Raw genomic sequence first — 72089 nt, forward strand, 5'->3', positions numbered from 1 at the left:
ATAAGTCACCTCCCTCGACTCACCTCCTGTGGTTCCCATGGCACCTCTGGTATCGCTCCTTCACTCTCTGATGTGATCCCTTTCCTACTTCTGGGGCCCAATACATCACAGTACAGCTCAGCGAGTCGCTAGTTACAATGGTGCCTCTAGTTTTGCTGATCCGGTCCGCGGTGCGATCCTTTTCCTGCTTCTGAGGTCAATATGTCACATTACTGCCTAGCCAATCACTGGCTGATGTGGGATACCGCTGATCTGGGCCCCAGAAGCAGGAAAGAGATCAAACCGGGGACCAAACCAGGAAGCAACGAAGCAGGAGGCACCGCAGGTGAGTAGAGGTCTATTTAAAAAAAAGAATGTGATGTATTGTCATAGTCATCCATCTCTTGTTTTGAAGACAGAATGATAAGAACCTCCACAGGGATGATGGTGCAGAGAAGCGACCACTAATCTCTTCCCATGATATTCTTTATAGGCTGTATAGGATCTTATCTAAAAGGTTAACCTATGAATTTAGAAGCAATAAATATTTACTTGTCATTTTGTTTTAAAATTTTATTGAGCTCTTCTGTAAAGAAAACTGTGTACAATAGAAAAGCAGATCCACGCAGGGACCGTATTAAATGTATAATAGCGAGTACAGTCTTGTGTCTTATAACAAGAAAAATCCATATATGAGACAGTAAGAAGACCATAAAGAAGACCATAGGGGATTTATTTAGAACGTTGGGTTTGATATACAACGGCATTCTCCAAACTGTGGACCTCCAGCTGTTGCAAAACTACCAGCATGTCCAGACAGCCAATGTCTGGGAGTTGTAGTTTTGCAAGATTTGGGGGTCCACAGTTCTGAGACCATTTATATACAGTAGAATAAAGGAGAGGAAATAAGAACTCTTAGGGGGGAATTTATCATTTGCGTTAAAATTTGCAGAAATGTTACTAGTGTTTCATGTATAACTAGAACGTATATTGATCTTTGTAAATGAAGTATTAATTCTGGGGTATTTGGGCATGGTACCTTGGACCTTGGATATTTTTGGACTAAGCAAGTCAATATTCGCTCAAAAATTAATTTTTACATGACCAAAAATGTTAAGTAAAGATCAGGTAGACCTGGAGAGTCCCAAGCAGTGAGGTCGTGCATTACAAAAGGTTTTTGAGAGTTTGACTTGAGTACAGTACAGAAATTTTTAGTTAGATAGATAGATGGATAGATTATGTTTTTATTAACAGTATTGGTTAATAAAGATGACATAACACTTTGGGAGAAAAATAAAACTCAATAGTCCTGCACTGGAGGTCAAGATGGCAAAGACCTCCACCGCCACCATGTTCTTCCCCTTTACACTGAGATACGTGGGGACAAATGTCACCCATACACTGCTGAATACCAGGATACTGAAGGAGATGTTCTTGGCTTCATTAAAGCGGTCTGGGAAATCCTTGGCCAGAAATGCGGCCCCCAGACAAATCAGAGCCAACATCCCGATGTAGCCAATTTCCAAGAAGAAGAAAGCGGATGACCTTTCATTACACAACAAGAGAATAGTGTCCGTCTCTGTGTCAGCATCTAGATATGGTGGATAGAGCATGATCCAGATGACTGACAGCAGCACTTCCCCCATAGAGCACAGGACAACTAATGTGTCAGGTAACCTCATTCCTAAGAGTCTCTTCATCCTGCTCCCTGGTCGGGTCGCCTTGAAGGCCATGATGACTGTCAGAGTTTTAGCCAATACAGAAGAAACAGAGACAGTGAAGACAACTCCAAATGCAGCTTGTCTGAGAAGACATCGTATTGGTGATGGCCGACCAATGAACAGCAGCGTGCACATGAAGCAGAGGGTGATGGAGATGAGGAGAACGTAGCTGAGCTTCCGATTGTTGGCTTTTACTATTGGAGTCTCTCGATACTTCCAAAATATTCCAAGGATGACACTTGTAACAATTGAAAATAATAAAGAGACAATTGTCAAAGTTCCTCCTAAAGTTTCTCCATAGGAAAGGAAATCGACATCTTTGGGGGCACAGCCGGTCCTGTCACTATTTGAGTTTTCAAACCTGGAACATTTCCAGCAGCTCCGGGAGTCTGTGGATGAAATATTGTGATCACTATAAGAAGAGTCAAAAACCGGACACATCTGTAAATACAAAGAACCATGAGGTCAGGTAAAGACCTTGTTCAACCCATTAGATGCCACCGGGTGAGGATGTGGTGCCATGGCAGCCGAGGGGCATAACAAAGCCTTTAGATGCCATGATAATATGCTACTATCACATGGTATAAATTACAATTTAGCTCTATTTTATGAGGTTTTAGGTTATTTTTTTCCCCATATATTAAAACATAATAAAGAACATTTTTACAGAACACCCCTTTCAGACAGCTGTATTTATTTATAGCTTGTTGAGCTATATTTTTCATTTATATAATTTTGCGTTCAAATGACTCATTAACTTTGATTCATTTTTTAGGGGGATTTATGGGAAAAATTCAGCAATTTTTTTACATTATTCACTAAACAATATAAATTATATTTTCAGTTTACTAAACACATAATTACTAAATGTAAATATTTTTTTTTATAATTTTCATTATTTTATTATTATAGCAGAGACATGCTGCTATTCATTATGTTCTGTACCCATTTCTTTCCACTCCTTATCACTTTTCACACTCTATTAGGATTTAGTGATTGCAGGTAAAGGGAGGTAATTCTTAACCATACAGAAAAACTCTCTATATACTCACTCTTCGGCTATTTGGAGATTGTTTCACTTTCAACAAATCCTTCCCGATTATTAAAGGGATATCCTTGCATCAGAAAATGTTATACATATATATCTTCATTGGGTCATTTAGGGAAGAATAAGGTATGGTTTCAGCATTCTGCCTTGTGCTAAACAATGTCACAGGCAGAGGAGCAGACTGGCAATAAATATAGCAGCTCTTGGTGGGAAACTGGTAAGAGTGCTATGGGAGGGGAAAAGGCCGGAAGGCAGGGTTATGATAAAGAACTGGAAAAAACAATGCATTCTGAGCAACTGCTCAACCATAAAGTAGTGTTTCTGGCATCGTACAGATCACGTATGGGCGGGGAACAGTGAAGCCCTAACTCACCCACAGCCACTGTCCCTACCTCTTGCCTATCCGCCCTAAGTGATCGATCGACAACTACAATGACAAACCCTCCCTGCTAAGTACTGGGGCAGCATTGTCAAAACAATAAAATACAAAACAGAGTCGGGTAACAGCTGGAGGCACACAAAACTAACAAAAGTAAATCTAAACACACAGAAAAATCGGGGTCAGACTAGCCGAGTCAGCAAAATCAATATCTAGATATGAGAGAACAAACAATGCTGGTTACTCAAACTAAGTTTTTTCACTGGCAACTACAGAGTGAGCTATACTTCCCCACAGGTGCAAGCTCAGCCTGGTTAGCTGCTCACAGCCCAGAATGGCTAGGGCATAGCCAAACAACCAGGACAAGCCAAAATTCAGGGAAGTTTAACCCTTCGGGTCAAACATGGACAAGCCTACACAAAACAAATGGAGTTTTGGTGGTTTCAGAACTGGGACAGGTTAGGGATGCAATATGCCTCTATAGCATCTTTGTTAACTGACATCAGAGTCCCCCTTTAACAATCTTTGATAACCACATGTTTCCTTACTGTAGAGAGCAAGAGAAAGAAAGATACTTCTTCTGCCTGGCATAAACTTCCCAGGAGTTACATAATTTTTGGGTAAGCAACCAGTTTTTCTCTGTGTTCACTGAATGGGTGTGGCTTATGGCAAAGGGATGTCGCATAATGTTAGTGGGGTATGGCTTAATACAAAGGGATCCTGATTTCTCCCCTCTCTGGCTTATGCTGAAATTATTGAAGTATGTAGATTGTAAGTGAATGGAGTTTTATAAAATCAGCCCAGGTTATCTGCAAGGAGGAGGGGAGGGGCAAATCTTAAAATATCATTGTGAGCTAGTGGGCTGAAAAGAAGTATTAATATTGTTATCTATACGAGTATTAAGATTTTCCTCTTTTTTTTCTTCTCACCACCATCTTGTTATCCGCCCTATAAGGTTCATATTGACTTCCAGGGGATCGGGTGGTTGCTTACATACAGTTCGGTATCACCCACCTGTTGTATTGGACATTTCTCCCTTGGTGCACTGTACACAGTCGTAACAACATGGAGGATTCCCTTCTCTCTTTGCCATCCTGTAACCAGGTTCACAAGCTTCATTGCACAGTGATGGAGGCGCCTGGGAAAGGATAATAGGTTAATAGAAAGTTAAATGGGAAAATTGTATCACAACGACAGAATACAAATTCAGTTGCCATTTAATGTAAACAGTAAACAGAACAAAAATACCCAGCGATCAGAGGGGTGGACAACATCCAGATATATCCGTATACAGGGGATATATATAGTCTGCCACTTACTTCACTTGGGGGGATGTAAACCATTAGACACTTCCCCCTCCAGGTAAGTATATCACTATTCCATGTGGATCTTTCTTTACCAAAAGAGATTCCAAGCGAGACTTCTTAGTTCACAGTTTTATTTCAGTGCAATGCATTTCCGAGGTAATTTTATACAACCTCCTTCATCAGGCATAAACCATAAAACAGCACACACCTTGTTTTTCAAAAAGGGAAAAAATTATATATTTCACCCCAATCCAAATGTACCCTACTTCTAATTTTTTGCCCAAGATACATAAAAGATACATAAAGACCAAAAAACAAAAAAACACCTGGGCCACCCTAAAGTCGCCAGTATGGACTCAGTTACAGGATATTTATCAGAATATATAGACCACCAACTTTAGAAATGTGTAGTCTCTTTACCAGCTTATCTTAGAGATACAGGGCATCTATTGGCCCTATTAAAAGATGGTATATGGGAAGAGGGGTAGATATGGGCAACACTAGATGTTGCTTCATTATACAGTAACATCCCACATGATAAAGCGGTTGAGGCAGTGGGATCCTCTAATGCCCACTCAGCAGAAGAACTTTATCTTTGAGGCTATTAAATATATCCAAGAACATAACTACTTTGTATATAATAGGGAGTACTATGTACAGGTTTGCGGTACAGCAATGGGGACGAAATTTGCCCCATGTTATGCAAACCTGTACGTAGGAGCCTTTGAAAGGGATACAGAGGATCCACGTCTAATTTTCTATAAAAGGTTCATAGATGATATCATCTTTATTTGGAGGGGAGATGAAGAATCGTTAATAGAGTTAATTGTAATGATTGGGGCTTTTCTTTTACATCAAACATAAGATCTCAAAAAATAGAATCTTGGACCTAAATATTTATAGGCAGGGAGGCTGTTTGCACACTGCCACCTTTTTCAAGGAGGTAGATTCAAACAGCTACCTTGACTTCGATAGTTGCTATTTGAAACAGTGGAAGAGGAACATTCCATTCGGTCAGATGAAAAGGATACGAAGGAACTGTTCCTCTACACAAGAATGTCAACAACAGTTGGGGATCTTAGAGGATCGTTTTAAACAAAAGGGTTACAAGGAACACGCCAGAAAGTGGATACATTGGAGCAAAGTGAATGTTTGAATAATATCAAACCAAGTAAGGGGATGGTAAAAATGAGGAATTTGATTCAGCTTTGTTTAAATAGATATCATACCTCACATGCCAACATCAAGAGAATTCTAAACACCTATTGGAATTCGATGACATGGGACCCCATCTTGGGAAAAGTGGTCCAAAACGACCGAAATGCATTTTCAGGAAAGCAAAAACCTTGAAAAATATTATAGCCCCCTCGATACCTCAAAAACAACGCACTAAACCTAATATTCAAAGTAATCAATCTGGTATCTGTGAGATAAAAGCTGGGCATAAGGGTGGTAATAATAGATGTAAATGTTGCGAACATATTCATCACAAGAGGACGCAGATTAATATCCCTGGGGAAGATAGCCCTTTCTTTATTAAAGAATATCCTAATTGTGGTAGCCATTATATAATATATATGATTGTCCATGGGGGCTGTTATGTTATGAGTTATGTGGGGAGAACCATCAATTGTTTGAGACAAAGAATTAACAAACATACATCCAATATAAATAATGTATACCAGCTACACAGTGTTTCACGTCACTTTGCCATTCACCATAATATAAATTCCCCAATAAAAGTAACCCCTTTAGAGAAGGCACATAGTCGTAACTTCAAAACACTGTGTAATAAGGAAATGTTTTGGATTTTTTGATTGGAGGAGGTCGGGATAGGAGGTTGGGATATGACAACAATATACCGTATATACTCGAGTATAAGCCGACCCGAATATAAGCCGAGGCCCATAATTTCACCCCAAAAACCCAGGAAAAGTTATTGACTCGACTATAAGACTAGGGTGGGAAATACATCATCCCCCCCTGTCATCATCCAGACCCCCATCATTAACACCCTCATCATCATCACCCTGTCATCATCCCCCCTTCATCATCACCACCTGTCATCATCCCCCCTTCATCATCACCACCTGTCATCATCCAGACCTCCGTCATTAACACCCCCGTCATCATCACCCTGTCATCATCCCCCCTTCATCATCACCACCTGTCATCATCCCCCCTTCATCATCACCACCTATCTTCACCCCCCCCCCCTTCATCATCACCGCTTGTCAATGTCTGCTTTAACAGTGGTCTTCAACCTGCGGACCTCCAGATGTTCCAAAACTACAAATCCCAGCATGACCGGACAGCCATCGGCTGTAGTTTTGAAAAATCTGGAGGTCCGCAGGTTGAAGACCACTGCAGCCTTCGACATCATCCAGACCTCCCCCCCTCCCCCCCTTTAGTTTTGTACTCACCTTCGCTATGCGGGACGTTAGGGTGCGCTGGTCCAGACCATCTGTGCTGCAGGGACCGTCCGGTGGGGATGGTTAGTCATTCCGGGCTGTCCATCTTCACCGGGGGGGGGGGGGGGTATCTTCTCTGCGCTTCGGGCCCGGAATAGAGACGTTGCCTTGACGACGCCGCACAGGGACGTTGCTCATGAACGTCCCTGTGCGTCGTCGTCAAGGCAACGTGACTATTCCGGGGCCGGGCCAGAAGCGCGGAGAAGAGGCCCCCCCCGGTGAAGATGGACAGCCTGGAACGATTATCCCTCCCCACCGGACGGTCCCTGCAGCAGAGATAGCCCGGACCAGCTCACCCTAACGTCCCGTCAAGCAGAGGTGAGCACAAAACTAAAGGGGGTGAGGGGGGGGGGGTCTGGATGATGTCGAAGGCCGCAGTGGTCTTCAACCTGAGGACCTCCAGATGTTTCAAAACTACAACTCCCAGCATGCCCGGACAGCCGATGGCTGTCCGGGCATGCTGGGAGTTGTAGTTTTGGAACATCTGGAGGTCCGCAGTTGGAAGACCACTGAGGGCAGAGAGTTCACTCGAGTATAAGCCGAGAGGGGTGTTTTCAGCACGAAAAATTGTATAAATTGCTTATACTCGAGTATATACGGTATGAGGACGGGATATAAAGTCAAAAGTTTCCTCCTTTGTTTATTTTCCTCCCCAACAAGCATGAGGAAGGAAAAACCGGGCAACGCCGGGTATAAAACTATTAGTAATATACATTGTAGTATTGTCCATACTGGCCTGCCTCTTATACTTGTACCTGTTGGAAATATGGGCCCCACACCTCAGACTTTTCGAGGCTGTTGAATGGAAATCCTGCAGTAGATGTTTCATCGTAACTTCCAACCTTCACCTTTAACACTTTCATTCTAGATGTGTAGTTGTATTTCAGGAGATCAAAACGTGTCGGAATCATTTTGTTAGGTTTAAAGTAGATCGTGTCTCCAGAAGAAGTGATAAAATTTACACTTTGCAGGAAGTAGTTCAGCTGGTGAAGATACAGAAAGAGAAGAAAGTCCAAAAATTCATAACAGAAGTTTATTATGTGTTTACACAACATTTTTACAACTTTTTGTACAACTTTTTATAATACATGATGCCCTGCAAAATCATGAGTCTCTTATAGGGCTGCACCAGCTACATATCTGCCCCAGGGGAACACGGCCACAGCTCCCGGTCTACCTCAACCCCCCGCGACAGAAAATTCTTGCAGGTTTTTAACTCTTCGCCTATTTTTACGTCTACAAAGCCACATACAGGCTTCTTTTTGGGGGCTATTTCTACTTTTTCATCATAAAATGTACCGCAAATACCCAAACAAAAAAAGAAAAAAGGGGGAAAAAGAAGAACCCAATACTTCAACTTGAAAGACTAAAGGGGTATTCTGCCCCTAGATATCTTAGATGTCTGATCGCAGGGGTCCCGCCGCTTTGGACCCCCACGATTTTGGCTACAGCACCCCAGACTTCAAATGCACAGAGTGAACTTCGCTCCATGCCAGATAACGGGCGATGCAGGGTGGAGGCTCGTGATGTCACGGTCACCCCCCTCCCATAGACATGCATTGAGGGGGCATGGCATGATGTCACGAGCCTCCAGCGCTCCACCCAATGCTCTAAACGAATGCCGGCTGCAGCAGGGAGATCATGGGGGTTCTTACCGGCGGGACCCCCCATGATTAGACATCTTATCCCCTATTCTTTGGATAGGGGATAAGATGTCTGGGTGCGAGTACCCCTTTAAGTTTTTATGCCTTACACTTTGGGCTAAAACCGAAATATTATGTTAATTCTGCACATCAGTACGGTTATAGATACCCAATTTGTATAATAAAAAAAAAAAAAGTTTTACTACTTTAAAAAAAATCTACTTTAAAAAATTAAAACATAATGAATCATTATATAAAACTTTTCTTTTTTCATTTTCATTTATGGAGACGGCTAATTGTTTTGCGCCATGATCTTTTGCTTTTAATATTAATATTACTAATTGGTGTAGATCAAATTACTTTTGGGATGTGACACAATTTTTTAATTCTGCCATTTTTTTAACCCCTTAAGGACGAAGCCCATTTTGCCAATTTTCTATTTTTGCACTTTTGTTTTTTCCTTCTCCCCTTCTAAAAATCATAATGCTTTAAATTTTGCACCTACAGACCCATATAAGGGCTTGTTTTTTGCATCATCAATTATTCTTTGCAATCACATCAGTCATTTAAAGGGGTACTCTAGTGGAAACATTTTTTTTTTTTAAATCAAATGGTGCCAGAAAGAAACAAATTTTTAGATTACTTCTATTTAAAAATCTTAACCCTTCCAGTACTTCCAGCATTCAGCTTCTGAATGCTCCACAGGAAGTTCTTTTCTTTTTGAATTTATTTCCTGTCTGACTACACTGCTCTCTGATGACACCTCTGTCCATTTTAGAAACTATCCGGAGTAGGAGCAACTCCCCATTGCAAACCTATCCTGCCATTTAACCCATTGTACAGGATGTTACATTTTCTCTCTACAAAGCCTGCATGTTAGTCAATCTTCATTTTAGGTTTGTATTCTGGTCATGAAACAGGAAGCTTAGGATGAGCAATGCTACAGACTCACAATGTTATATAGGATACAATGTTACGGTGAATCTGGGGCTTTCTTTTCAATACCTAACTACCGTATATACTCGAGTATAAGCCGAGTTTTTCAGCATGATTTTTCATGCTGAAAACGCCCCCCTCGGCTTATACTCGAGTGAACTCTCCACCTGTCAATTCCTTCTCAGTGGTCTTCAACCTCTGGACCTCCAGATGTTTCAAAACTACAACTCCCAGCATGCCCGGACAGCCATCGGCTGTCCGGGCATGCTGGAAGTTGTAGTTTTGAAACATCTGGAGGTCCACAGGTTGAAGACCACTACGGCCTTCGTCATCATCCAGACCCCCCTTTAGTTTTCTACTCACCTCCCCTCGGTGGGAAGGAAGAGTGAGCTGGTCCGGGCCATCTATGCTGCAGGGACCGTCCGGTGGGGAGGGTAAGCCGTTCTGGGCTGTCCATCTTCACCGGGAGGCCCCTCTTCTCCGCTCTGGGCCGGCCCCGGACTAGTAACATTGCCTTCACGACGACGCACAGGGACATCCCTGCGCATGAACATCCCTGTGCATCATCGTCAAGGCAACGTCACTAGGCCCGGGCCGGCCCAGAGCGGAGAAGAGGGCCTCCCGGTGAAGATGGACAGCCTGGAACGACTAACCCTCCCCACCGGACGGTCCCTGCAGCATAGATGGCCCGGACCAGCTCACCCTTCCTTCCCACCGAGGTGAGGTGAGTACAAAACTAAAGGGGGGTCTAGATGATGACGATGGCTGTCCGGGCATGCTGGGAGTTGTAGTTTTGCAACATCTGGAGGCCCGCAGGTTGAAGGTCACTGTTGGGTGCAGAGTCTTTTTTTCTAGATTTTGCACCTTTAAAATAGGGTGCGTCTTATAGGGCGAAAAATACGGTAGATACCACATACGCAGAAAGCAGCTAAAATATTGCACATATAGTCCCACACATGTATTGCACAGGCTACTAAATCAATATTGTAAGTCCCAAATTGCACATATATTGTTATCTTGAAACAGCAAGTCAGCAGTATTAGTTATGCTGTGACACATATTAATTCCTTTTGGAGTTGCACTTAGCTTTTGCTATGTGGCCGAAACCTTGTGATTTGCATATTGTAGAGACTTGTTCACATGATGAGCATGAGCATGAAGGATCGGCATGCGCCTCATGTGAACAAGTCTCTACAATATGCAAATCGCAAGGTTTCGGCCACACATCAAAAGCTAAGTGCAACTCCAAATGGAATTAATATGCAGTGGGGATCAAAAGTTTGGCCCCCCAGGTAATAATGTGTATTAATGTGCATAAAGAAGCCAAGGAAAGATGGGAAAATCTCCAAAAGGCATCAAATTACAGATTAGACATTCTTATAATATGTCACCAAAAGTTACATTTTATTTCCATCATTTACACTTTCAAAATAACAGAAAACAAAAAATGGTGTCTGCAAAAGTTTGGGCACCCAGCAGAGTTAATATCTTGTACTGCCCCCTTTGGTAAGTATCACAGCTTGTAAACGCTTTTTGTAGCCAGCCAAGAGTCTTTCAATTCTTCTTCTTTGGTATCTTTGCCCATTCTTCCTTACAAAAGTCTTCCAGTTCTTTGAGATTGAAGGGCTGTCTGTCACGCACTGCTCTTTTAAGGTCTATCCATAGATTTTCAATTATGTTGAGGTCAGGAGATTGTGAAGGCCATGGCAGAACCTTCAGTTTACGCCTCTTGATGTAATCCCCCGTAGATTTCGAGGTGTGTTTAGGATCATTATCCATTTGTAGAAGCCATCCTCTCTTTAACTTCAGCTTTTTCGCAGATGGCATCAAGTTAGCATCCAAAATTTGGTGAAATTTTATTGAATCCATTTTTCCTTCTACTGAGATGTTCCCTGTGCCACTGGCTGCAATACAACCCCAAAGCATGATTGATCCACCCCCATGCTTAACAGTTGGACAGAGGTTCTTTTCATTAAATTCTGTTCCCCTTCTTCTCCAAACGTACCTTTGCTCATTCCGACCGAAAAGTTCAATTTTAACCTCATCGGTCCACAGAACTTGTTTCCAAAAAACATCGGGCTTGTCTATATGTTCATTTGCAAAGTTCAAACGCTGATTTTTGTGGTCAGGACGTAGAAGAGGTTTTCTTCTGATGACTCTTCCATGAAGACCATATTTGTACAAGTATCTCTTTATAGTGGAATAGTGTACCACAACTCCAGTGTCTGCCAGATGTTTCTGGAGGAATTGTGCAGTCAAACGTGGGTTTTGAATTGTTTTTCTCACAATCAGGCGAGCTTTCCTGTCTGATATTTTTCTTGGTCTTCCAGATCTTGCTTTAACTTCCACTGTTCCTGATGCCTGCCATTTCTTAATTACATTCCGAACAGAGGATATTGACATCTGAAAATGTTTTGCTATCTTCTTATAGCCTTCTCCAGCTTTGTGAGCGTCAACTATTTTTAGTTTCAGATTTCTAGACAACTGCTTAGAAGAACCCATGGTGCTGATTGTTGGGGCAAGGTTAGATGAGTCTGGGCATTTAACACCTTTGAGATTAACATCACCTGGTCTTCCCAGATGATGATTGAGAACAATCCATGACACTGGCAGGTCTCAGCTTTGCAAAGGGGGCAGTGCATGCTATAAATTCTGCAGGGTGCCCAAACTTTTGCAGACGCCATTTTTTTGTTTTCTGTTATTTTGAAAGTGTAAATGATGGAAATAAAATCTAACTTTTGTTGACATATTATAAGAATGTCTAATCTGTAATTTGATGCCTTTTGGAGATTTTTCCATCTTTCCTTGGCTTCTTTATGCACATTAATACAAATTTTTACCTGGGGTGCCAAAACTTTTGACCCCCACTGTATGTCACAGCATAACTAATACTGCTGACTTGCTGTTTCAAGATAACAATATATGTGCAATTTGGGACTTGCAATATTGATTTAGTAGCCTGTGCAATACATGTGCGGGACTATATGTGCAATATTTTAGCTGCTTTCTGCGTATGTGGTATCTAAGTCTGTATAAATACCACCTCTGAAGCACTTTATGGACAACAGTAACTTTACCACCAGCAGAAACTCGCACACTCTCAGACAGTGACTGTACATATGCATGAACAATATCAGCATTAGCATATATACTGTGACAAAAAGGAATTGAATGTTCTGCACTGTTTTACATCACCTTGTGCATTCCACTGTGGACTATAGCAATTTTTGCACAAAAAAGACCAAACTGCATTTTTTGCCCATTAGCAAGACAGCACTTATATCTACGCGCATACTGAAACAATATATACACTGTGACAAAGAGGGACTGTATGCACTTTATCTAGTAGAGCATCAGGAGCGTATTGAACAGAGACGCCCGATGCCATCAAAAATGGTCTGAAATTCCATTGATGGACCAGTTGCACTAGCTAAGGACTGGCTGTTATAAATGGACTTCATATCACACAAAGGGTGTTGGCTTTTAAGGAATACTAAATAAATTGAGTTTTAACCCCTTAAGGACCAAGGGTGTACAGGTACGCCTTTGCTCCCTGGTACTTAAGGACCAAGGGCGTACCTGTACGCCCGTGGGAATTTCGGTCCCTGCCAGACGCCGGGCAGGGACCGGACAGGGGTGACTGCTGATATCTATCAGCAGGCAACCCACGCAAATGCCCTGGGGGTCATCAGACCCCCCCATGTCGGCGATCACCGCAAATCGCAAGTGAATTCACACTTGCGATTTGCGGCTATTCCGGGTCATACGGGTCTATGGTGACCCGGTGACCCGGGAAATATAAGGGGGATCGCGGTTGTCCAAGACACCCACAATCCCCCTGAAGGGAAAGAAGTGAGGTGGTAGGGGTGCCACCCCTCCTATCCCTGCTATTGGTGGTCTAGACGCGACCACCAATAGCAGATCGGGGGCGGGGGGCTTTACTTTTGGTTTTCCTGTCCTGCCCACCCACAATAGGCGGGGCAGAATGGGGAAACGACAGAAGACCGGCGCCGACATCCATTTACCCTGCGGGTGAGGCTGGCGATCGGTGGAGGAGATCAGAGTCCGGCGATGTCTTGCGGCTGGCTCCCTGGATCCAACGGAAGCCGGTAAGTTGTCTAGCAACATCTGGAGGGTACAGTTTGAGACCACTATACAGTGGTCTTTAGACTATAACCCTCCAGATGTTGCAAAACTACAACTCCCAGCATGCCCAGACAGCTGTTTGGGCATGCAGCGATTTGTAGTTTTGCAACAGCTGGAGGGCCACAGTTTGGAGATCACTGGCAGTGATCTCTAACTGTGGCTCTCCAGATGTTGCAAAACTGCAACTCCTAGCATGCCCAAACAGCAAACAGCTGTCTCGGCATGCTGGGAGTTGTAGTTGTGTACCTCCAGCTGTTGCATAACTACATCTCCCAGCATGCCCTCTGGCGATCAGTACATGCTGGGAGTTGTAGTTTTGCAACAGCTGGAGGCACACTGGTTGGTAAATACTGAGTTCGGTAACAGAACCTAACTGAAGGTTTTCCAACCAGTGTGCCTCCAGCTGTTGCAAAAGTACAACTTCCAGCATGCACGGTCTGTCAGTACATGCTGGGAGTTGTAGTTTTGAAACAGCTGGAGGTTTGCCATAGTGTTGAGCGGCATAGGCCATATTCGAATTCGCGAATATTCGCGAATATATGGACGAATATTCATCATATATTCGCGAATATTCGAATATTTGTAATATTCTCGTTTTATTTTCGCATATGCGAAAATTCACGTATACGAAAATAACATATGCGAAAATTAGCATATACAAAATTAGCATAAGCAAAAATTCGCATATGCGAAAAATTAGCACACCAGTCTCACACAGTAGTATTAGAGCCTTCTTTACACCACACAAGGTGGAAGCAGAGAGGGGTGATCACTGTGATGTGTACTGTGAAAAAAAAAAAATGAATATTCGTAATTACGAATATATAGCGCTATATTCGATATATATTCGCTATATGCGATATTCGCGAATAAAATTCGTATTGCGAATATTCGTGAGCAACACTAGTTTGCCACCCCCCCATGTGAATGTACAAGTGAGTGAGTGTAAGCTCACTGTAAACCGCCGCCAGTGTGAATGTACCCTAAAAACACTACACTACACTAACACATAATAAAGGGTAAAAAACTACATATACACCCCCTTACACTGCCCCCCCCCCCCCCCAATAAAAATTAAAAACATATTGTACGTCAGTGTTTCCAAAACAGAGCCTCCAGCTGTTGCAAAACAACAACTCACAGCATTTCCGGACAGCCACTGACTGTCCAGGCATGCTGGGAGTTTAGCAACAGCTGGAGGCACCCTATTTGGGATTCGCTGGCATAGAATACCCCTATGTCCACCCCTATGCAATCCCTAATTTAGTCCTCAAATGCGCATGGCGCTCTCTCACTTCGGAGCCCTGTCGTATTTCAAGGAAACAGTTTAGGGCTACATATGAGGTGTTTCCGTACTCGCGAGAAATTACAGTATAAATTTTGGGGGGCTTTTTCTCCTTTTACCCCTTATGAATAAAAAAAGTTGGGGTCTACACCAGCCTGTTAGTGTAAAAAAAAAAAAAATGTTACACTAACATTCTGGTGTTGTCCTTTACTTTTTATTTTCACAAGAGGTAAAAGGAAAAAAAAGACCCCCAAAATTTGTAACAAAATTTCTCCTGAGTACGGAAATACCCCATATGTGGGCGTAAAATGCTCTGCAGGCACACAACAAGGCTCAGGAGTGAGAGCACACTATGTACATTTGAGGCCTAAATTGGTGACTTGCACAGGGGTGGCTGATTTTTACAGCGGTTCTGACATAAACGCAAAAAAATAAATACCACATGTGACCCCATTTTGGAAATGACACCCCTCATGGAATGTAACAAGGGGTATAGTGAGCCTGAACACCCCACAGGTGTTTGAAGAATTTTCATTAAAGTTGGATGGGAAAATGAAAAAAAAATTCACTAAAATGCTGGTGTTACCCTAAATTTTTCATTTTCGCAAGGGAAAATAGGAAAAAAGCCCCCCAAAATTTGTAGCCCCATTTCTTCTGAGTAAGAACATACCCCATATGTGGATGTAAAGTGCTCTGCGGTCGAACTACAATGCTCAGAAGAGAAGGAGTGCCATTGGGATTTTGAAGAGAAAATTTGTCTGGAATTGAAGGCCACAGGTGTTTACAAAGCCCCTATGGTACCAGAACAGTGGGGGGGGGGGGGGCACATGTGACCCCCTTTTGGAAACTACACCCCCTCATGTAATGTAATTGGGGTAAGTGAGCATTTACTCCACACAGGGGTTTGACAGATTTTTGGAACATTGGTCTGTGAAAATGAAAATTTTAATTTTTCATTTGCTCAGCCCACTGTTCCAAAGATCTGTCAAATGCCAGTGGGGTGTAAATGCTCACTGCAGCCCTTATTAAATTCTGTGAGGGGTGTAGTTTCCAAAATGGGGTCACATGTGGGGGGGTCCACTGTTCTGGCACCACGGGGGGCTTTGTAAACGCACATGGCCCCTGACTTCCATTCCAAACAAATTCTCTTTTCAAAAGCTTAATGGCGCTCCTTCTATTCTGAGCATTGTATTTCGCCAGCAGAGCACTTTACATCCACACATGGGGTATTTCCATCCTCAGAAGAAATGGTGTTACAAATTTTGGGGGTAATTTTCTCCTATTACCCCTTGTAAAAATGTAAAATTTGGTGAAAAACCAGCATTTTAGTGAAAAGTTTTTATTTTTTTTATTTACACATCCGAATTTAACAAAAAGTCGTGAAATACCTGTGGGGTGTTAAGGCTCCCTGTACCCCATGTTACATTCCTTGAGGGGTGTAGTTTCCAAAATAGTATGCCATGCGTTTTTTTTTTTTTTTTTTGCTGTTCTTGCACCATAGGGGCTTCCTAAATGTGATATGCCCCACAAAAAACATTTCAGAAAAACTCAGTCTCCAAAATCCCTTTGTCGCTCCCTCCCTTCTGTGCCCTCTACTGTCCCGCCGAACACTTGACATACACATATGAGATATTTCCTTACTCTAAAGAAATTGGGTTACAAATTTTGAGAGGATTTGTCTCCTTTTACCTCTTGTAAAAATTCAAAAACTGGGTCTACAAGAACATGCCAGTGTAAAAAATGAAGATTTTGAATTTTCTCCTTCACTTTGCTGCTATTCCTGTGAAACACCTAAAGGGTTAGCACACTTTTCTGAATGTCATTTTGAATACTTTTAGGGGTGCAGTTTTTATAATGGGGTCATTTGTGGGGTATTTCTAATATGAAGGCCCTTCAAATCCACTTCAAAACTGAACTGGTCCATGAAAAATTCCGATTTTGAAAATTTGGTGAAAAATTCGAAAATTGCTGCTGAACTTTGAAGCCTCTGATGTCGTCCAAAAGTAAAAACATCTCAACTTTATGATGCATACATAAAGTAGACATATTGTATTTGTGAATCAAAATATAATTTATTTAGAATGTCTATTTTCCTTACAAGCAGAGAGCTTCAAAGTTAGAAAGATGCAACATTTTCAATTTTTTCATCAAATTTTGGAATTTTTCACCAAGAAATGATGCAAGTATCGACAAAATTTTACCAATAACATAAAGTAGAATATGTCACGAAAAAACAATCTAAGAATCAGAATGATAGGTAAAAGCATTCCAGAGTTATTAATGCTTAAAGTGACAGTGGTCAGATGTGCAAAAAACGCCGTGGTCCTACAGTGAAAATTGACCTGATCCTTAAAGGGGTACTCCGGTGCTTAGACATCTTATCCCCTATCCAAAGGAGTCCCGCCACTGGGGACCCCCGTAATCTTGCATGCGGCACCCATTTTGTAATCAGTCCCCGAAGCGTGTTCGCTCCGGGATCTGATTACTGGCGACTAAAGGGCGGGCGGCGTGTGACGTCACGCTCCGCCCCTCAATGCAAGCCTACTGGAGGGGGCGTGATAGCTGTCACGCCCCCTCCCGTAGGCTTGCATTGAGGGGCAAAGCGTGACATCACACGGGGGCGAAGGCGTGACGTCACACGCCACCCGCCCTGTAGTCGCCGGTAATCAGACCCGAAGTGAACACGCTCCGGGGACTGATTACAAACGGGGTGTCGCATGCAAGATCACGGGGGTCCCCAGCGGCGGGACTCCCGCGATCAGGCATCTTATCCTCTATCCTTTGGATAGGGGATAAGATGTCTAAGCACCGGAGCACCCCGGAGTAGGGGTTAAAGGTTCCCTTGTTTGCACATATTTTCTACAATTTTGGGAGACCTCTATACATTGTTGATAAAAGTGTATCTGTCAGAGTTGAGTTATACCTATGTACATGACATAATGTTATTTACTTTTAGAAATATAAATGTATCTTTTAGTCAGCAGAAGAATTTCGGTTGATTAAGTTAATTTATGGTAAGAGACTGAATCTCTCCCAATGTTATAAGACGGCTACAACTTCAGATAAGAGAGCAGCCAGTCTCCGGTATAGAACATGAATTAGGAGACAATACATCTCTCACTCTTCTCATTGCTTATATGTTATCTCAATTTACTCTTCAAAGTCAGTATTTACACATGGTGATATACTGTATATACTGGTTTGTTTGTTTGTTTTTTATGTCAATTTCTGTAATTTTTTTTTAAAAAAGGGGGGAGTAAATGATATTTAAATTGTGTGAGGGGCTGTATCCAAGCAGCAAAGCTGGGGTATGGCACATGATTGCTTAAAGGGGTACTTCCGTGGAAAACTATTTTTTTTTTTAAATCAACTGGTGCCAAAAAGTTAAACAGATTTGTAAATTACTTCTATTAAAAAAATCTTAATCCTTTCAGTACTTATTAGCTGCTGAATACTACACATGAAAAGGCTTTTCTTTTTAAATTTCTCTTCTGTCTGACCACAATGCTCTCTGCTGAACCCTCTGTCCATGTCAGGAACTGTCCAGAGCAGGAGAAATTCCCCATAGCAAACATGTGCTGCTCTGGACAGTTCCTGATATGGACAGAGGGGTCAGCAGAGAGCACTGCGGTCAGGCAGGAAAGAAATCCAAAAAGAAAATAATGTCCTCTGTTAAATTCAACAGCTAATAAGTACTGGAAGGATTAAGATTTTTTAATAGAAGCAATTTACAGATCTGTTTAACTTTTTGGTACCAGTTGATAAAAAAAAAAAAAATAACAATTCCACCGGAGTACCCCTTTAACCCCCTATGATGGAGAAGGTGACCATAGATTTCTGTGCTAAATTTCACATTTTGCCAACCAGCTGTTACGCCTAGCGCTCCGGGTCCCCGCTCCTCCCCGGAGCGCTCACGGCGTCTTTCTCCCTGCAGCTTCCCGGTCAGTCCCGCTGACCGGGAGCGCTGCTCTGCCATGGCCGTTGGGGATGCGATTCGCACAGCGGGACGCGCCCGCTCGCGAATCGCATCCCAGGTCACTTACCCGTTCCCGTCTCCTGCGGTCATGTGCTGGCGCGCGCGGCTCCGCTCTCTAGGGCGCGCGCGCGCCAGCTCCCTGAGACTTAAAGGGCCAGTGCACCAATGATTGGTGCCTGGCCCAATTAGCTTAATTGGTTCCCACCTGTTCCCTGGCTATATCTAGTCTCCTCCATTGCACTCCCTTGCCGGATCTTGTTGCCTTGTGCCTGGTGAAAGCGTATTGTGTGTTTAATAGCCTGTGTACCAGTACTTTTGCTATCTCCCCTGACTACGAACCTTGCCGCCTGCCCCCGACCTTCTGCTACGTCCGACCTTGCTACTGCCTACTCCCTTGTACCTCGCCTATCTTCAGTATCTTCAGCAGCCAGAGAGGTGAGCCGTTGCTAGTGGATACGACCTGGTCACTACCGCCGCAGCAAGACCATCCCGCTTTGCGGCGGGCTCTGGTGAAAACCTGTAGTGGCTTAGAACCGGTCCACTAGCGCGGTCCTCGCCATCCCTCTCTGGCACAGAGGATCCACTACCTGCCAGCCGGCATCGTGACAGTAGATCCGGCCATGGATCCCGCTGAAGTTCCTCTGCCAGCTGCCGCCGACCTCCCTACATTGGTCGCCCGACAAGAGCACCAGCTGTCGTACTTGACCACCATGACACAGCAACTCCAGTCGCAGCTACAGCAGCTCCAGTCACAGCAACAGCAGCAACAGTCACAGCTACAGCAAGTTCAGTCTCAGCTACAGCAGCAACAACCATCTCCTCCGCCAGCTCCTGCACCCCTTCCGCAGCGAGTGGCCACTCCTAGCCTCCGCCTGTCTTTGCCGGACAAATTTAATGGGGACTCTAAGTTTTGCCGTGGCTTCCTTTCGCAATGTTCTCTGCACTTGGAGATGATGTCGGACCAGTTTCCTACTGAAAGGTCTAAGGTGGCTTTCGTAGTCAGCCTTCTGTCTGGAAAAGCCCTGTCATGGGCCACACCGCTCTGGGACCGCAATGACCCCGTCACTGCCTCTGTACACTCCTTCTTCTCGGAAATTCGAAGTGTCTTTGAGGAACCTGCCCGAGCCTCTTCTGCTGAGACTGCCCTGCTGAACCTGGTCCAGGGTAATTCCTCCGTTGGCGAGTACGCCATACAATTCCGTACTCTTGCTTCTGAACTATCCTGGAATAATGAGGCTCTCTGCGCGACCTTTAAAAAAGGCCTATCCAGCAACATTAAAGATGTTCTGGCCGCACGAGAGACTCCTGCTAGCCTGCATGAACTCATTCATCTAGCCACTCGCATTGACATGCGTTTTTCTGAGAGGCATCAAGAGCTCCGCCAGGAAAAAGACTTAGATCTCTGGACACCTCTCCCACAGTCTCCACTGCAATCTGCGCCTAGGCCTCCCGCCGAGGAGGCCATGCAAGTGGATCGGTCTCGGCTGACCCTGGAAGAGAGGAATCACCGTAAGGAGGAGAATCTTTGTCTGTACTGTGCCAGTACTGAACATTTTTTGGTGGATTGCCCAATCCGTCCTCCACGCCTGGGAAACGCACGCTCGCACTCAGCTCTCGTGGGTGTGGCGTCTCTTGATGCTAAGTCGGCTTCTCCACGTCTCTCGGTGCCTGTTCGGATTTCTACTTCTGCCAGCTCTCCCCTCTCAGCCGTGGCCTGCCTGGACTCTGGAGCTTCTGGGAATTTTATTCGGGAGTCCTTAGTGAATAAATTCCGCATTCCGGTGACCCGTCTTGTCAAGCCACTCCACATTTCCGCAGTCAACGGAGCCAAGTTGGATTGCACCGTGCGTTACCGCACGGAGCCCCTCCTAATGTGCATCGGACCTCATCACGAGGAAATAAAATTTTTTGTCCTTCCTAATTGCACTTCCGAAATTCTCCTTGGACTACCCTGGCTTCAACACCATTCCCCAACCCTGGATTGGTCCACTGGGGAGATCAAGAGTTGGGGTCCCTCTTGTTCCAAGGACTGCCTTCAACCGGTTCCCAGTAATCCCTGCCGTGACCCTGTGGTTCCTCCTGTATCCGCTCCTCCTAAGGTCATTAAGGACTCTGCCTGCCTCAGGAAATGCCTCTCCCCCCCTCCCAGTCCCATCAGGCAAACCTCTGTGTCCCCTCATGGCCCTCGTCCTGGTGTCACACTGCCCCGTGCCAGGTCTCGCCCTCTGCCCTCCCTCCCCATTCCTACTCCTGCTGTACTGCCTGCCATTGAGGAAACCATCCATTCCTTCCCGGTGTCCTCATCCCAGGGGAGGCAGTCACCGGACAAAAAAAAGGGGAGACCTAAGGGGGGGGGTACTGTTACGCCTAGCGCTCCGGGTCCCCGCTCCTCCCCGGAGCGCTCACGGCGTCTTTCTCCCTGCAGCTTCCCGGTCAGTCCCGCTGACCGGGAGCGCTGCTCTGCCATGGCCGTTGGGGATGCGATTCGCACAGCGGGACGCGCCCGCTCGCGAATCGCATCCCAGGTCACTTACCCGTTCCCGTCTCCTGCGGTCATGTGCTGGCGCGCGCGGCTCCGCTCTCTAGGGCGCGCGCGCGCCAGCTCCCTGAGACTTAAAGGGCCAGTGCACCAATGATTGGTGCCTGGCCCAATTAGCTTAATTGGTTCCCACCTGTTCCCTGGCTATATCTAGTCTCCTCCATTGCACTCCCTTGCCGGATCTTGTTGCCTTGTGCCTGGTGAAAGCGTATTGTGTGTTTAATAGCCTGTGTACCAGTACTTTTGCTATCTCCCCTGACTACGAACCTTGCCGCCTGCCCCCGACCTTCTGCTACGTCCGACCTTGCTACTGCCTACTCCCTTGTACCTCGCCTATCTTCAGTATCTTCAGCAGCCAGAGAGGTGAGCCATTGCTAGTGGATACGACCTGGTCACTACCGCCGCAGCAAGACTATCCCGCTTTGCGGCGGGCTCTGGTGAAAACCTGTAGTGGCTTAGAACCGGTCCACTAGCGCGGTCCTCGCCATCCCTCTCTGGCACAGAGGATCCACTACCTGCCAGCCGGCATCGTGACACCAGCATTGTCAAAGAAAACTATGTTTGCAGAATATTGCGCAATCCAATATGGCTGCCAAATCTTGTGATAACGTGCGGTACAGAAAGTGATAAAGAACACGTGCGCTAATTTTACACTGTACTGACCAGTCATTTTAGAGAAAACTATGTTTATAGAACATTGCGCAATTCAACATGGCTGCCAAATCTTGTGATTAGTTCTGGTACAGAAAGTGATCATGAACATGTGTGCCAATTTTAACATTGTTCTGACCAGCAATATATTGCGCAATTCAATATGGCTGCCAAACCAGGTCATCATTTGTGGTACAGAAAGCGATCACAAACATTTGTGCTACGTTTCACATTATTCCGACAAGCATTTGCGGAGTAAAAAAATGTATGCAGAATATTGCGCAATCCAGTGGGGCAGCCAAATGTGATTAATCGTGGTACAGAACGTGATCTAGAACATGTGTGGTAATTTTAACATTGTTCATACTAACATTTTCAGAAGAAACAATGAATGGAGAATATTGTGCAATCCAATATGGCTGCCGGACTAGGTAATCATTTGTGGTACAGAATGGTATCATGAACATGTGTGATTATTTTCTAATTTTTCTGACCTGCTATTTTAGAGAAATCTATGTATGCAGAATATTGCGCCATCCAATATGGCCACCAAATCTGGTGATCAATTGTGGTACAGAAAGTGATCACGAACATGCTATTTTTACCACTGTTGTTTCCAGTTATTTGGGAGAAAACCATATTTGCAGAATATCCAATATGGTGGCAAAACCATGTGATCAAATGTGGCACTGAAAGTCATGAAGAACATGTGGGCTAATTTTTGCACAGTTCTGACCAGTAATTTTAGAGAAAACTTTGTTTGCAGAATATTGTGCAATCCAATATGGCCGCCAAATCTGGTGATCAACTGTGGAACAGAAATGAGAAATCTAATATTGTGCAAAGAAACATAACTTTTAGATTAACAGTCTACATATTATACACACTTCACAAAATTGTATATCATTATTAATGCTATCTAAATATTATTGGCGAGCGGTGGCCATATTGATTATGCAAATGAATCAGCTTTAACAATCTAGGTACAGGAGGTAACCAAGAACATGTCTGCCAAATTGTAAGTTATTGTAGAATATTGTAGAATATTGTGCAATTCAACATGGCGGCTAAACCATGTGATCATTAAACTTGTAATTAACAAGTCATAATTGTGATCACAGTGTAAGCAAATATAACATTTTTTTCATTCTGTATCTTTACTGATTGTGGAAATGCAGAGAGAATTCAATATTGTGCATAATCGTGCCACACGAACCAATATGGCTGCCTGACCATATGACCTATGACCTTTATACTACAACAGATTATGGATAGTACTGGGCTCTACCTTTGGGTACAATTTAATGAGTTTTGAAGTAACATTGAGGCACTTACAGGCATAATTACAAAAAGCACCATAGAAATAAAAAGAATAATTGTTGATATTTACATTAATCAATATGGCCGCCAAACCATATGGTTGAATGACGTCAAATAAACATGTATTTGTACATCTGTATCTTTAATGGTTTCAGAAAGACATGTCTTTGCATATAGCACTGAATATTGTCACCTAAAACAAAATGGCTGCCAGCTCATGTGACCCACGACCTTTATGTTACAAAAATCCAAAGCACAGTAGAGTACTCTACCATTGTGCAAAGACAGATGCTTTTTTAATTAACAGTCTACATATTACACATATTTAAAAAAAAATGCGCAATAATATTAATGCAATCTAAATGTTATTGGCGAGCGGTGGCCATATTGATTATCCAAATGAAGAGGTAACCATGAACATGTCTGCCAAGTTAGACGTGATTCTAACAAACTGTTTCAGATAAGAAGATGTTTGTAGAATATTGTGCAATTCAATATGGCCGCCACACCATGTGACCAAAAATCTTACAATTAACAAATCTGACTCTGCACAACAGTGTCACCACATACAGCCATTTATATATCTGTAGCTTTAGTGGTTCCAGAGAAGAAGATTTTTGTATATTGTGCAAACTTGGCACAAAAACCAAGATGGTGGCCTTTCCATATGACCTTTATAGTACATAAGAATATGCATTGCTCATGGGTCTACCCCTATGCCAAGTCACATGTGTTTTGGAGTTACAGTGCAGCAGATATAAGCATTTGAAATTTGTGGCAGAATAATAATATTAATAAATATAGCTGCTGTACCACCTACATAAACGAAAGACTAGAATCGTGTGTCTCCAGGAGACCCATTTGAAAACTAACCATACTCCGGAGCGGATCAGTCGCTACTTTCCCACCTGGTACCATAGCACCAACTCCCAGTCCCGCACAAAGGGTGTTTCAGTGGGTTTTCACCACTCAATACCCTTCATTATGCTAGATACCCATGTCAACCCTGAGGCTCAATACTTATTTGTTAAAGGTACTATCCTGGACCAGGTGGTGACCGTGGCGACTGTTTACGCTCCGAATAGCTCTCAGGTCTCGTTTCGGACACGCACTCTAGAGGATCTTTCCTTTTTTGCACAGGGGATGATTCAATTATGTGGCGATTTTAACCTGACTCTGCGTCCACTGCTATCTCCTACCGATGGCCTAGTAGACTTCGGAAATGTCTGCACTCATTGCAGCTGTGTGATGTGTGGCGCCTCCAGCACCCGCAAGAAAGAGACTACACATTTTACTCTAACCCCCATGACTCCTATAGCCGCCTAGACTACATCTTCTTACCCCACTTTTATCTGCCACGCCTGCCCTCTACCTAGATAGGTAACTTATTCCTCTCCGACCACGCTCCGGTCTCTTGTACAGTCCAGATCCCCTCACTCAGCTAACCGCAGTTGACATGGCGTCTTAATGTGTCTCTCCTCCTTGATTCGTTATGTTTGTCTGACCTTAAGTCGACTATAGCCCATTTTCAATCTGATCATGCAATGGACCAGACGCCACTCCCTGTACAATGGGAAGCCCTTAAATGTGTTCTGAGAAGGGTCCTAATAGGTCATGGTTTCCGTCTTAAAAAGGCGGAAAAGTTGAGACGCCTTTTCGAGACCCTGAATTCCTTAGAGACACAACATATGAGGTCTCAAGAGGAATTAGGACACGGCATGATATCTGCGCTCTGCTGAATGATCGGCTCAAGCAATACAGGCAGCCATGCTCTAGGGCCTTCTACAAATAGGGTAATAAACCCAGGAAGTACCTACCGTAGCTAGGGCACTCAGAGATAAGAGAGCAGCGTTATATGTCCCATATATTACCATGCCCCAGGGGAGGTAAACAACCTAAAAAGTGAGATCCTGAAAGCCTTTGAACGTTACTACACGGACTTATACAATCTTCCTCCTACCTCCCCTCTCATACCGGACAGGTGCCCCCCTCTCCTTAACCGACTACGTTGACCGCACTGCCCTCCCTCATCTGTCTAAGGAGTTGGCGGATGCCATAACTCATTTGCCCTCGGGGAAGAGTCTGAGTCCGGATGGTTATACTGCCAGGGGGGGAAAAGCCCTCCAAAATTTGTAACCCAATTTCTCATATTACTCCTTGTGAAAATGTTAATAATTGGGTAACCCAAGCATTTTACTGTAAAAAAAATCTAATTTTTAAATTTATGGCCAACTTTTCAAAAAACCTGTGAGGTGTTATTTCCCACTGTACCCCTTGTTACGTTCATTGAGGGGTGTAGTTTCTAAAATGGTGTCACATGTGGTTTTTTTTTTTTTCTGTGTGGGGCTTTATAAATGCACATGACCCCCGACTTCAATTACAACAACATTTTCACTCCTTCTATTCTGAGCATTTTAGTGCGTCAACAGAGCAATTTACATCCACATATGGGGTATTTTTTTTCTCAGACAAAATTGTTCTACAAATTTTGGGGGCCTTTTGCCCTATTACCCAATGTGAAAATTAAACATTTGGGGTAACACTATCAATACAGTGCAAAAAAATCAAATTTTTCACTTTTACGGCCCACTGTTCAAAAATCCTGTGAGGTGTAAGTACTCACTGTAACAATGTTACGTTCCCCAAGGGGTCTAGTTTCCAAAATGGTATGCCATGTGTTTTTTTTTTACAGTCCTGGCACCATAGGGGCTTCCTAAATGCGGCATGCCCCCAGAGCAAAATTTGTAACTCCTTCTCTTCTGAGACCTGTAGTGCGCCAGCAGAGCACAGAGCACTTTCCACCCCCATATGGGGTGTTTTCTGAATCGGGAGAAATTGGGCTTCAAATTTTGGGGGGTATTTTCTGCTTTAACCCTTTGTAAAAATGTAACATTTTTGGGAAACCAAGCATTTTAGGTAAAATGTATTATTTTTTTTTTACATATGCCAAAGTCGTGAAACCCCTGTGGGGTATTAAGGTTCACTTTTCCCCTTGTTATGTTCCCCAAGGGATCTAGTTTCCATAATGGTATGCCATGTGTTTTTTTTTTAGCTGTCCTGGCACCATAGGGGCTTCCTAAATGCGGCATGCCCCCAGAGCAAAATTTGCTTCAAAAAAGACAAATATGACTCCTTCTCTTCTGAGACCTGTAGTGCACCAGCAGAGCACTTTTCACCCCCATATGGGGTGTTTTCTGAATCGAGAGAAATTGGGCTTCAAATTTTGGGGGGTATTTTCTGCTTTAACCATTTGTAAAAATGTAAAATTTTTGAGAAACCAAGCATTTTAGATAATTTTATTTTATTTTTTTACATTTGCAAAAGTCGTGAAACCCCTGTGGGGTATTAAGGCTCACTTAATTCCTTGTTACATTCCTCAAGGGATCTAGTTTCCAAAATGGTATGGCATGTGGGGGGTTTTAGCTGTTCTGGCACCATAGGGGCTTCCTAAATGCAACATGCCCCCCAAAAACCATTTCAGAAAAACGTACTCTCCAAATTCCCCTTGTCGCTCCTTCGCTTCTGAGCCCTCTACTGCGTCCGCCGAACACTTTACATAGACATATGAGGTGTGTGCTTACACGAGAGAAATTGGGCTACAAACACAAGTAAAAATTTTCTCCTTTTACCCCTTGCAAACATTCAAAAATTGGGTCTACAAGAACATGCAAGTGTAAAAAATGAAGATTTTGAATTTTCTCCTTCACTTTGCTGCTATTCCTGTGAAACACCTAAAGGGTTAACACACTTACTGAATGTCATTATGAATACTTTTGGGGGTGTAGTTTTTATAATGGGGTCATTCATGGGGTATTTCTAATATGAAGACCCTTCAAATCCACTTCAAACCTGAACTGGTCCCTGAAAAATATTGAGTTTGAAAATTTTGTGAAAATTTGGAAAAATGCTGCTGAACTTTGAAGCCCTCTGGTGTCTTCCAAAAGTAAAAACACGTCAATTTTATGATGCAATCATAAAGTAGACATATTGTATATGTGAATAAAAAAAAATTATTTTGAATATCCATTTTCCTTACAAGCAGAGAGCTTCAAAGTTAGAAAAATGCAAAATTTTCAATTTTTTCGTCAAATTTTGGGATTTTTCACCAAGAAAGGATGCAAGTTACCATAACATTTTACCACTATGTTAAAGTTGAATATGTCACAAAAAAACAATCTCGGAATCAGAATGATCAGTAAAAGCATTCCAGAGTTATTAATGTTTAAAGTGACAGTGGTCAGATTTGCAAAAAACGCTCTGGTCCTTAAGGTGTAAAATGGCCTGGTCCTTAAGGGGTTAAGCTGTCTTTACTGCCGAAGTGTTTCTATTAAGGACCTGCTATGTATATGATCAGCCTTCTCTGCCCAGTCAAGGCGTATTGTCTCCTGCTTGTCTGGAAAGTTTATGTGGTGTCCCGGTACCGTATTTCATACCGTACCTTGTGGTGGGGTCCCCAAAGTCAGAGTCCCTAGGAACAGTAGGAGTCCTCTTCTTTAGTTAACCCCTCGTCACCCCTCAGTTAGCTAGAATTTGTGTAAATAAAAGGGTAAATATGTATATTTAAGATGCCTACCTTGTTAGCGTCGCAGGACCTGCGGGTCATGTGACTTGGTTCACAGAACTCTATGGTTTGCTAAAGGACCTTTGGTGGTTCTAGTCAGGTGATTACCCACAATCCTATGTAACGGTGAGTGACAGCTGACATGGACCAATCTAAAACGGTTCAGCCCCTGCCCATATAAGGGAGCTGCGGCCATTCATCTTTATCTCTCTTTCCTCATGGGCTGCTGATGAGGTAGGATATGCGCAGCTGTCATCGGCAACCACTAGACCAAAGCCTTGCGGCTTTGGCCATAATCCAAATTGTGAGTTATTACAATTCCCCAAAATCTTCGCAAGATAACTGGACCTAAACCAACCCCTAAATCCAGCGGATCTATGCAATTTAATTCTCATACTCCAAAGAGAGCTTACCGGTCCCAACCGACTGTCAGTCACTGCCGTGCTGTGTATAGACTCTGTTATCTGGACTGTTACCGTTACCTCATGTACAGAAAATCTTCAGTAAAGTTTCTCCAAGTTTTTCAGTTCAGCACCGGTTGTGGACAATCCGTTATTCTACACTCACATATCGCTCTTGGGAAGGGTGGCGATAGGCCCAGCATTACTACAGAGTTTTAACCCTCACCCTGGCGTCACGAGTGACAAGGGTTAAATTATCCCCTCATATACTACAGCAACAACCCAACTACCCTACACCCCCGAGGCATACCACATTTATCTTGGATATTGTTTAATAAAAAAGTTGTTTTGAATATATATATATATATATATATATATATATATATATAATTCTGCAAGCAGCAATACAGGTGGCCAAGCTGCACAGTTGGGGCATAGCACACGATTGCTTTGACCCGCTATGATGAAGAAGGTGATCATGGACATGTGTGCTAATTTTCAAATTTTTCTGACCAGGTATTCAAGAGAAAAGTATGCTTACAAAATATTGAGCAATCCAATATGGCAGCCAAACCATGTGATCAAATGTGATACAAAAAGTGATCACAAACATGTGGGCTAATTTTCGTACTGTTCTGATAAGTAAATATAGAGAAAACTTTGTTTGCACAATATTATGCAATCCAAAATGACCGCCAAATCTGGTGAACAATTGTGGTACAGAAAATGAGTCTACTATTGTGCAAAGAAACATAACATTTAGATTCACCCCCATAACATTTAGATTCACCCCGAACTGGAACCTCATGTGTCCGCTCCTGATCTATAACGCGGGGCCACGATGGGTGTTAGAGGCCGGGACCCGTGGCTAATAGCGCGCGGCATTGATCGCGGTGCCGCGCACTATTAACTCTTTAGACGCGGAGTTCAAAGTTGAACGTCGCGTCTAAAGTGAAAGTGAAAGTATCCCGGCTGCTCTGTCGGGCTGTTCGGGACCGCCGCAGTGAAATCGTGGTGTCCCGAACAGCTTACAGGACACCGGGAGGGCCCTTACCTGCCTCCTCGGTGTCCGATCGACGAATGACTGCTCCGTGCCTGAGATCCAGGCAGGAGCAGTCAAGCGCCAATAACGCTGATCACAGGCGTGTTAATACACGCCAGTGATCAGCATGAGAGATCAGTGTGTGCAGTGTTATAGGTTCCTATGGGATAATAATGATCAGTATAAGAGATCAGTGTGTGCAGTGTTATAGGACCCTATGGGATAATAATGATCAGTATAAGAGATCAGTGTGTGCAGTGTTATAGTCTCCTATGGGATAACAATGATCAGTATAAGAGATCAGTGTGTGCAGTGTTGTAGGTTCCTATGGGATAATAATGATCAGTATAAGAGATCAGTGTGTGCAGTGTTATAGGACCCTATGGGATAATAATGATCAGTATAAGAGATCAGTGTGTGCAGTGTTATAGGTCCCTATGGGATAACAATGATCAGTATAAGAGATCAGTGTGTGCAGTGTTGTAGGTTCCTATGGGATAATAATGATCAGTATAAGAGATCAGTGTGTGCAGTGTTATAGGTCCCTATGGGATAATAATGATCAGTATAAGAGATCAGTGTGTGCAGAGTTATAGGTCCCTATGGGACCTATAACACTGCAAAAAAAAGTTAAAAAAATGTGTTAATAAAGGTCATTTAACCCCTTCCCTAATAAAAGTTTGAATCACTCCCCTTTTCCCATAAAAAAAACACAGTGTAAATAAAAATCTAAATAAACATATATTGCGTGCGGAAATGTCCGAATTATAAAAATATATCGTTAATTAAACCGCATGGTCAATGGCGTACGCGCAAAAAAATTCCAAAGTCCAAAATACTGCATTTTGGTCACTTTTTATATCATGAAAAAATGAATAAAAAGCGATCAATAAGTCCTATCAATGCAAAAATGGTGCCGTTAAAAACTTCAGTTCACGGTGCAAAAAAGTCCTCATACCGCCCCATACATGGAAAAAAAAAGTTATAGGGGTCAGAAGATGACAATTTAAACGTATTAATTTTCCTGCACGAAGTTATGATTTTTTCCAGAAGTACGACAAAATCAAACCTATATAAGTAGGGTATCATTTTGATCGTATGAACCTACAGAATAAAGAGAAGGTGTCATTTTTACTGAAAAATTTACTACATAGAAACGGAAGCCCGCAAAAGTTACAAAACTGCGTTTTTTTTTTTCAATTTTGTCTCACAATGATTTTTTTTTTCCGTTTCCCCGTAGATTTTTGGGCAAAATGACTGACGTAATTACAAAGTAGAATTGGTGGCGCAAAAAATAAGCAATCATATGGATTTTTATGTGCAAATTGAAAGAGTTATGATTTTCTAAAGGCAAGGAGCAAAAAACGAAAATGCAAAAAAGGAAAAAACCCCGGTCCTTAAGAACATGTCTGCCAAATTATAAGTTATTCTAACAAACAGTTTTAGAGAAGATGTTTGTAGAAGATTGTGCAATTCAACATGGCGTCTAAACCATGTGATCAATAGACTTGTAATTAACAAATCATAATTGTGATCACAGTGTTACCAAATATAACAATTATTAAATCTGAATCTTTAGTGATTGCGGAAATGGAGAGGATTCAATATTGTGCAAAATCGTGCCGCACAAACCAATATGGCTGCCTGACCATGGGACCTATGACCTTTACACTATAACAAATTATGCATAGTACAGGGCTCTATCTTTGGGAAAAATGTCACGAGTTTTGAGGTAACATTGAGGCACTTACAGGCATATTACAGAAAGCCCCATAAAAACAATAGGAATAATTGTTGATATTTACATTATTCAATATGGCCGCCGAACCATATGGTTGAATGACGTCAATGAGTCTAGGTCACAGTGTAAACATACACGGCAATTGGTTTCAGAAAGAAATAGCTTTGCATATAGCACTGAATATTGTCACCTAAAACAAGATGGCTGCCTGCTCATGTGACCTATGACCTTGATGTCATAAAAACAGGAAAAGGAGAGGAAAAAGGGGTTATAAACGAGCGCTACTGCTATAAGAAAAGGATTCAGGACACCACTGTAGCACAGGACAGTTTATTATGCTTCAGAGCGATAGGACAACGTGTTTCGGCACCAGCATGTGCCTTCTTCAGGTCCACAAAACAATTAATTTAAGACGTCCTGTAGCCTGTGTTGTGCTAGGATGGCGTGCACGCCATCCTAGCACAACACAGGCTACAGGACATCATAAATTAATTGTTATGTTATGGAATAATAATTATGGATGAGCAAATCGAAAATGACAAATCCGAATTTGCAACAATTTTCAGGAAAAATTTGATGTGCAACGAATGCGAATATCGAAGCGATTCAATCGTGCAAATCGCTTCATTAAACTCCATTTAGTCCAGGGCAGCTAAAATGGCGGAATCAGATGACGACATAGGGCAAGGTATCCTGGGAAGGCGGGAACAAGGGTCTGCGGGATGACCCTGAATCACATGCAGCATGAAGCCTATCAGCAGCCAGCCACCTCTGTGATGTCACAGCCCTATATAATCGGCAGCCATGTTGCAGCCAGTCACATCAGCGTTCTATTACAGAGAGGGACAGACAGCAGTGTGTGTTATAAAGAAAACCTTTTTTACAGCAGCGATTCACCTCAAGTCCAAATCCAGCCTAGAAGCACTGATAGGGAAGGGAGTGAGATTGAGAGAGAAAGTGCAATTTTGGATGTAGTACACAGCGACTGTGTGCTGCAGCACTGTGTGTGCAACAACTGAAAAGCTAATAGTAGTCAGACAGTTAGGGTGAGCAGAGCACTAAAAGTGTATTGTCCTCTATTAAGTGTTACCTGTGTGTACATCTAAGTGGTGTACCATTTTGTTCCTGGTAAAGTCTTAAGGGCCACAGATACTGTGAAAGGCCAGCCAAAAGTACACACCTACCGTTGTAGACAAATACTGTTTTAAGCATAGTGGAGAGTATTGTACTCCCCTCATATACGCAATAAGTATGTCAGGTAAATAAGTGCCAGGACGTGCAAAGAGGAGTGGCAGAGGCTTAATTCATAAGGCAGAAGTCGCAGCAGACTAGGGGCGAGTGGCAGCAGGATTTGCAGCGAGTAGCCTGAGCTCCCGGTATCAGCTAGCGGTAGTGTCTCTACCAGCAACCCATCTGCCGTCGTCGATTGGTTAACACGCTCATCCACTTCATCACAAGTGACATCTGACACCCCCAGTCAACAGTTGGTGGGTTCCTCAGACACAACCCTCAGTTGGCATGGCCCGTGAGCAGTCCCTGTCCTCCCATTGCCTTTGTCCTATGCTGTTCCCTCCCCTAAAGAAGTATCTTATGCTGTGGGTTCAGCTCCACTATTTAGTGAGGATGATCTAATGGAGGACAGTCAGCAGCTACTGCCCAGCCCAGAAGTGGAGTAGACATCCGCCGCTTCCCCTGCTAGACGGGCAAGTAGTGATGAGGAGAGTGGAGTGGGAGGTGACGTTGCGAGCGTTCAGGCTCCTGAAGCAGACACTGTTGAGGAACCTGAGGAGGACCTCAGTGACATGATGATGATGAAGCCGATCGCACTTGGGAGTTGGGTAAAGAAGGGCTTCATCATCATCAGGAGCCAAACGTTCCCGGGGTAGACCACCTGCTTCACGGCAGCCTACCTTCCCGGGAGATAGTGGAACAGGGGTTCCTGGAGACGACTGCAGTAGCAGTCAATAAATGCGTACTGTTGGTGGCAAAATCAGCTACTCGGCGGTGTGCCAGTTTTTCATCAAGCACCCAGAAGAGGTTCACATAGCCACATGCAAGATATGTCGGCAGAAGGTGAAGCGTGGCCATGGTCCCAATGTTGGCACCATGGCCCTGTGTCAACATATGCAGCGTTACCATAAAGCGGCCTGGGAGAACTGTGGTCCAGCCTGCTGCATCCCACAGTGGCACGCCGCTCTCTGTTTCAGCCAGCCAAGGCTCCACCACCTCAGCCGAAGGAAGCTGTGTGTCATACCCTCCTTCTGTCGACCCAGATGCTCCCACTCCTCCTACTTCGAACCTGCAAGCAAAAGAAAAAAGAGAAGGCCCAAAGAGGCGCCTAGTGCATTACCCTAAAAATTAAATCAAAAACCCACGTAAAGTGGGGACAAGTAAGGGGTCTAATGAATGGCTGCTCACCTGGAGCGTATATTATATACGCATATAACCTCAGTCTGAGATAATAGTAGAGGAATCCGTGCAAGCCTGCAGGTCTTCAGGATGGATCCAAAGGGAGATCCTGTTGGTGAACTTGATCATAGAAAAAATGACCTTTCGCCAGGCGCTCGGGGATCCAAGGAGATCTCACAACCAAGTCATGGAGGTGGATATGAATTCAAGCTTTATTGGTATTTATTGGTTTTGGGGTTAGCATACCCCTTCTTCAGATTGACAGTCAATCTGAAGAAGGGGTATGCTAACCCCGAAACCAATAAATACCAATAAAGCTTGAATTCATATCCACCTCCATGACTCGGTTGTGAGATCTCCTTGGATCCCTGAGCGCCTGGCGAAAGGTCATTTTTTCTATTACCAAGTCCTCCTACTTCGAGTCAGTCATTACAACAGCAATCCATCGGCGAAGCCATGTCCAAGAGACAACAGTATGCGCCCAGTCCTCCAATGGCGCAGAAGCTGAATGTGCTCCTGTCCAAGTTGCTGGTGCTGCAGTCCCTCCCTTTTCAAGTATCAGCCCTGCACAATTTTGTGGAAGAGAAGGTGGGCCAGTCCTTGAGCCTGTCGGTCTTTACCAAATAAAGACCATAGCAGTGCCGACATGGGGAGCTGTAACTATGGTCAGGGACAATACATACATGTCCTTTACGGTTCATTGGGTGAATGTGATTCCTGCACAGCCACAACAGCAACTTGGACAGGTCACGCAGCTTCTGCCTCCACGCTCTCAGCCCGTTGGTCCTGTAACAGTGTGCGACTCTGCCTCCTAATCCTTCACCATGTCCTCAGCCTTCACTGCATGGAAAAGTCTCAGTGCCCCTCCAGCATACCATGTGTGCAGGGCACGGCGGTGTCAAGCTGTTCTTTACATGGTTTGACTTGGCAAACGGAGTCACACAGGGGAGGAACTGCTAAAAGTCATTCATGAAGAACTGGAAATGGGAACCATGGTGATCGACAACGGGAAGAACATTGTGTCCGCTCTGCGATAAGGATGGCTGAGCCATGCGCCCTGCATGGCACACGTGTTCAATCTGGTTGTCAAGCGGTTCCTGAAGTGTTCCCCCATCTGCAAGACATCCTAACAATGGCAAGGAAACTGTGCATGCACTTCAGCCACTCGTACACGGCAAAGCACACCCTCCTTGAGCTGCAGCGTCAGAACGGTATCCCACAACATAGTCTTGTTTGAGATGTTTCCACACGTTGAAATTCCAGCCTCCATATGTTGGACAGACTATACGAACAGAGAAAAGCCATCACGATTTCTTGATGACCCAAGCGGATAGGAGTACTCCCCTGTGTAACTTCAATGTGAACCAGTGGCAGCTCATACGTGACACCTGCCATTTGCTGAGGCCCTTTGCGGAAGCCACTTTATTAGTCAGTCCGCAGAATTACGGGATGAACAATGTCATTCCACTGCTTCATTTACTATAACACGTGTTGGAAACGATGGCTGATCAGGGCACTGGAGACGTATTGCCTACATCTCACACATGAGCCCTGTGGGAGCTAATCTGGAGGAGGGGGAGGGGAGGGACACAGTGGAGCACTGTTTACATTTTGCGACATGGGCGGTTTTTCTATTCCTCTGACAGAAAAGGAGGAGCAAGAGCAGCCAGTCGAGGGAATTAATAATGCGAGAGTAGGGCCTTACAGGGGAAGTTTTTACCCCCACAGGTTACAATGAACCATACATTGTTCCCTTCCACCTTTTAGAGGCCTTGGCATCACATCAATACTTGGTGGTGTAGGTGGCACATGGTGTTTTTTGCACAACTTTCCTTTTGTTTGATTTAAAAAAAAACTTGGGTCCATATATTTTATCCTAAGAATATTATTAAAAGTTAGGTTTTACGTAATGCATATCCTCAATACTTACTTGTGCACACTAACACTTTTACAAAAGAGACCGTTTTCTTCTGCCTACCTGCCTCAGCTACCATTCTGATCTTGCCACCTGCCTGATGCCACACATCTCATGTCAACTTCTCCTTTATTCACCCACCTTTGTCACCAGGTACTGGTATTGCCACCCACCGCACCACTCTTTCACCGGGTCACTTTCAGGACTCCTGATGCTGCTGCTGCCACCTTCAGACTGCCTCATTCTGCCACCATATGTTCTCCTCATGCTGCTGCCACCTCCAGGTTGTGTCATTCAGGCACTATATGGTCTCCTCATGCTGCCGCCACCTCCACGCCGTGTCATTCAGCCACTATATGGTCTCCTCATGTTGCCGCCACCTCCATGCTGTGTCATTCAGGCACTATATGGTCTCCTCATATTGACGCCACCTCCACTCTGTGTCATTTAGTCACTATATGGTCTCCTCATGCTGCTGCCAACTCCAGGCTGTGTCATCCAGCCACTATATGGTTTCCTCATACTGCCCCCACCTCCACACTGTGTCATTCAGCCACTATATGGTCTCCTCATGCTGCCGCCACCTCCACGCTGTGTCATTCAGGCACTACATGGTCTCCTCATGCTGCCGCCACCTCCACGCTGTGTCATTAAGGCACTATATGGTCTCCACATGCTGCCACCACCTGCACGCTGGGTCAGTCAGCCACTATATGGTCTCCTCCTGCTGCCGCCACCTCCACCCTGTGTAATTCAGCCACTATATGGTCTCCTCATGCTGCCGCCACCTCCTTGCTGGGTCATTCAGCCACTATATGGTCTCCTCACACCTCCAGGCTCTGTCAATGTGCCGCTCTGTGACAGTGTTTCTAATTCCAACGCCTCTGATCTGCATGTCATACTAAATAACAGTATTATTTCACTAACCCAGCACACACCCTATGCGTGTTACAGCAAGGCAAAGTGTTCTACACCCCTATTTAGGCTCTCTGTAGGCCAGAAATAGACGTTTTTAATAGCAATTTGCCGCAAATAAATTTGGACCGAAAAAAAATTGGGGGAAAAATTTGGCCAATTGAATTTTTTATTGCATTATTTTAAAGATGGGAAAAGGCGGGTTTTTAAATCTTTTAATAGGGAAGGGGTTAATTCCCTTTTATTCACCTTTTTTTTTTTAGCCCCTATAGGGGGCTACACCATGTGGTCTTCTGACTAGCATAGATCAGTGTTATTGGCGCTCTGCTGCTTTAGCCTTCATAGCAGGCTAGGAGGAGCAGAAGCCCTCCTGCTGTACGGGACCCGCGATGTTGCCGTGTTAGTCTTGATCAGCTTCACTGAACTACCCACACTGTGAACCCCGCACTTTAGCCGTGGGTCCTGGCTGCCCGTAACAACCGGGGCCCACCGGGTTTAACCCGTTCTCCTCTCTTGAGAACGGTTTAAACTTTGTTAACGGGACCAGGGCATACAGGTACGCCCTTGGTCCTTAAAGGGGTACTCCGGTGGAAAACATTTTTTTAAGGTCTTTTTAAGACAACTGGCTCCAGAAAGAAATTTTAATCCTTTCAGTAGTTATTAGCAGAGGAAATTATTTTCTTTCTGGATTTATTTTCTGTTTGTCCACAGTGCTCTCTGCTGACACCTCTGTCTATGTCAGGAACTGTCTAGAGCAGGAGAAAATCCCCATTGTACACCTATGTTGCTGTGGACAGTTTCTGACATGGATAGAGGTGTCAGCAGAGAGCACTGTGGACAGACAGAAAAGGAATTCAAAGAATTCTGAATTTACTCTGTAGTATACAGCTGCTAATAAGTACTGTAAGGATTAAGATTTAATTTACAAATAGAAGTAATTCACAAATCTGTTTAACTTTCTGGCACAAGTTCATTTAAAAAAATGTTTTCCACAGGAGTATCCCTTTAAGTCTATTATATTTGAATAGTAAAAACCCTAGAGGACACAGGGCATATATGTGAAGGTTTTCTCACAATTCTTATGTGATTTTCACCCCAATATTTATTTTTAACAGCATACAAAATGACTGATTTTTCCCAGGTTGCAATGCGGCTGAGACCTGACATCACTAGTCAGCTGATGACAGGGAGCCTGTCTGCTTCAATGAGCGATCGCTTGGTGGGAGAGAGATCAATCTGCAACTAATGCAACAGCTGTAGGCACCCTGATTGAAAACCACAGGTCTTTTGAATGGATGCAGCTCATTTATGTTTCAATGGGGGGGGGTGGCTGATGTTTGGGAGGGAGAAAAATGGAATTATTGGATTTGTAGGCCAAAAAAAGAAAACTCACACAGGAAATACCAGTTCACAAAAAGCTAGCCACAGTAATATGGTAATGTCACAACATAGCCATTTAGCCCCAAGACAAGCGCAGATCCTTCCTAAGCATGTCCATTGCTGTCAGACAGCTACGCATCCTTAAATCACCTTAGGCTGGATAACCCCTTTAACCCCTTAAGGACCCTTGACGTACGCGTACGTCATGACAACCTGGTACTTAAGGACCCATGACGTACGTGTACATCATGGACAATTCCGGCCCCTGCCGCGCGCCGGGCGGGGATCGGAAGCGGATGCCTGCTGAAATGCTTCAGCAGGCATCCAGGGCAAACGCCGAGGGGGGCCATGTAGGCCCCCAATGTCGGCGATCGTCGCAAATCGCAAGGGAAATCGCCCCTGCGATCTGCGGCGATACCGGGCTGATCGGGTCTCTGGGACCCGACCGCCCGGAAATTTTGCATGATCCCAGTTGTCACAGACAGCCAGGACCATGCTGGAGGCTAGGAGCGAGGTGGCAAGCCTGCCACCTCCTCCTATCCCCTGCGATCCGTCGGTTAGCTAACCGACCAATCGCAGGGGGGGGCGGTTACTTCCTCCTGCCCTGCCCGGCCCCTGGAAGTCCGGAGAGGACGGGAGGAAGACCAGAGGACGCGACGGGGGACGGGGGAGTGCTGGGGCCTGGCCCCGGTACTTACCTCGTCCCTGAAGACCCGGATCACAGCGATGAAGACGGCGGCGGCGACAGGTGAGTTCCTCTTCAGCCGCGGTTGGGCCCTTTACAGCAATGCACGTCGCTGTAAAGTGACATGCATTGCTGTAATGGGACCCTGTATACTACAACTCCCAGCATGCCCAGACAGCCCTTGGCATCCGGGCATGCTGGGAGTTGCAGTTTTGCAACATCTGGAGGTCCACAGTTTGGAGACCACTGTGCCCTTCCAGATGTTGCAAAACTACACATCCTCAGCATGCCCTTACTGTCCAGGCATGCTGGGAGTTGTAGTTCTGTAACATCTGGCCCTTCAGATGTTGCAGACTATAACTCCCAGCATGCCTGGACAGTTTTGGCATACTGGGAGTTGTAGTTTTGCAACATCTGGAAGGGCACAGATTGGGAACCACTGTATTAGTGGTCTGCAAACTGTAGTCCTCCAGATGTTGCAAAACTACAACTCCAAGCATGCTGGGAGTTGTAGTTCGTCAACATCTGGCTCTAAAGATGTTGCCGAACTACTACTCCCAGCATGCCTGGGAATGTTTGGGAGTAGTGGTTTTGCAACAACTGGAGGCACACTGGTTGGGAAACATTATCTGTTTCCTAACTCAGTGTTTCCCAACCCATGTGCCTCCAGCTGTTGAAAAACTAAAACTACCAGCATGCACTGATAGACTGTGCATGCTGGGAGTTGTAGTTTTGCAACAGCTGGAGGTCCCCCCCCCTGTGAATGTACAGGGTACATTCACATGGGCAGGGGGCTTACAGTGAGTATCACGCTGCAAGTTTGCAATGCAGCAAATTTTGAGCGGCAGCTCAAACTCGCAACGGGAAACTCGCTGTAACTCCCCGCCCGTGTGACTGTACCCTAAAAACACTACACTACATTACACTAACACAAAATAAAAAGTAAAAAAATAGTACATATACACATACCCCTACACAGCCCCCCTCCCCTCCCCAATAAAAATTAAAAACGTCTGGTACGCCACTGTTTCCAAAATGGAGCCTCCAGCTATGGCAAAACAACAACTCCCAGTATTGCCGGACAGCCGTTGACTGTCCAAGCATGCTGGGAGTTTTGCAACAGCTGGAGGTACCCTGTTTGGGAATCACTGGCATAGAATACTCCTATGTCCACCCCTATGCAAATCCCTAATTCAGGCCTCAAATGCGCATGGCGCTCTCACTTTGGAGCCCTGTCGTATTTCAAGGCAACAGTTTATGGTCACATATGGGGTATCGCCGTACTCGGGAGAAATTGCCTAACAAATTTTGGGGGGCTTTTTCTCCTTTAACCCCTTATGAAAAGGTGAAGTTGGGGTCTACACCAGCATGTTAGTGTAAAAAAAATAAATTTTTTACACTAACATGCTGGTGTTGCCCTATACTTTTCATTTTGACAAGAGGTAAAAGAGAAAAAAGCCCCCCAAAATTTATAATGCAATTTCTCCCGACCACGGAGATACCCCATATGTGGGCGCAAAGTGCTCTGGCGGTGCACAACAAGGCCCAGAAGGGAGAGTGCACCATGTACATTTGAGGTGATTTGCACAGGGGTGGCTGATTGTTACAGCGGTTTTGACAAACGCAAAAAAAAAAAAAAAAAAAACACATGTGACCCCATTTCGGAAACTAAACCCCTCATGGAATGGAATGAGGGGTGCAGTAAGAATTTACCCCCCACTAGTGTCTGACAGATCTTTGGAACAGTGGGCTGTGCAAATTAAAAATTTCGTACAGCCCACTGTTCCAAAGATCTGACAGACACCAGTGGGGGGTAAATGCTCACTGTACCCCTTGTTACGTTCCTCTAGGGGTCTAGTTTCCAAAATGGTATGCCATGTTGGGGTTATTTTGCTGTCCTGGCACCGTAGGGGCTTCCTAAATGTGACATGCCCCCCAAGCAAAATTTGCTCTCAAAAAGCCAAATATGACTCCTTCTTTTCTGAGCATTGTAGTTCGCCCGTAGTGCACTTCAGGTCAACTTATGGGGTACCTCCATACTCAGAAGAGATGGGGTTACACATTTTGGGGGGTATTTTCTGCTATTAACCCTTGCAAAAATGTGAAATGTATTCCTTGTTACGTTCCTCAAGGGGTCTAGTTTCCAAAATGGTATGGCATGTTGTTTTTTTTTTACTGTTCTGGCACCATAGGGGCTTCCTAAATGCAACATGTCCCCCAAAAACCATTTCAGAAAAACGTACTCTCCAAAATCCCCTTGTTGCTCCTTCGCTTCTGAGCCCTCTACTGCGCCTGCCGAACACTTTACATAGACATATGAGGTATGTGCTTATTCGAGAGAAATTGGGCAAAAAATATAATTATACATTTTCTCCTTTTACCCCTTGTAAAAATTAAAAAATTGGGTCTACAAGAACATGTAAGTGTAAAAAATGAAAATTGTGAATTTTCTCCTTCACTTTGCTGCTATTTCTGTGAAACACCTAAAGGGTTAAAACACTTACTGAATGTCATTTTGAATACTTTGGGGGGTGCAGTTTTTATAATGAGGTCTTTTGTGGGGTATTTCTAAGATGAAGACCCTTCAAATCCACTTCAAACCTGAACTGGTCCCTGAAAAATTTTGAGTTTGGAAATTTTGTGAAAAATTGGAAAATTGCTGCTGAACTTTGAAGCCCCCTGGTGTCTTCCAAAAGTAAAAACACGTCAATTTTATGATGCAAACATAAAGTGGACATATTGTATATGTGAATAAAAAACAACATTATTTGGAATATCCATTTCCCTTACAAGCAGAAAGCTTCAAAGTTAGAAAAATGGAAAATTTTCAAATTTTTCATCAAATTTTGGGATTTTTCACCAAGAAAGGATGCAAATATCGACAAAATTTTACCACTATGTTAAAGTAGAATATGTCACGAAAAAACAACTCGGAATCGGAATGACAAGTAAAAGCATTCCAGAGTTATTAATGTTTAAAGTGACGGTGGTCAGATGTGCAAAAAATGGCCGTGTCCTAAGGTGTGAAATGGCTGGGTCCTTAAGGGGTTAAGGATAGGGGATAAGATGTTTGATCGTGGGGGTTCCCCTGTGATTTCTCCTGCAGCCCCCCCCCCCCCAGTCATCTGCTGCACTGAGCGAAGTTCGCTCCTTGCCTGATGACTCACTATACAGGGGCCGGAGGATTGTGATGTCCTGGCCCCGCCCCCTAAATACAAGTCTATGGAAGGGGGCGTGTTGAACTTCGCACCGTACAGCAGATGACTGGGAGAGCTGCAGGAGAGATTGCAGGGGTTTCCAGCTGCGGGACAGCCACGATCAGACATCTTATCCCCTATACAAAGGATAGGGGATAAGAGGTCTATGAGCGGAAACCCCTTTAAAATAGAAAGAGCAGAGAATTCAACCAATAAGTTACAAGTTATACTAAATATTTTCCAGAAAAATCCATATCACATCAATCTGTTCAGGTGACCATACTCCATCGGGGGAAATGCTTGTTCGGCTGCCAGCTATCTCTCCTGATTCCCCAATACACATGCATGCTTAGAGTAGCCGAAAGAAAGCCCAGCATACCTTTCAGCTATCACATGACCCCAGTTTATCCAAAAATTGCTTTGCATTATGTGTCATTAAGCTCCCAAGATAATAGGACACAGTACAGAGGGGGGGGGGGTGGATTAAGAGGATAATAAAAACCCTGCACTGCATTGTTGCTGCCATTTTGGAAAGCTGACAGAGAGAGCAAGGACTACTGATCCCAGAAAAACTTACAAAATTCTAAATATTTTAAAAGCAAATTAAGCAAAGCATTAATAAGTCGTCTGACCTCAGAAAGTGACCTCCTGTTACCTGCAGTGCTGTGTACAGTTGGTGAACTACAAATCCCATCCAGCAGTGAACGAGTCCATGAAAGCTATCATATTGCAAGCAGGCTATTTTGTATAATTTTTTCTAATACTGAAATTTTTTTTAAAAAAGAGACTTCTGAATTGTGTACAGTTTCTTCAATATTCTGTTGCAACTACTATAAAGGGATAATTTTTGGAACACTTGAAAACATCATATGATATCCTATCATATCCCTCTTGTCAGCTCTCTGACCCCTCTCCCTCAGCTCTATCTGTATACTGCTGCTAGCTCTATGGGATCAGCATGTATAGTAGTTATACACCTCCCTTCCAGCTCTATCTGTATACTGCTGCCATCTCTATGGGATCAGGATTTATAGTAGTTATACACCTCCCTCCAGCTCAATCTGTATATTGCTGCCATCTCTGTGGGATCAGGATATATAGTAGTTATACACCTCTTCTCCAGCTCTATCTACATACTGCTACTGCTACACAAGAACTTTACGTTCAATAGTTTTTTTATCGAAGTTTTTGATATCATGAGAAAAATACAAATAGTGGACGAAACATGTCCAAAACAATAAACAGAAAGATAAATGTCCTAAGGATGACAAAAAGCAATATAAGGGATCAAGGTCCATCCAGTTAATACATAAGGTCACAAAAATTAGACAGCTTGTACAAGTACACAAGTAGCTGATTGGGGGGGGGGGGGGGATAAACCACTGGGATCCCCTGTGATCTCTGGAACCAGACCCCGACTCTGAGTGATGAGCGTGAGTGGTAGGCAGCACACACTCCATTGATTTCTATTGGAGCTCCGTAGAGACCCGAGTCCAGCACTCAGCAATCATCAGTGCTCCGTTAGAAATTCATGGAGCATCTAGTGGTAGATAACACATGCTCCTTACTTAGCAAAACCCGAGCAGTCGGACCCCCACTATCAGCTACTTATGCTCTAACCTGTGGATGGCGAATATATTAATTTTGGCTGCAGTACCCCTTTAGATATACTTTATGCTGCACTATAAAACAAAAACATTTCCTGGAGTTGCTCTTTTTAAAGGGTTGTCTATGGTTAGAAAAACATGTCCGCTTTGGCCTACAAACAGAGTCAACCCTGTCTGCAGGTTGTTTATGGTATTGCAGCTTCAATGAACGTACTAACGTCAACCCCTATAACAATGGATGCCATTACACTCTAGAGTCAGCCTACCTGCCAAGGTTGGAAAGATGTCAGCAGATTGTTGGACTTGCTGGTGGCATACATGTCATGAAGAGAATGTGCCATGGCATAGACTGCAGTGTAGATGGAATAACAGCTCCTGAAGACAAAGACATGATAATATATTGATAAAAACCCATCATCCAGAGTCTCATTCCCGGTGCACATAGGGACAGAATGACTTGAAGATAATGAAGTCGAGAAGGTGCACAAAGCTAGGAATTCCCAGATCTCCCTCAGCAAATTATCATCTGGATATTTTGTGGGTTTTATGCCATAGAAATATTCCCTGAACCCCGGAATTTCTCCCCGAGGAGCAGAAAGGGACATAGTTCCATTAAAATCTACTTGTAAATATAGTAATTCTGAAACCCGGGAGAAGAAGGAAGATGTGATCCAAATTTTTGGTTTTAGGTGTTCAGACATAAACAAGTGAGCAAAAGCATGAGCATGATTCACACTTATGAATATGACCGTCACATTCACTGAGCTTTTATTTATAGTTTTAATGATCTTATTACCAGGTTTGGGCATTTCGGGAACATTCTCCCTTAATATAATGAAGAAGGCCACACAGCCCCCCGAGCTTACAATCTCCTTCTTAAACATTTCTCCGGCGATCTGTCCGGTGTCGTCATCTGATACAAGGATTCCAACCCATTTCCAGCCTAAATGTTTCACCAACTGCACAATGGCATCGATTTCCGATAATTCATTGGCTGCTGCCTGGTAGAATGATGGAAACTGATCGGTTGCTGTAAATACTGAGGTCATGGTGCCGTAACTTATCTGCCGGCGCAAGAGGACAATTCATTATATCTGGATCACAATGACAAACCATTACAGGGACACATAACGTAAGGCTGATCTAGACACATGTGCAGCCCTATTACCACACTAGACATGACACCACCCCAATCCACCTAACCTGTGGACAGTACGGGTCCTCTCTCCTGTAGAGTGTAAGCTCTTATGTACAGGGTCCTCTCTTCTGTAGAGTGTAATCTCTTATGGACAGGGTCCTCTCTCCTGTAGAGTGTAATCTCTTACGTACAGTGTCCTCTCTCCTGTAGAGTGTAAGCTCTTATGTACAGGATCCTCTCTCCTGTAGAGTGTAAGCTCTTATGTACAGGGTCCTCTCTCCTGTAGAGTGTAAGCTCTTATGTACAGGATCCTCTCTCCTGTAGAGTGTAATCTCTCATGTACAGGGTCCTCTCTCCTTTAGAGTGCAAGCTCTTATGTACAGGGTCCTCTCTCCTGTAGAGTGTAAGCTCTTATGTACAGGGTCCTCTCTCCTGTAGAGTGTAATCTCTTATGTACCGGGTCATCTCCCCTGTATAGTGTTATTTCTAATGTTCAGGGTCGTCTCTCCTGTAGAGTGTAAGCTCTTATGTACAGGGTCCTCTCTCCTGTGGAGTGTAAGCTCTTATGGACAGGGTCCTCTCTCCCGTAGAGTGTTAGCTCTTATAGACAGGGTCCTCTCTCCTTTAGAGTGTAAGCTCTTATGGACAGGGTCCTCTCTCCTGTAGAGTTTAATCTCTTATGTACAGGGTCCTCTCTCCCATAGAGTGTAAGCTCTTATGGGCAGGGTCCTCTCTCCTGTAGAGTGTAATCTCTTATGTACAGGGTCCTCTCTCCTGTAGAGTGTAAGCTCTTATGTACAGGGTCCTCTCTCCTGTAGAGTGTAATATCTTATGTACAGGGTCCTCTCTCCTGTAGAGTGTAAGCTTTTATATACAGGGTCCTCTCTCCTGTAGAGTGTAAGCTTTTATATACAGGGTCCTCTCTCCCATAGAGTGTTAGCTCTTATAGACAGGGTCCTCTCTCCTGTAGAGTGTAAGCTCTTATGGACAGGGTCCTCTCTCCTGTAGAGTTTAATCTCTTATGTACAGGGTCCTCTCTCCTGTAGAGTGTAAGCTCTTATAAACAGGGTCCTCTCGCCTGTAGAGTGTAAGCTCTTATGTACAGGGTCCTATCTCCCATAGAGTGTAAGCTCTTATGGGCAGGGTTCTCTCTCCTGTAGAGTGTAATCTCTTATGTACAGGGTCCTCACTCCTGTAGAGTGTAATATCTTATGTACAGGGTGACTCGGTGACTCGGTGACAATGACCACATCATATATAAGTTAGCTCCTCTCTGTAATCCTCTATATTGTGTATATTTGTATAAAACATATCCTATAGCATCAGAGTGTACGTACAAACCTGCGGGTACCTGTATATCCCGGCCAGCTGTGATATGACGTACGATGAGGCGGCGGTCACCTCTCCTATGAATCCCACCATCTTTCTCTGGTTCCAGCAGCTGTAGTTTGGGATGATCTGCCAACCCCCTGACATTATCCGGAGCGTGCTGTACACTGACTTATGGACATTGGCGCAAGAGTCAAATATCTGGTAACCCAGAGAGATATTGGGAAGAAACTGCAGGCTCTTATTAATCTCTTCAAGGGTAAAGAAGAAAACCAAAAGGTGGCGATAGAACTGCAGAGAAGGCCTGAAATTCATAGAGATTGCTGCTTCAGAACATCTTAGAGAGCAGTCAGGTAACAATTCACAATTTAATTCACTTACCGACCACATCTAGAGAGTCTTGGTTGCGAAGTAAAGTTAAAATGCCATCGTACATATAAAGTGTTGACTTGTATAATCCCACCGATCATCAAATCTCCATCCTTGTAGTAAGTGGCTAATTTATGTCTTCCCAGCATGCAAGCATCAGAAGACGTCACTGGGACATTCTGTAGTAAAATGAAGAGTAAGAGAAGCATCTTAGGTCTGTAGAGAAGCATTGTGACTAGTAAGATGTGGACTGTGGCTCGGAGCTCGGATGAGGCGTCAGGAGGGTCTGGGCAGGCGGCCGGCACCATCAGAGACAAAGGACAGAGCAGATGGCAACCACAAGGCAGCTGTTCCTCTGTGTGAGGACTGTGAGCGTTGCGGAGACTTTATAAGCCTAGAAATGATTATTTAAGAAGATGGAGGAGTGAGAATGATAACCCTGACATATGCAGAATAGAAGCCAGGCATTATCATAATTATCCACTGCTGGAAATGGCTCAAATCTCTCTGTACAAAACACACAATTTATTATTTCATTTTACCTGTTGATATTTTAGGTTTTGTTGAAAAATGTAAAGAACTATGGGGCAGATTTATCAAAACCTGTGTAAAAGTTGACTAGTTGCCCCTAGCAACCAATCAGATCACTTCTTTTATTTTTCAGAGGTCTTGTTACGAATGAAAGAAGCAATGTGATTGGTTGCTATGGGCAACTGGTCAACTTTTCCTCTGTACAGGCTGTGATCAATCTCCCCTTATAAAAATTATGAAAATGAAATAAAATGGCCGCACACCAGTAAGTCTACCTAACATATGCTCCTCCTGACCTCCCCAACCCCTCTACCCTTTAAGGAGATATACATGTGTGGTGAGCCAGAAGAAGCGATTTGGGTTATGCTGTGTCGTGCGGTAATAACTCAATTATGTATTTATTTCAAATATTTGTATTGGGTTTTCAAATGTACAACATAGAAAGGTAACAAATAATACTATCAATAGAAATAGATAGAATAAAACCAGAATCATAAAAGGTATACTAACTTCGAAAATTGTATCCAGTTCTGACTCAATGTTTCAAAGCGTTGGATAATTATTGAACATGAAAGGTTGGTGTTTCACCTAAACTCTCCGAGGAGAATATATATATATATATATATATATATATATATATATATATATATATATATATATACACATACACATATTCTTCAGCTATTATTGTTAATGTTTTGGTTAATTTTCAAACTTTAGGAACCAAAGTTCGGAGTCCCCAGCTTATAATAGCGTTCTTTGTTATCAGAACTGGATCTCCTTACACATAACTCAATTATGAATGATGAATTATGGTCATAAAAATTATTCATTATGAAAAATAAAAAATTATGAAAATTATAAAAAAAATATAAAAATTATGACCTGTGAATTGTAGACAAAGCTAATCAATATAATTCACATCCGAGTCCGACTATGTCCTCAGATATTAACAAGTTCTTTTTATGATGGGATGACATTAACGCTTAAGGATGTAGTTTTGCAATATACAATAATACACAGATATTATAAAGTATGCCGATTTATTGGTTATAAAAGTATAAACATAAATGAGTAACAAACACAATGATATATGCAAATGAATATCAATTAGATATTAGTAAACAGAAAAAGTTTTTTTAAATTGACTACATAAAAATAGAACAATAAATGTGAGTAGTAAGTAACTTGTTACAATAAAACAAAAGCTACTCGGTTAGGATATCATATAAGAAAAAGTTTATATCACATTCTTTACAGAGGAATCTCATGATATCAAGGTGGGCAATATCTAATCATAGAAATCAATATGGAATGCTTTATACACTCAGCCCCCTTCTAACCACTACAAATCACATGACTCCAAGAATGGGGAAATCCATCTAAGATATAAACATGGAAGAACTAAGATATACTTCTACCCCATTCTGGACTATTTTCTATACATGATCTTGGTAAGACTGTTAAGACAATTAAATAGCAATGATATATGATCTTGCTCTACTATATTTTAGGAGGAAGAACTTGACACAAGTTTCCTATGTGGGAAATATACTTATAACACCTAGCTTGGAGAGTAAGAATTCTATCAATGTCTAAGCAATTATTTAATGCTTTGATAGATTATGAGTCTTGATTCTTCAGCAGGTAGAATGAAGTCTCACAATATCCTAAAACTATAATCTCAATATGGAGATAATTCATTATTTTATTTTATTAACCTCTTAAGGGCGTAGGGCGTACCTGTACACCCTACGCCCGGTCCCAGTGTTTGCATCACACCGGGTCGGTCCTGGCTGCTTTTCATAGCCGGCACCCTGGGCTAACAGCGCATGGCACCGATCATTGTGCCGTGCGCTATTAACCCTACAGGCGCGGCGATCAAAGTTGACCGCCACATCTGAAAGTGAAAGTAAACACTTCCTGGCAGCTCAATCGGGCTGATCGGGTCATGGCGATAAAATCACGATGTTCCGATCAGCTAGGACACAAGCGGAGGTCCTCTTATCTGTCTCCTCCGCGTCCGATCGGGTATGATTGCTCCAAGCCTGAGCTACGGGCTTGAGCAATCGAGCCCCTATCTCGCTGATCCATGCAAAGCTATGGCTTTGCAGGGATCAGCATAAGAGATCAGTGTGTGCAGTGCAATAGCTCCCTATGGGAGCTATAGCACTGCAAAAAAAAAGTGAAAAAAAAGTTAACAAAGGCCATTTAACCCCTTCCCTAATAAAAGTTTGAATCACCCCCCTTTTCCCATAAAAAAAAACTGTGTAAATAAAAATAAAAATAAACACTTGGTATTGCCGCGTGCGGAAATGTCCAAACTATAAAAATATATAATTAATTAAATTGCACGGTCAATGGCATACATGCAAAAAAATTCCAAAGTCCAAAATAGCGTATTTTTGGTCATTTTTTATATCATGAAAAAATGAATAAAAAGCGATCAAAAAGTCCAATCAATACAAATATGATACCAATAAAAACTTCAGAGCATGGTGCAAAATACCGGCTCGTACGCGGAAAAATTAAAAAAGTTATAGGGGCTAGAGGATGAGAATTTTTAACATATACATTTTCCTGCATTTAGTTTTGACTTTTTTCCGAAGTACGACAAAATCAAACCTATTTATGTAGGGTGTCATTTTAACCGTATGGACCTACAGAATAAAGATAAGGTGTTATTTTTATCAAAAAATACACTGCGTAGAAACGGAAGCCCCCAAAAGTTACAAAATTAAATTTTTTCTTCAATTTTGTAGCACAATGATTTTTTTTTCCATTTCGCCGTGGATTTTTGAGTAAAATGACTAATTTCACTGCAAAGTAGAATTGGTGCCGCAAAAAATAAGCCATCATATGGAATTTTATGTGCAACATTTAAAGCTTTATGATTTTTAGAAGGTGATGAGGAAAAAATGAAAATGCACAAACAGAAAAACCCTGCGTCCTTAAGGGGTTAATTTATTCGCCAATCTAAATGGTATAATCCCATCCACATTATCCCAATTAGTCTTAATTAAATGGAATACCATTTTTGTGTCTCTTACCAAAACTTTGTAAGAACCTCACTTCTGCTCTGAGGAACACTGAACGGTCCATCTCATCGTCAGGGACAGCCATTCGGTCGGTACCGTTTGATCAGTCCAGCTGGCAGGGACCTCACATGGCTTTCATGGCTTCCAACTTGTGGATCTCTTTCCTTTGTCTTTGTGTTCTCTAGAGCACAGCTCTCAGCACAGTCTACAGCTCAGAGTAGTTCAGTTCAGTCTCCAGTTCAGTCTCCAGTTAGAGCAATTCAGTCTCCAGTTCAGTCTCCAGTTAGAGCAGTTCAGTTCAGTGTCCAGTTCAGTCTCCAGTTAGAGCAGTTCAGTTCAGTCTCCCACCATCTGGTTTACCAGACTTTTTAATAAGTTAGACACACCCTCCTAAATTGGAATTCCCCAATGAATGTAGGTTGGGCGTGTACATATGGTAATTACTATGACATCACTATAATACCCAGAATGCCTTTCCTGTCAGTGTAATGTCACCTACCCATCCACTAGGGGTTGCTATTGCATAAGCAATTAGCATCATTACCATTAAGGGTTAACTGTCAATAATTGGTCTTAAAGCAACATTCCAAGCTTGACGAATGGAACCATACTTAGCAATTTAGGGATTACTTTTGACATCTATAAGTAATAAAAAACCTGAATTCTCATAGACATAGAGTCTCCAATTAAATGTCTCCAATTAGACATTTAAGATATAATAGTCAAGGAGGTATCTTTCCCACAGATGTGTGAATCTCTCTGTCTGTCTTATCCTGGTAATTGATTGTTACTCACAATAACATTCACAAAGTCTTAGGAATATTCCACCAGGTCTTAGGAATATAAACATTGAGCAATGTTTCCTAGGAGAATCATATATAAGATAATAGATATATACTGATGTCATTTACAATGCTAACAGTATATGACAATATCATATGTCCCGCTGATTACCTTATATATATAAATATATATATATATATATATATATATATATATATATAACTAATATTCATTCGGATGAGACATAGTTATTTCACAGTTTGTTATCTCATCCCCCTTCACTTGGGTGAATTTTAGTAGTGTCATCTGGAGAGTGTAACAAGACCCCTTATCAGTCTCTTATCTAAACACCATAAATAAGCTAAAGATACAAGAAGCATTGTACTCCCAGACTGGCATTAGAAATAGGAGATGAAACTTCAGAAATGGCCTACTTAGGTTAATACACAAAATGGCCGACATCATGCTTTTAGGCTATGAAACATATTAAATGTGGTGATTCATTTTTGGGGTGTAATTAGCACGACAGCTGGGTGTTGTAGTCCTTAGTATATGTCACATGGGGTGGGGTAGCTAGACCGATACTCCTTTTTTAACCAACTATGACCTTTGGTCACAGAAGCTTTTCCCATATGCAAAGTGCATGAATAAGACCTCTGGACACTAGGATTCTGTCAAGCAACTTGTCAACTTTTTTCAAATTTCGGTTACAACTCTAATAAACTTCAGTTACTTGGGCACAGCTCGGAATTAGAGATGAACGCATTTTTAAAAATTTCCATTCGGCCGATTTGCCGAATTTTCACAAAAAAATTTGGTTTGGTACGAATTTATTTGTGGCGATTCGCTATTAAAAATGGCTATTTCTTGCCTACAGAGAGCCTCAATAGGGGTATAGAACACTTTATAGAACACGCGTGTGTGCTGGGTTAGTGAAATAATACTGTTATTCAGTATGACATATAGATCAGAGTCGTCACAATTAGAATTACTGTCGCAGGGTGGCACAATGATAGAGCCTAGAGGTGGCTGAAGCATGTGAAGACCATATAGTGGCTGAATGATTAAGCCTGGAGGTGGCAGAAGCATGAGGAGACTATATAGTGGCTGAATGACACAGCCTGGAGTTGTCGGCAGCATGAGGAGACCATATAGTGGCTTAATGACAGAGCATGAAGGTGGCGGAAGCAGGAGAAGACCAAATAGTCCCAATAGAGGTGTAAAACACTTTGCCTTGTCCTAACACGCATAGGGAGTGTGCTGTGTTAGTGAAATAATACTGTTATTCAGTATGACATGCAGATTACAGGCATCGCTATTAGAATCACTGCCGCAGTGCGTCTGGAGGTGGCAACAGGGAGACCATATGGTGTCAAAATTGAAGAGAATAAAGAGATTTTTTTAATATAATTTTTATTTAATTTGAATTTATTTAAATTTTATGAGTACCCATTCTGGTGAGCATCGAGCTGGTGGTCCTCCACCAGGTGGGATGCCACCTGTTCCAGCACCTGCCTCTCAGCGCCCCCCTGACTGTGAAAGTCTGAATGTTTCATTTAATTAGTTATGGTTCATTGTTATCGCTCCAAACTGTTTCATTGGATTCTTGTGATAATTTCACAGGTAATATATGACGTCGATGACCATAGGGCCTCAGTCTTCAAAAGATTACATAGATTTTTTTAAATTTAATATTTATATTATATTCCCAAGTTTAATGTCCCGGCATTTGCTTGGAACTAATCATCTAAGACCACAAAACCCAATCTAACAAGGAGTCAGCAAAATGACAGAGCCTAGAGGTGGCAGCAGCCCACCTGTTCCAGCCCCTGCCTCTCAGCGCCCCCCTGACTGTGAAAGTCTGAATGTTTCATTTAATTAGTTATGGTTCATTGTTATCGCTCCAAGCTGTTTCATTGGATTCTTGTGATAATTTCACAGGTAATATATGACGTCGATGACCATAGGGCCTCAGTCTTGAAAAGATTACATAGATTTTTTCAAATTTAATATTTATATTAGATTCCCAAGTTTAATGTCCCGGCATTTGCTTGGAACTAATCATGTAAGACCACAAAACAGTACATACCATACAGTACAGACCAAAAGTTTGGACACACCTTCTCATTCAAAGAGTTTACTTTATTTTCATGACTATAAAAATTGTAGATTCATACTGAAGGCATCAAAACTACGAAGTAACACATGTGGAATTATAGACATAACAAAAAAGTGTGAAACAACTGAAAATATGTCATATTCTAGGTGGAAAGTGTCCCCAAGTGCAATCACAAAATCCTTCAAGCGCTACAAAGAAACTGGCTCACATGCGGAATGCTCCAGGAAAGGAAGACCAAGAGTCACCTCTGCTGGGGAGGATAAGTTCATCCGAGTCACCAGCCTCAGAAATCGCAGGTTAACAGCAGCTCAGATTAGAGACCAGGTCAATGCCACACAGATTTCTAGCAGCAGACACATCTCTAGAACAACTGTTAAGAGGAGACTGTGTGAATCAGGCCTTCATGGTAGAATATCTTCTAGGAAACCACTGCTAAGGACAGGCAACAAGCAGAAGAGACTTGTTTGGGCTAAACACAAGGAATGGACATTAAACCAGTGGAAATCTGTGCTTTGGTCTGATGAGTCCAAATTTTAGATCTTTGGTTCCAACCACCGAGGCTTTGTGCGAAGCAGAAAAGGTGAACAGAGTGACTCTACATGCCTGGTTCGCACCGTGAAGCATGGAGGAGGAGGTGTGATGGTGTGGGGGTGCTTTGCTGGTGACACTGTTGGGGATTTATTCAAAATTGAAGGCATACTGAACCAGCATGGCCAGCACAGCATCTTGCAGCGACATGCTATTCCATCCAGTTTGCATTTAGTTGGACCATCATTTATTTTTCAACAGGACAATGACCCCAAACACACCTCCAGGCTGTGTAAGGGCTATTTGACCAAGAAGGAGAGTGATGGGGTGCTGAGCCAGATGATCTGGCCTCCGCAGTCACCAGACCTAAACCCAATGAAGGCAAAAGGGCCAACAAGTGCTAAGAATCTCTGGGAACTGTGACTACCTCTTGAAGCTTATTAAGAGAATGCCAAGAGTGTGTAAAGCAGTAATCAATGCAAAAGGTGGCTACTTTGAAGAACCTAGAATATGACATATTTTCAGTTGTTTCACACTTTTTTGTTATGTCTATAATTCCACATGTGTTAATTCTTAGTTTTGATGCCTTCAGTGTGAATCTACCATTTTCATAGTCATGAAAATAAAGAAAACTCTTTGAATGAGAAGGTGCGTCCAAACTTTTGGTCTGTACTGTATATTGGCTGAAGGACCCAGCATGGAGGTGGCAGCAGTATGAGGAGACCATATAGTGGCTGAATGACACAGCGTGGAGGTGCCGGCAACATGAGGAGATCATATAGTGGCTGAATGACACAGTGTGGAGGTGGCGGCAGTATGAGGAGAACATATTATGGCTGAATGACACAGCGTGGAGGTGCCGGCAGCATAAGGAGAACATATAGTGGCTGAATCACACAGCCTGGAGGTGGCGGCAGCATGAGGAGACAATATAGTGGCTGAATGATACAGCCTGGAGGTGGCGGCAGCATGAGGAGAACATATAGATGGTGAATGACACAGTGTGGAGGTGGCGGCAGCATGAGGAGAATATATAGTGGCTGAATGACACAATATGGAGGTGGTGGTAGGATGAGGAGACCATATATTGGCTGAATGACCCAGCATGCAGGTGGCAGCAGTAAGAGGAGACCATATAGTGGCTGAATGACACAGCGTGGAGGTGGCGGCAACATGAGGAGAAGATATAGTGGCTGAATGACACAGCGTGGACATGGCGGCAGTATGAGGAGAACATATAGTGGCTAAATGACACAGCCTGGAATTGGTGGCAACATGAGAAGAACACATCGTGGCTGAACGACACAGCTTGGAGGTAGCGGCAGCATGAGGAGAATATTAAGTGGCTGAATGACACAGCCTGGTGTTAGCAGCAGCATGAGGAGACCATATAGTGGCTTAATGACACAGCTTGGAATTGGCAGCAGCATGAGAAGACCACATTGTGGCTGAACGACACAGCATGGAGGTGGCAGCAGCATGAGGAGAATATATAGTGGCTGAATGACACAGCGTGGAGGTGGCGGCAGCATGAGAAGGCCATATGGTAGCTGATTGACACAGCCTGGAGGTGGCAGCAGCATCAGGAGTCCTGAAAGTGACCCGATGACAGAGTAGGTGAAAAAAGGAGTTGCATCAGGCGGGTGGCAGGATCAGAATAGTAGCTGAGGCAGGTAGGCTTTTGTAAAAGTGTTAGTGTGCACAAGTAAGTATTGAGGATATGCATTACATAAAACTTAACTTTTAATAATAAATTTAGGATAAAATATATGGCCTCACAATTTTTTTTTTAAATCAAACCAAAGGAAAGGTGTGCAATAAACACTATGTGCCACCTACACCACCAAGTATTGATGTGATGCAAAGACCTCTAAAAGATGGAAGGGAACAACGTATGGTCCATTGTAACCGGTGGGGGTAAAAACTTCCCTTTAAAGCCCCTACTCTCGCATTATTAATTCCCTTCTTGGCAAGTGTTACTCGCCCTAAAAAGGGGACGGCCCCACTCAGGAAGCTCTCCCTATTTCGACCTACAAACACTGCCATTTCCCAGGATTTTTAGGTGGAAATAGGGATGGGTTCCTGTGTGGGGCCACTCTTTTTAAGATGAGTAAAACTTTCCTCGAAAAGATGGAAGGGAACAACGTATTATCCATTGTAAAAGGTGGTGGTAAAATCTTCCCCTTTACGGCCCTACTCTGGCCTTATAAATTCCCTTCTTGGCAAGTGTTACTCACCCTAAAAAGGGCGGCCCCACACAGGAAACTCTCTCTATTTCCACCTAAAATTCTGGGAAATGGCAGTGTTTGTAGGTGGAAATAGGGAGAGGTTCCTGTGTGGGGCTGCCCTTTTTAGAGCGAGTGACACTTGCAAAAAAAGGAATTAATAAAGCTAGAGTAGGGCCTTTCAAGGGAAGATTTTACCCCCAACGGTTACAATGGACCATATGTTGTTCCCTTCCACCTTTTAGAGGTCTTTGCATCAAATCAATACTTAATGGTGTAGGTGGCACATGGTGGTCTTTGCACAACTTTCCTTTTGTTTGATTTAAAAAAAAAAATGAATATGTATATTTTATCCTACAAAAAGTTTAGTTTTAGCTAATGCACATCCTCAAAACTTACTTGTGGTCGGATTGCCAGGAATGTCTGTATCTGGGGAGCAGCGCCTTAAATCTGTTTGGCACTATCCATATTTGTGAAGTGTTGGTGTGGCACCATGGTCAATCTACTCTGATGCATGAGGCATCCTGGCCGATCCATGCCTGATTCATCTTCACAAAGGTCAGTCTCTCCACATTTTTCGTGGACAGAGGAGTTTTCCTTGGGGTTACTATGGCCCCCGCCGCACTAAACACCCGCTCTGATGGCACACTACTGGCCGGGCAGGACAGCTTTTCTAGGGCAAACTCTCTTCAAGTATCTTCAAGGTGTGTTAGCATGGTCATGTCAAGGTATGCAACCACCGGTTGTTTCAGGTCCTTCTCCAGGTCTACCTGCTGCTCATGAGTTGCTTCACTATGCGTGTGAAGAAAGCTACTCATCAGCAACTGTAGACTCAGGCTACTGCTGATGGAGCTGGTACTGCTCCTGCCTCCCCAGCAGCCATGGCAGTGGAAGGTGAGCGCAGAGGGCCCCAGAGTCAGACCTGCAAGAGGATGGCCAATGGCACAGATAGGCTTCGGCCAACTGACAATGTAGGATGTCTCTGTAGTAGGTCAGTTTGTCCTCCCTCTCAGTTGGTGTGAATAAGGTGGAGAGCCAGAAGTCATCCCGCTGCCGAATGATGACAATTCGGCGGTCACTAAGCAAGCAAGTGAGCAAGCATCATGCCATTTGGGTAGTTGACTTGGAGGGACTCCCTGCCTCCATCTCCACTGTCATGGTGTGTCTGGGTCCTGTGCCTCGCCTTCCTCAAAACCTCTAGCTCCTCTGGCTGCTCCTGCTCCTCCTCTCCTGTCAGATGACCAGGAAAACCTCCCATCTTGTGAAACCTAAACTGTGCTCCACTGTGCCCCTCCCCCTCCAGTTCAGCCCCCACAGGGCTCATGTGGCCGTGAGATGTAGGCGCCACGTCTCCAGTGCCCTGACAAGCCATCATTTCCAACACGTGTAGTAGTAGATGAAGCAGTGGAATGACATCGTTCATCCCGTAATCTTGTCCACTTACTGATAATGAGGTTCCTCAAAGGGCCTGAGCAAACGGCAGGTGTCACAAATGAGCTGCCACTGGTTGACATTGAAGTTACACAAGGGAGTCCCCCTATGCGCTTGGGTCATCAAGAAATCAGTGATGGCTTTTCTCTGTTTGTATAGTTGGCCCAACATTTGGAGGGTGGAATTCCAACGTGTGGCAACATCACAAATAAGACTATGTTGTGGGATACCGTTCTGACGCTGCAGCTCAAGGAGGGTGTGCTTCGCTCTGTACAGAAGTGGCTGAAGTGCATGCAAAGTTTCCTTCCCATTGTTAGAATGTCTTGCAGATGGGGGAAAAACACTTCAGGAACCGCTTGATAACCAAATTGAACATGTGTGCCATGCAGGGCGCATGGCTCAGGCTTCCTTGTCGCAGCGCAGACAAGATGTTCATCACATTGTTGATCACCATGGTTCCTATTTCCAGTTTTTGTGGACTAAGCCATGATTTGATTTCTTGATGAATGACTTTTAGCAGTTCCTCCCCTGTGTGACTCCGTTAGCCAAGGCAAACCATGTGAAGAACAGCGTGACACCGCCGTGCGCTGCATACATGGTATGCTGAAGGGGCACTGAGACTTGTCCGAGCAGTGGAGGATGAGGAGGCGGAGTCACACACTGTCACAAGGCCATCGGCCTGAGAGCATGGAGGCAGAAGCTGTGTGACCTGTCCAAGTTGCTGTTGTGGCTGTGCAGGAACCACATTCATCCAGTGGGCCGTAAAGGACATGTATTGTCTGACCGTAGTTACAGCTTCACACATCAGCACTGCCATGCACTTTGGTACACACCGACAGGCTCAAGGACTGGCCCACCTTCTCTTCCACAAAATTATGCAGGGCTGGTACTGCCTTCTTCGCAAAGAAATTACGGCTTGGCACTCTCCACCCCGGCTCGGCCATCAGTTCTCCGAATGGTGCAGAATACACCACTTGAAAAGAGAGGGACTGCAGCACCAGCAACTTGGACAGGAGCTCATTCAACTTCTGCGCCGTTGGATGAGTGGGCTCATACTGTTGTCTCTTGGACATGGCTTCGCCGATGGATTGCTGGCGGAATGACTGACTCGAAGTAGGAGGAGCAGGAGCATCTGGAGCGACAGAAGATGGGTATGACACACAGCTCCCTTCGGCAGAGGTGGTGGAGCCTTGGCTGGCTGAAACCGGGAGTGGCGTGCCACTGTGTGATGCAGCAGGCTGGACCACTACATCGGAGCCAGGGTTATCCCAGGCCACTTTATGGTGACACTGCATATGTTGATGCAGGGCCGTGGTTCCAACATTGGGACCCTGGCCATGCTTCACCTTCTGCCGACATATCTTGCATGTGGCTATGTTAACCTTTTCCGCATGCACTGATTGACTGCTTCTGCCGCCGACTCCAGGAATCACTGTTTCACTACCTTCCGGGAAGGTAGGCTGCCACGAAGCAGGCGGTCTCCCCCGGGCACGTTTGTCTCCAGACTTTCTACTTCTGCCACCATGCTGACTGCCAACCATGCTACCACCTTGCTGGCTCAGCTGCTGCCAAACGGGCAACCTGCAACCCTCTTCTCCTAATGATGATGAAGCCACTTCTGCACCTGGCTCCCAATTGCGATCGGCTTCATCATCATCATCATCATCAAGTTGTGTCTGCACATCACTGATGTCCTCCTCAGGTTGCTCAACAGTGTCTGCTTCAGGAGCCTGAACGCTGGCAACACCACCTCCTACGTCACTCTCCTCATCACTACTTGCCCGCCTAGCGTAAGAAGCTGCAGATGTCCCCTGCATTTCTTGGCTGGCAGTAGCTGCTGAATGTCCTCTAGATTGTCCTAACTAAATAGTGGAGCTGAACCCACAGCATAAGATACTTCTGTAGGAGAGGGGACAGCATAGGACAGAGGCAATGGGAGGACAGGGACTTCTCGCGGGCCATGCCACCTGAGGGTTGTGTCTGAGGAACCCACCGACTGTTGACTGGGCATGTCAGATGTCATTTGTGATGAAATGGATGACCGTGTTAACCAAGCGATGATGGCAGATGGGATGCAGGTCGAGACACAACCGCTAGCTGATACCAGGAGCTCACACTGCGACTCCTGCTGCCACTCGCCCTAGTCTCGCCTGCTGCAACCTCTGCCTGAGGAATTTAGGCCTCTGCCACTCCTCTGTGCACGTCCTGGCACTTCTATGCCTGACATACTTAGTGCCTATATGAGAGGAGTACAATAAGCTACAGTACGCTTAAAAAAGTATTTGTGTACAACACCAGCCGGTGTTTACTTTTGCCTGGCCTTTTACAGTATCTAGGCCCTTGAGAGTTTAACAGGTACAAAATAGCACGCCACTTAGATGTAGGTATGTGGTATGCACTTATCAGGGGAGAAAAAATGTGCTACAGTACGCTTAAAAAAGTATTTGTGTACAACACCTGCCGGTGAGTACTTTTGCCTGGTCTTTTACAGTATCTAGGCCCTTGACAGTTTAACAGGTACAAAAGAGTACACCACTTAGATATACGTATGCGGTATGCACTTATGAGGGGAGAAAAATGCTCTCCAGTACGCTTAAAAAAGTATTTGTTCACAATACCAGCAGTACAAACCAGTGCTGCAGCACACAGTCGCTGTGTACTACACCCAACATTGCACTTTCTCTCTCAGTCTCTCTCCCTTCCCTATCAGTGCTTCTAGGCAGGATTTGAGCTTGAGCTGAATCGCTGCTGTTCTGTAAAAGACACTGTGCAACACATTGCTCTCTGTCCCTCTCTCTGTGCAACAGAATGCTGACTTGACTAGGAGGTGAATCGCTGCTAGAAAAAAGCTTTTCACAGCACTGTCTGTCCCTATCTATCTCTCTGCAGTGTAATGAATGAAGTGGCTGGCCGCAATATTGCTGCCGATTACATAGGGCTGTGACATCACAGGGGTAACTGGCTGGTGATAGGCTGCATGCTGCATGTTATTCAGGGTCATTCCGCCTACCCTTTATACACCTATAATTGTCACCACATTAATCACCACCATATAATATCAAAAATCAATAAACTTTATTATAGCACAAATATAGAAAAAACAAAATGCTACTGGACAGACAACCCTAACCCATAAAATACATATACCCCACAAATAGCATGGAATCCCCGGTTACATAAAATATAATATATTGGAGTATGGCAGATAACTAGTAAATCCTCCATACAACAAAGTAATAGTAATGTCCACAATACATGAATACACAATATTGAAAAAAGAACATCAAGCTACTACATTACTGTTACGCCGAGCGCTCCGGGTCCCCGCTCCTCCCCGGAGCGCTCGCTACACTTCCCTCACTGCAGCGCCCCGGTCGGTTCCACGGACCCGGGGCGCTGCGTTACTACCTCCGGCCGGGATGCGATTCGCGATGCGGGTAGCGCCCGCTCGCGATGCGCACCCCGGCTCCCGTACCTTACTCGCTCCCCGTCAGTTCTGTCCCGGCGCGCGCGGCCCCGCTCCCTAGGGCGCGCGCGCGCCGGGTCTTTGCGATTTAAAGGGCCACTGCACCGCTGATTGGTGCAGTGGTCCCAATTAGTGTTTACACCTGTGCACTTCCCTATATCACCTCACTTCCCCTTCACTCCCTCGCCGGATCTTGTTGCCCTAGTGCCAGTGAAAGCGTTCCTTGTGTGTTCCTTGCCTGTGATTCCAGACCTTCTGCCGTTGCCCCTGACTACGATCCTTGCTGCCTGCCCCGACCTTCTGCTACGTCCGACCTTGCTTCTGTCTACTCCCTTGTACCGCGCCTATCTTCAGCAGCCAGAGAGGTTGAGCCGTTGCTAGGGGATACGACCTGGTCACTACCGCCGCAGCAAGACCATCCCGCTTTGCGGCGGGCTCTGGTGAAAACCAGTAGTGACTTAGAACCGATCCTCTAGCACGGTCCACGCCAATCCCTCTCTGGCACAGAGGATCCACTACCTGCCAGCCGGCATCGTGACAGTAGATCCGGCCATGGATCCCGCTGAAGTTCCTCTGCCAGTTGTCGCTGACCTCACCACGGTGGTCGCCCAGCAGTCACAACAGATTGCGCAACAAGGCCAACAGCTGTCTCAACTGACTGTTATGCTACAACAGTTACTACCACAGCTCCAGCAATCATCTCCTCCGCCAGCTCCTGTACCTCCTCCGCAGCGAGTGGCCGCTTCTGGAATACGACTATCCTTGCCGGATAAATTTGATGGGGACTCTAAGTTTTGCCGTGGCTTTCTTTCCCAATGTTCATTACACTTGGAGATGATGTCGGACCAGTTCCCCACTGAAAGGTCTAAGGTGGCTTTCGTAGTCAGCCTGCTGTCTGGAAAAGCCCTGGCTTGGGCCACACCGCTCTGGGACCGCAATGACCCCGTCACTGCCTCTGTACACTCCTTCTTCTCGGAAATTCGAAGTGTCTTTGAGGAACCTGCCCGAGCCTCTTCTGCTGAGACTGCCCTGTTGAACCTGGTCCAGGGTAATTCTTCCGTTGGCGAGTATGCCGTACAGTTCCGTACCCTTGCTTCAGAATTATCCTGGAATAATGAGGCACTCTGCGCGACCTTTAAAAAAGGCCTATCCAGCAACATTAAAGATGTTCTGGCCGCACGAGAAATCCCTGCTAACCTACATGAACTCATCCATCTTGCCACTCGCATTGACATGCGTTTTTCCGAACGGCGTCAGGAGCTCCGCCAGGATATGGACTCTGTTCGCACGAGGCGTTTCTTCTCCCCGGCTCCTCTCTCCTCTGGTCCCCTGCAATCTGTTCCTGTGCCTCCCGCCGTGGAGGCTATGCAGGTCGACCGGTCTCGCCTGACACCCCAAGAGAGGACACGACGCCGCATGGAGAATCTCTGCCTGTACTGTGCTAGTACCGAACACTTCCTGAAGGATTGTCCTATCCGTCCTCCCCGCCTGGAAAGACGTCCGCTGACTCCGCACAAAGGTGAGACAGTCCTTGATGTCTACTCTGCTTCTCCACGTCTTACTGTGCCTGTGCGGATGTCTGCCTCTGCCTTCTCCTTCTCTGCTGTGGCCTTCCTGGACTCTGGATCTGCAGGAAATTTCATCTTAGCCTCTCTCGTCAACAGGTTCAACATCCCGGTGACCAGTCTCGCCAGACCCCTCTACATCAATTGTGTAAACAATGAAAGATTGGACTGTACTATACGTTTCCGCACGGAGCCCCTTCTAATGTGCATCGGATCTCATCACGAGAGGATTGAACTGTTGGTCCTCCCCAATTGCACTTCTGAAATCCTTCTTGGACTTCCCTGGCTTCAACTCCATTCCCCAATCCTGGATTGGTCCACTGGGGAGATCAAGAGTTGGGGGCCCTCTTGTTCCAAGGACTGCTTAAAACCGGTTCCCAGTAAACCTTGCCGTGTCCCTGTGCTTCCTCATGTAACCGGTCTCCCTAAGGCCTATATGGACTTTGCGGACGTTTTTTGCAAAAAACAAGCTGAGACTCTACCTCCTCACAGGCCTTATGATTGTCCCATTGACCTCCTCCCGGGCACTACTCCACCCCGGGGCAGAATCTATCCTCTGTCCGTCCCAGAGACGCTTGCCATGTCTGAATACGTCCAAGAAAATTTAAAAAAGGGCTTTATCCGTAAATCCTCCTCTCCTGCCGGAGCCGGATTTTTCTTTGTGTCCAAAAAAGATGGCTCTCTACGTCCTTGCATTGACTACCGCGGTCTTAATAAAATCACGGTTAAGAACCGCTACCCCCTACCCCTCATCTCTGAACTCTTTGATCGTCTCCAAGGTGCCCATATTTTTACCAAACTGGACTTAAGAGGTGCTTATAATCTCATCCGCATCAGAGAGGGGGATGAATGGAAAACGGCATTTAACACCAGAGATGGACACTTTGAGTATCTGGTCATGCCCTTTGGTCTATGCAACGCCCCTGCCGTCTTCCAAGACTTTGTTAATGAAATTTTTCGTGATCTACTATACTCCTGTGTTGTTGTATATCTGGACGATATCCTGATTTTTTCTGCCAATCTTGAAGAACACCGCCAGCATGTCCGTATGGTTCTTCAGAGACTTCGTGATAATCAACTCTATGCCAAAATAGAGAAATGTCTGTTTGAATGCCAATCTCTTCCTTTTCTAGGATACTTGGTCTCTGGCCAGGGACTACAAATGGACCCAGATAAACTCTCTGCCGTCTTAGATTGGCCACGCCCCTCCGGACTCCGTGCCATCCAACGTTTTTTGGGGTTCGCCAATTATTACAGGCAATTTATTCCACATTTTTCTACCATTGTGGCTCCTATTGTGGCTTTAACAAAAAAAAATGCCGATCCCAAGTCTTGGCCTCCTCAAGCGGAAGACGCCTTTAAACGACTCAAGTCTGCCTTTTCTTCGGCTCCCGTGCTCTCCAGACCTGACCCATCTAAACCCTTCCTATTGGAGGTTGATGCCTCCTCAGTGGGAGCTGGAGCTGTCCTTCTACAAAAAAACTCTTCCGGGCATGCTGTTACTTGTGGTTTTTTTTCCAGGACCTTCTCTCCGGCGGAGAGGAACTACTCCATCGGGGATCGAGAGCTTCTAGCCATTAAATTAGCACTTGAGGAATGGAGGCATCTGCTGGAGGGATCAAGATTTCCAGTTATTATTTACACCGATCACAAGAACCTCTCCTACCTCCAGTCTGCCCAACGGCTGAATCCTCGTCAGGCCAGGTGGTCTCTGTTCTTTGCCCGATTTAATTTTGAAATTCACTTTCGGCCTGCTGATAAAAACATTAGGGCCGATGCTCTCTCTCGTTCCTCAGATGCCTCTGAAATTGAACTCTCTCCTCAACACATCATTCCTCCTGACTGCCTGATTTCCACTTCTCCAGCCTCCATCAGGCAAACTCCTCCAGGAAAAACCTTTGTTTCTCCACGCCAACGCCTTGGGATCCTCAAATGGGGTCACTCCTCCCATCTCGCAGGTCATGCGGGCATCAAGAAATCTGTGCAACTCATCTCTCGCTTCTATTGGTGGCCGACTCTAGAGACTGATGTGGTGGACTTTGTGCGAGCCTGCACTATCTGTGCCCGGGATAAGACTCCTCGCCAGAAGCCCGCTGGTTTTCTTCATCCTCTACCTGTCCCCGAACAACCTTGGTCTCTGATTGGTATGGATTTTATTACTGACTTACCCCCATCCCATGGCAACACTGTTATTTGGGTGGTCGTTGATCGATTCTCCAAAATGGCACATTTCATCCCTCTTCCTGGTCTTCCTTCAGCGCCTCAGTTGGCTAAACAATTTTTTGTACACATTTTTCGTCTTCACGGGTTGCCTACACAGATCGTCTCGGATAGAGGCGTCCAATTTGTGTCTAAATTCTGGAGGGCTCTCTGTAAACAACTCAAGATTAAATTAAATTTTTCTTCTGCATACCATCCTCAATCCAATGGACAAGTAGAGAGAATTAACCAGATCTTGGGTGACTATTTACGACATTTTGTTTCCTCCCGCCAGGATGACTGGGCAGATCTTCTACCTTGGGCCGAATTCTCGTATAATTTCAGAATCTCTGAATCTTCCTCCAAATCTCCGTTTTTCGTGGTGTACGGCCGTCACCCTCTTCCCCCCCTCCCTACCCCCTTGCCCTCTGGTCTGCCCGCTGTGGATGAAATTTCTCGTGATCTTTCCACCATATGGAAAGAGACCCAAAATTCTCTCTTACAGGCTTCTTCTCGCATGAAGAGATTCGCAGATAAGAAAAGAAGAGCTCCTCCCATTTTTTCCCCTGGAGACAAGGTATGGCTCTCCGCTAAATATGTCCGTTTCCGTGTCCCGAGCTATAAGTTGGGACCACGCTATCTTGGTCCTTTTAAAGTTTTGTGTCAAATTAATCCTGTCTCTTACAAACTTCTTCTTCCTCCTTCTCTTCGTATCCCTAATGCCTTTCACGTCTCTCTTCTTAAACCTCTCATCCTCAACCGTTTTTCTCCTAAATCTGTTCCTCCCACTCCTGTTTCCGGCTCCTCGGACATCTTCTCTGTCAAAGAGATTTTGGCCTCTAAAAAGGTCAGGGGAAGAACTTTTTTTTTAGTGGATTGGGAGGGTTGTGGTCCAGAAGAGAGGTCCTGGGAACCTGAGGACAATATCCTGGACAAAAGTCTGATCCTCAGGTTCTCAGGCCCCAAGAAGAGGGGGAGACCCAAGGGGGGGGGTACTGTTACGCCGAGCGCTCCGGGTCCCCGCTCCTCCCCGGAGCGCTCGCTACACTTCCCTCACTGCAGCGCCCCGGTCGGTTCCACGGACCCGGGGCGCTGCGTTACTACCTCCGGCCGGGATGCGATTCGCGATGCGGGTAGCGCCCGCTCGCGATGCGCACCCCGGCTCCCGTACCTTACTCGCTCCCCGTCAGTTCTGTCCCGGCGCGCGCGGCCCCGCTCCCTAGGGCGCGCGCGCGCCGGGTCTTTGCGATTTAAAGGGCCACTGCACCGCTGATTGGTGCAGTGGTCCCAATTAGTGTTTACACCTGTGCACTTCCCTATATCACCTCACTTCCCCTTCACTCCCTCGCCGGATCTTGTTGCCCTAGTGCCAGTGAAAGCGTTCCTTGTGTGTTCCTTGCCTGTGATTCCAGACCTTCTGCCGTTGCCCCTGACTACGATCCTTGCTGCCTGCCCCGACCTTCTGCTACGTCCGACCTTGCTTCTGTCTACTCCCTTGTACCGCGCCTATCTTCAGCAGCCAGAGAGGTTGAGCCGTTGCTAGGGGATACGACCTGGTCACTACCGCCGCAGCAAGACCATCCCGCTTTGCGGCGGGCTCTGGTGAAAACCAGTAGTGACTTAGAACCGATCCTCTAGCACGGTCCACGCCAATCCCTCTCTGGCACAGAGGATCCACTACCTGCCAGCCGGCATCGTGACAATTACCTATAGCAGGCATACTTCCAGTGGCCATCCAGGGACCCCATGCACCCTCAACGGACGTCGTTTTGTGGGTCTCCCCACTTCGTCAGGAGGCTGCATGCTGCATGTGAGTCAGGGTCATTCCGCCTACCCTTTCTCCCACCTTCCCAGGATTCCTTGCCCCATGTCCTCACCTGTGGATCTGCCATCTTAGATGCCCTGGAGCCTGGACCGCCCTAAATGGAGTTTAATTAAGTGATTTGCGCAATAGAATGTTTCCTGAAATTCGTAACAAATTCGAATTTGTCAGATTCGATTCGAATCAGATTCGATTCGCTCATCCCTACTCGGAATGTTACAGCTTTTACTCAGAAGAATGGATATTTGGTCACTCTCCCTTTAAATCTAGCTTTATTGAATTTAGTAATCTTGAGGTTATTTTGAGCATGTGTAGGTGTAATGTCTTATACAGATGAGCATGTTCTCTGGTGCTCAAGTTCTCAGCCCAAAGATACTGAAATTACTGATAAGGATCTTCCCAATATGTAGCAATATGTAGAATTTTCTTTAATCATACAACTGCGTATTTAGGGAAGCCTTCCTGAAGTGACAGTCAAGCATTACTAACTCTGACTCTAGAGATAAGTGTATTCAGAGAGGTGTTTGTACAACCTTTTTTTCTCTAAAGAAAATACATTCTCCCATTGTGGTGAGATGTTGAACTTTTATCCTGTGACATGATTTTAGACTGTATTGTACCTAGGAGACATATGGCCTAGGTGTAGGTATGTCTAGAAATAGAAGAAGCTGGAACATTTGCACACTGTGCTGACCTACTGGAATACACAGCAAGGACATGGCTAGGAGATGTTGCTCTGTCCAAAGCCAGACCTAGATAAACTAGATGTTCGCACACTGCTGGCCAGCCTAGAACTAACTGGATTGGACTCACCATTCTCCTGGGAGAGAGGAAAGTGGACTGGAGGCTCTTCCCAAATCCATAGGCTAGGGAGCATCCCATGACCGACTATTTATCTGATACAATGGTAATACAAATTTTAACCCTTACACTCTTGTTTTACCTCAGTGTATGCTATTACAGGAAAACTGTTATCCACACTAAACCCAATTCAACGGGTTAGAGTATGGATGAACAGGAGTCTGATAAGAGGTCACTGATTACAATATGTACCTTTGGTCCGGACATATGTCCCCCCGAAGATCCACTTCTATCTTCTCTGAATTGCGCGCTGGAGGCAGGCCCGCCATCTCGATTTGAATATTCATTGCTGCTGATCATGAGAGCATTTGGACCTACTGAGCGATCATTTGACTAATTGAGCCAGAAGGCCCGCCTCCAGCGCGCAATTCAGAGGAGAATGAAGTGGATCTTTGGAGGGAGGTTGCGTATTGTAGTCAGTGACCCCTCACAGGATGAATGTTTTCCTTTAATGTAAAGCAACGCACAAAAAATGTGAGTAAACTCAGTGCCCCAAACACATTCATGAAGTCTTGAATGTGTGAGAATGAACTGGCACTACTTGTACTGTGTCTTTAAGGCAGCAATGTGAACAAGGAGTCATGATGAACCTGCAGCTGAGGAGCTGTATACTGCGCAAATGGAGGTGCTGACTTAGTAAAGTCGAACTGCGATGCAGGAAAAAGAGAAAAGGTCACGCTCCCCATGCTTCTCAAGTGTCCTTTATTCCATGAAGAACGGGGGGTGCGTACATGCAGGTACAGGAATGGAGCGACACATAGTTTACGCTAGTTGCGCATCGTCTTGCTCTATCCACCTTCTACCATACTTCTCCTTAAATACCCTCCCCTTTAACCCTCCTGTCTTCATAATTACTTGCTGGGCCGATGTGTTCTCTCAGCGTTGTTCACCTGTCTCCATTAGAATGACGGCCCTCCCATGTCTTGCCGCAACTTCCCCGGCCATATGATCCGACTCATGTGACTGAGGGAAGAGTAACATCTCCGCTGGAGGGCCATGCCGGCGTCACTGAAGTGCTGAACACGTGACCGGATTTCGCGGCAGCAGAGGACACTGTCACCTTGGAGACTAGACGCCACACTGGGAACAGCACCAATTTAGCCATCAGCTTCTATATAACAGTGAGGAGAGGGAAATAACAAATATATACTGGTTTCCCCAATAGTGCAATTTAAGGAGAGATATCGCACAGTGATAATATATTAAAAACAAATAACACAGTATAGAAAGATGTGCGGTAGAGGAACTTATAAATACTAGAATACAGTTACAAATCATTGCCATAAAGTGCCTAAGGTCTATATCTGAATTTCTATAAAAACACTGACATATCTGTTCTATCATTGGGTCCCAATGGCCTCAGTTCTCATTATCCATTTTGCTTTATTTTGAAGTAGCAATTTTTGTCTGTCTCCCCATTATATGGGGTTGAGATCAATTCTAATCCCACAAATTGTAGTACAGTAGGCTCACTGTTATGGCTTTTCCAAGTAATTATGAAGACAGGAGAGCTAAAGGGGAGGGTATTTAAGGAGAGGTATGGAAGAAGGTGGATAGAGCCAGATGATAGCGTGAAACACATGTTGCTCCATTCCTGTACCCTTATTTACGCACCCCCGTTCTTGCTGGAATAAAGGACACTTGAGAAGCATGTTGAGTGCAACCTTTTCTCTTTTTCCTGAATTATTCTGCATCACAGTTGGATTTTACTAGGTCAGCACCTTCATTTATGCAGTATGAAGCTCCTCAGCTGCAGGTTCATCAAGACTCCTTGTTCACACTGCGGCCTTAAAGACAAAGTACAAGAAGTTCCAGTTCATTCTCACACATTCATTTCTATTGTATTTGCTGGTTGCTGCGAACTAGAGCTCAGCAGACTGAATATATGGAAATGGATAATGAAATGGCTGAATCTAATGTGGGGACAACGGGGGGGGGGGTGTACAGATGTGAGTACTTTTTTCACGTCATGTGGAAATAAAGATGAATTGCAGATGCTGAGTGGGAAAACATTGGAACAGAGAGTACAAGTGTTGGCAGAAAAGGAATTCCGCCTGTTTTGGTCTATTAACTCTTTGAATATCTACAAAGAGTTTCATCGGGTTCCGAGAGGACTTCGTCACTTCAAAGAACCAGCTCAATTCACTGATGATGAGAAATTTGTAAAGGTGGGGAAAGACGCACATTTGACTTATGCTTACAATTTGATGTACATGAACCTCCAGAGAAACGAGGAAGAATACAAAAAAACGACAGCATGATTATGCCGTGCAATAAACGGAACTTAGAACGCAGTATACTGAAGAACAGTTCACTACCTTTCTGAAAAAGCTTGATGAAAAACCTCTAATTATACAAGGAGTAGAAAAGGACTTCAAAAGGACCAGGATTTTCGGCGCTGACCAAGAAGGGATAACAGAGTCCAGGTAAAGGAATAAGGTTTAATTGCCACGCGTTTCACTGCGCTTGCGCGGCTTCATCAGGCTTAACATACAACAGTTGTTCAAGGGTTATATACCCACACGGAGTTAACCCATAAGGTGCACAATAGTAATACAATGCAGACAATATATATATATATATATATATATATATATATATAAAAATATATATATATATATAAAAATATATATATATATAGCATAATACTGACCAGAATATATTATAATTGCAAAACATAAACAAATTATAACTATATTAATATAGCCAAAAAATCAAAAACGCATAATATGAATTAGAGCCTAAACAGGGCTGAGAAGGTTGATCCCACAGGGCGTATCCGACTAAGTCAGGGGCTCAAGAAATAAACCACACAGTATATATAGAGAATCTATAGTAACCTCCACTGCACACTCTATAAAGTGTACTAAACCCAGGGAAAATATAAACACAGTAAATATATATATATATATATATATATATATATATATATATATATAAAAATAAAATCAACAAACATTTTTAATTGTCTCATTTAAACCATATGGAAATAAAGTAGCTACTTTATTTCCACATGGTTTAAATGAGACAATTGAAAATGTTCGTTGATTTTATTTATTTATATATATATATATATATATATATATATTTACTGTGTTTATATTTTCCCTAGGTTTAGCACACTTTATAGAGTGTGCAGTGGAGGTTACTATAGATTCTCTATATATACTGTGTGGTTTATTTCCTGAGCCCCTGACTTAGTCGGATACGCCCTGTGGGATCAACATTCTCAGCCCTGTTCAGGTTCTAATTCATATTATTATAGTTTTATAGTTATAATTTGTTTATGTTTTGCAATTATAATATATTCTGATCAGTATTATGCTATATATATATATATATATATATAGATATTTTTTTTTTTATATATATATATATATTTTATAGATATTGTCTGCATTGTATTACTATTGTGCACCTTATGGGTTAACTCTGTGTGGGTATATAACCCTTGAACAACTGTTGTATGTTAAGCCTGACGAAGCCGCGCAAGCGCGGTGAAACGCGTTGCTATTAAACCTTATTCCTTTATCTGGGCTCCGTTATCCTTTCTTGGTCAGCGCCGAAAATCCTGGTTCTTTTGAAGTCGTTTTCTACTCCACAATTGTTCAGGAAGGCTGCAGACTACAGGATTGTGATCCTTAAATCACATGCAATCAGCATTGTTGTGTATGCCACTACACAACTCAGCAGGGTGAGCACGGAAATTTTTCCTTCCCCCCTCCCCACCCTCGTGCTGGCTATACTCCACAGGGAGCGCCTTTCTTCTTTCTCTTTTCAATTATACAAGGAGAAATCAAAGAAACCAAAAGGGACAAATTTGTCTGCGATAAATTGGACTTTGAGAATGGAAGAATATTTGATTGTAATCCAAAGAAAGGCCAAAAACGGAGAAAACACCAATCACAAAAAAGTTTCAGAATCTGGGCACCACAGATTCCGACTCAAGTCAGTCTGACAACATCAGGTTCCAAAAAGAATCAAAATGTAAATCAGGGGTCCCTTTTGAAGGAACATCAGTCAAGGAAGGAAGAAAAAGAAATCCTCGTGCATCAGCAGCACAAAAACGCAAACAAGTGACATGGTGGGATTAAAGACTGAACCCCTCAACCCTCTGGGCACTACAGTTGTAAATTTGTCTTATATAACTATTCCAGAAGAATGTGTTGATTTATTGGCCAAAGGATTAAATTACTGCTTACATGAATCGTTTGATATGGTGGAATTTCAAATAGATATGTTTAAGGCAGTTCGGAAAATGAATTTGCAGAAGCATTCACAAGGAGTGGGCACACTCTCCCCCAAGCCAGAATAGGGGAAATTCCTTTAACAACTGGGCCCCAGAGGTTTAGTGCTTTAACCAAGCTAGAACCCGATGTCTTGGAGGGAGCTAGAGTGTTGGTATCACTTACAACTGATAATGATGAAATAAGGGGTGTAGATGAGGAGGGACCCCAATTTTTTTCAGGAGTCAATAGTTCTCCAATAACAGAAAGTCTATCTAAGTATGTCGACTGGTTGGTGAGACCTTTAAATGAGCTACCCTCTTATTTACAGGATACAGGGGCATTTTTGAGATCTCTGAAAGAGATATCGTGGCAGTAGGGATATAGCCTTGCCTCGGTGGACGTGGAGAGCCACACCCCTACCCCTTAATTCCCTGGTTGAACTTGATGGACATATGTCTTTTTTCGACCGTACTAACTATGTAACTATGTAACTATACTCGGATCCCCCAAGATGTGGGCAAGGATCCCCCCTGGTGGCATTTATTCACTAAACTTCATACTATCACATAACTCATTCATATTCAATAACAAGTGGTATAAACAAATATCGAGTACCACAATGGGTACCCAGGTTGCATGTCCATGTGCTATGCTCCTCCCACAATGTATTTGACGCCCTTTTTACACATATTTATAGAGTGAATGTACCTAATGCCTGCACACTGATCTGAAGAAGGGGGTGGCTCCCCTGAACCACGTAATCTTATCCTGTACTGGTTTTATTGTTTTATGTATTTGCTATAAACCTCCAAGCTTTTATATCTACTCTACTCTGGACTTCGGTTTATTACAACCATCCACAGAAGCAGCAGCGCCACAAAGAGGTCTTTTTATGTCCATCCACTATCTGCCTTTCTCCAGGAGACGGTTTTACCTCACCTGCAACCTCCGCACAGCAGCGGTTCCAGTCTCTTTGTAACCCCTTTTGTGGGTTGATATGCAAGTTTAAAATTGCTCCAAGGTGAGCATTTACTACCTAAGGGGCCCACACGCCCCGCATCCCACCTGACTTCCCTTCCCCCATACGGTATCGCACTAGGCGCCCCCGCCAGTCTCTTGCTCTTTTCTATCCATAGGTTAACCCCATATAATGGGGGAGACAGACAAAAATTGCTACTTCAAAATGAAGAAAAATGGATAAT

At 44.2% G+C, this 72089-nt stretch overlaps 1 protein-coding gene across 1 annotated transcript; it reads right to left on the reverse strand.

Annotated features, from left to right (window-relative positions):
* Positions 1-595: 595 nt before the first annotated feature.
* Positions 596-46398, reverse strand: LOC130360467 (vomeronasal type-2 receptor 26-like). Its single transcript, XM_056562956.1, has 6 exons — positions 46103-46398; positions 45734-46025; positions 43521-44318; positions 7661-7888; positions 4142-4265; positions 596-2089 (listed from the first exon to the last, which is right to left on the reverse strand). The coding sequence occupies exons 1-6, from the start codon at positions 46396-46398 to the stop codon at positions 1227-1229; spliced, it is 2601 nt and encodes an 866-aa protein (XP_056418931.1). The 3' UTR covers positions 596-1226.
* Between the last annotated feature and the right edge of the window lie 25691 nt (positions 46399-72089).

The sequence above is a fragment of the Hyla sarda genome, chromosome 3 (genome assembly GCF_029499605.1).
Source record: "Hyla sarda isolate aHylSar1 chromosome 3, aHylSar1.hap1, whole genome shotgun sequence".
Lineage (NCBI taxonomy): Eukaryota > Metazoa > Chordata > Amphibia > Anura > Hylidae > Hyla > Hyla sarda.

Bases quoted from the DNA above. Each gene is read 5' to 3' on its own strand.
- LOC130360467 (XM_056562956.1), bottom strand. From the start codon at position 46,398: ATGGTGCCGGCCGCCTGCCCAGACCCTCCTGACGCCTCATCCGAGCTC. The intron at 7,889-43,520 runs GTAGGCTGACTC...TATCTTCACCAG, and splicing joins CATCTTTCCAACCTTGGCAG to CTGAACTACTTCCTGCAAAG. The intron at 4,266-7,660 runs GTACAAGTATAA...ATCCTTTCCCAG, and splicing joins GGGGCCCATATTTCCAACAG to GCGCCTCCATCACTGTGCAA.